Here is a 72,089-nt window from a genome sequence, read left to right on the forward strand (position 1 = left end):
TTCCATAAATGGCATTGTCTCAAGTGGTACTCGCGGGCACACATGGTTCTCTAATCCAATCCAATGTTTTCTCGTCTTGTACAAGCCATTCAAGCATACTACTGAGTTGTGCCGCCCAATAGTATAATTTCAGGCTGGGCAAACTAAGGCCACCTTTTTCCTTAGGGCTTAATAGCAACTTCTGTCTAATTCTAGGTTTTCGCTTTAGCCAAATGAAAGCAGAAATAATTTTATCCAACACTCTCAAGTTGGAAGCTGGTATCCAGACAGGCAGCGACTGTTTCGATTCTACCTAGGAGGGACAAGGGGAGAAACTCCCATTGAGTCAAGTATGATTTTATTAGTGTGATCAGCCTGCCATAATTTTCATTAAATAATTGTGAAGTTGGTGTTATCATTATGCCTAAGCATCTGAATCGGTATGATGTAATTTGTATCAATGTTATTGCTACATAGTTTTATTTGCCCAATTGTTTTATTTTATATAATTGTACTAATACCCGATTAAAATAAAAGTTCAAAGGGGATGTTTATGATTGTTAAATTTCTTCTCTTCATGTCTTGTTCATTTTGGAAATCAATACAATTAAAAGTGACTATAAAATAGGAAAATTACCTTAACCTTTTAAGGTAAAAAAAAATATGTGTGTGGAAATCATAAATTAATTCCAAACACCATATTATTACATATGTATATACATTCATAGCTGATGGCGGCCATATTTGATTGGACCATTATGTCATTGTGGCACTATAGCGAGCAACGTTTTCATGTCTAGGGACCCACTAACTCAGTTCAAGTGAGAAATTCCCCCAACACCAAATTGCCAACAGGTCTACAGGCCAGGTACTGGATTAAAAGGCCCTTGGCCCTCATCACATCATGTTAATTATTAATTAATAATAAATTATTATCATAGAGATAATGTAACATTTAGAATTATAATTCATCTGGTGAACTCTGCTATAATTTCATTCTTGAATGTCCAAATTTGCCTATTTTTTCAAATTATTAATTTAATTTGGATTGAAAGTCTTTGAAAATGATTTTATATATATTTTTTTTATCATTCCTTAAAGTATTTTTCTGCTGAAATGGCTCAACAAGATTTAAAGCAACTCTCCCACCACACTTCTTTAGTTAATATTATAACTGCCTTTTGATTGAGGTAATTGTTAATTTATTTCTTATCTAACCTTTTTAATTTTTTTAATTTGTGTATTTATTTATTTTTTACGGAAGCGTATTGCATTTACTTGAAAAAAAAAAAAAATCCTGTTTTTCTCACTAATTAATTTTCGGTTTGATTTTTTGAATAATCTTTTTTCTGTTTTTCTGACTAATATTTTTCTCCCCTGTTTTTCTGTCTAATTATTTTCCTGTTTTTCGGAGTAATTTTTTTCCTGTTTTTCGGAGTAATTTTTTTCTGTTTTTCGGAGTAATTTTTTTTCTGTTTTTCGGAGTAATTTTTTTTCTGTTTTTCGGAGTAATTTTTTTTTCTGTTTTTCGTGCAACTTTTTTTCCCCTGTTTTACGGAGTAATTTTTTTCTGAGTTTAGAGAGCATTTGAAATAATAAACACATTCACTCCTTTATTGAGAGTTCGATTTATATCAACATGGATGGCTTGTTTAGTTTAATCAAGTTTTACTCTGATCTGGGTTTAAGACACTGGGAGATAGTCCTGTCTTTAAGTCACATAGATGGTATTATCATTAGTTTGTCGACTTTACGCAGGCACCTGAGGACTTTGCGGTTGTTTTAATTGACCCGCTACGGTAGATCATTTATGAGGCATGTATGTGCGGGAAGGAGTCACCATATGTGTATGCATGGATGTATATCCATGGGTGTATGGGAGTCACTTGCAGGTTGGAGGTTCTCGCGAGAGTTCTCGATAATTCAGAAAAAAAATTACTCTGAAAAACAGGGAAAAAAGATTTGCACGAAAAACAGAAAAAAAAATTACTCCGAAAAACAGAAACAAAATTACTCCGAAAAACAGAAAAAAAATTACTCCGAAAAACAGGAAAAAGATTATTCAAAAAATCAAACCGAAAATTAATTAGTGAGAAAAACAGGATTTTTTTTTTTCAAGTGAATGCAATACGCTTCCGTAATTTTTCACTCATATCTTATCATTAAAAATATAACTGTTTGCCATGTTTGTTCTTTATTGCTCTATGCAAATCGAATTGTCAATAAAGTTATTTTTTTGTCGTCACTTTATTTCAACCACGGCAGCGGAAGTCGTCATCAAGCAATAGACTAAACCTGAGGAGGACATTTCGTTTGTTCTGGGCAAAAGTTGAGCTCGCAGCTTCTACACTCTGGTTGTGTGTAAGTGTTGTCATGTGTTATACCGTGTAGACGTATGTGAACTATTTGTGAACTGTTGTGTCCTGTCGGGTTTTATCTGGTCGGCGTTTTGAAAGGTAAAACCAGCAGTCGGTTTAATGTTTAGTTATCACGTCAACGCCGCACCGAGAAGCTAACTATGAAGCGTAAATACTCCGAAATACGCGTCGTATCGTTTAAAACGTTATCGGAACAATACGGGCATTGTCATCTTGTCAGCATACACATTCTGTCTGTTGATTAAAAAAACAAAGTGATGCGGTTTGTCGAGGCTGCGAAAGTAAGCACCTTGTTTTAGTCTGTGTGTCGTGTCACTTGGTGACATCCACAACTTTGTCCATAAAATCTCAATATTCTGCTAAGTTTGTCTTTTGATTCACGGTTGTAAGAATATGAAGAATTTAGGGATGGCATGATACCACCTTTCTGTGTCCAATACCAATAGGGCTCGGGCACCACGTTGCATTCTGGGACGTGGCGGCCATGTTGATGGCTTCGCGAACGTAAACAAACAGCAAGTGAACGAGGAGAAGAAGCATAGTTCATAGCTTTTTTGCTGACACAAGATGCCACCGCACTGCAGCTGTCAGTTATGGCTTTCTAATCTCCTAACACTGTAACAGTCCCACAACTACTACATATATATATATATATATATATATATACACAGTGTTGGGGAGTAACAAATTACATGTAACGACGTTACGTAATTTAATTACAAAATTTATGTAATTGTATCAGTTACATTACTGGGAGAAAATATGTAATTAAATTACAGTTGCTTTTGGAAATTTCAATGATTACAAATTAAGTTACATTTGAAAAAAAATGTTGCTGTTTACTTTCTCTCTGAGCGTGTCCGCCTACAGATGTTCAGCTGAGGGGATACGCTGCTCAGTGTCAGGAGGTCATTTATTAGGCTGTAGCCTATTTACCTTTATATACAGTCAGTCACCACTGAAAGAAGTTGTGCGCTCACAGCAGGACAGATAATTTAACTTAATGTGGCCATGAATAAATTAATTGTTTCGCCTGTTATGTGTTGCCCAAACACAAATCTTGAGTAGGTCTACTCTGTTTTCTCACATTTAAAAAGGTCTGAGATTTGCTTGTAGCTACAGCACCTAAAAAACCCACCGTAACCTATTTTCATACGCACACCCAGCCTTGCTTTCAATAAAACACACACTGGCATTTTATAATTGTGATCAGTGAAATGTATGAAAACAATATAAAACACAGTTTAAAACAACAGTTGTTGCTCTAAAGGTTCATATTTAAAAGCAGCTCAATGTAGAGCTGTCAGAAATTAAAATCAGCCTCTTGTCATATTTGCAGCAACGCTGTGATCAGGCTTTTTTGTATTGCTCATACTCTCTCCATTAAAACAACCTGCTCCTCTTGGCTGAAATCAGCCCATTGTGGCTCCATTTAGTGAGGAAGTGAGCCTCCTTCACAGTACAGGCCTAAGGTCAGACTCATAATATATGGTTAAAAGAGTCTTTTATTTTGTTGTTTTTATATAGTCTTAAGTACTGCTGAAAGGTTTATCACACTATAGGTTTTAAAATGTAAAAATGGTTAACAGTTGAGAGATTTCATTCAAAATTAAGAAAAGTAATCAAAATGTAATCAAATGTAATTAGTTACATTACTTTGAGAAAGTAATGTAACTAATTACATTACTTTCTCACACATTACATTTTCAACAGGGTAACTTGTAATTGTAACCAACTACATTTCCAAAGTAATCTTCCCAACACTGTATATACATAATACATATATTATATATTGCAGAGATACATATTTATGTATAGTATTGAAAGAATTAATAAGATTGTTGGTATGGATGTTTGGCGAGAGAGAAGCGGAGCGCAGCAGAGCGTATACGGCGGCAGAAACAGCTGTGTTCATTTGTTGAGTTGGAAGCTTACATGCAACAGACACTTATGGCTGTATTTAATGCACATTTATTTCAGAATAACACTTGGGCTCATGTTTATCAGAGCACAACATACAGACACCAGGGATTAAAACTAACTTTTTTCACCACCGTCCCGGAAACGTCCCAAAAAACATTTTGAACCGTCCCGAATCGTCCCGAAAATCTTTTTTTACATTTTGAGTTGTTACTTACTTATAATATAATAAAACCACAATACATTATGTTGATAATAAATACTATACTTATTTCCACACTAGATTTGTTGTGAAGATGACAACCAACACGCTCAGTCACAGAACTGTGGCCTATCGGACCTTCTGCCACTACTCCAATTTAGTGGGTGCATTTAGTGGGTTATAGTCGTCATGAGAAGGGCCATGCATTGAGATTTGCATGAGGCTGTTTAGGGCTGTCAAAATTACTCAAAAATGACGTTTGAAAAAACGTAAATATTAGAATATCTGTATTTGCGCATGATATCAATGACGCGTGCATCTGGTGTGCGCTGCATCTGCTGCATCTGGGGTCTGTCAATCAGCCAGACTGTCAGGTGATGACAGCATGACGTCAATAACAGGACGAACTAATACAACCAGACAAAACTACTTGTATAGGTAGTTTATTTAAGTTTAAACATATTTCACAACATATTACCTACACAAAAATAAGTAAATGAACTAATGACCAAGAGCGCAGATCTCTCTCTCTCTCTCTCTCGCTCGCTCGCTCTCCCTCTCTCTCTCTCTCTGCGTATACTGGTTTACAGGGTTTCCCCCAGAAAACCTGCTATGCCCGGTGGTACCTCTCGGGTCCACCGGCGGCCCACGGCGTTCAAAAAACGCAGCCAAGTTTTGCTTTTGCACAGAGACTTTCCAGTGTTTCACAGGTGATGTTCCGCAGTGTACTCGCTCTGTTTCGACCGCCGAATTATCGGTGTATCCCTAAATATAACATCTTTATTGACAAGAACGATGTAACCGTAATAATGACGCACTTGATAGTGTGACTTGGGTTTCAATCGGCACCTGGACATGCGTGCGCTACGCTGATTACATTGGGGAGCATGTGCTCTTGTTCCCCGGTAAAAAAGCAGAGGTGTATAAAAAAATATATTTTAAATAAATAAACATGCGACGCTAAGCCTGGTGGGGCTTCATTCAGTGATTGAAACAAACATGTCAACATTAATGAAATGTTTACATGCAGTGCGGGCGCGCATAGCAGACAGCCGCGACTAGGCTCATCGGCGCAGAGCAGCAGTCTTTGAGTCTCACTGAACAACACAAACATGAGCGCGCAGCCATTTACCTTTTTACATAAATATTTCCCACCGACCGCGAACCCGTTCTGGTTCACAGAAAGTGTTGAAAACTTAAACAGAAAAATTTAGTCAGTCAAAATTCCCTTTCGTCCCGTGGTCGTCCCGAGAGAGAATATTGATCAATTAACAATGGACAATGACAATTAATTACGTCCCCGGGACGACGGGACGGTGTTAATTGTAATCCCTGACAGACACAATCTTATCAAGGAATGTCTTTTCTTCATCCTTGCATGGCAACACCATGTGAATCGGTACTTTATCTGACAAAATAATGTAATTGTTGCGGACGGTTCCAATCACCCTTCACAAGGTGGGCAATTTTTCTTGTGTTCTCCACATCTCAGCTGACGGCGTCCTTTTGTGAAAGCGGGGCTCTTTACCCTGACACACATAAGTCCCACACTGTCCTGCATGTCAAAGCCGCGATCGGCCAACACCAAATCCCCGGGTAACAGTTTGTCCAGAATCCCACAGTTATCAATTACACACTCGCACTGACATGCGGGATACTGTGGAAGGTTATGTTTGGTCGACTTACAGCCGCGATCCAAGCGAGCCGACGACTCGGATACTTGGGTCTCTGTGGTTGCGCCACCGAAGGAAAGCGGTGAAAAGTTAATCTCTCCAATTGCGATTGTGTGTTGCGCTGTTACATCCTACTGCTACACGGACCACTGCCTCTCCATCGTGTGTCTTAATTTGATTAATTTGGTGTTAATCTCAACCATGGTAACCCATTGCTGTGTAATCAAGATTAATAACACGATTATTCATTGATTTCAAAACTTTAGAGTAGAGTATTTATTGAACCACCAAAACTCAACTTTAAATATAACTTAAAAGAACAGCCAGAAATAAATTAGTAACACGTAAACAAGTAAAATAATAATAATAGTAAATTAAAATAAAGATGGCAATAAAAACAATAAATACAAATAATAACCAATCTACTTGCACTGCTGCACAACTTGCAAACATTTACAACATAGACTGGCAACACTAATAACACAGGGAAAATCAAAACAAAATACTCTGCAATTTCAGCACAACATTTTGCAGACAGGACTGGAAATGTTAACATGACGGCAACACGTAACGCTTGTCCAAAGTCTTAACATGCACCTTGAATCCTGGGTTGCTTACAGTACTGATGCGTCCTTCACTACCATATTTTTTAATTAACGGCACAGCCTCCGCTATCTCTTAATGTCTGCGGGACGTGGTGGGATATGGGACATTGTAAAGAGTGTCCTTAATGGAGGACTGTATTGCAGTGGCGCTGACTGACGAGCTTTATTGTGTGGTCATAGACCACTTTGTGATTGAATAAGTTGGTTGTGTTGCCTCGTGGAGCAGACACGACAGCGCAAAAAACTTTGCAAACAATTTCCTTTTGCTCGACGTCCGTCAAATTGAAGCCGTAATGTTTCCAGTTAACTGATAATGTCCTACTTTTGTTACCTTTCTGCCATGTTTTCAATCGCTTGCTCCTCATATTATTGATACACACGTCACTCGCTAGCTGCATCTGCATCTAACACTGGTGCATTCAAGGTGTTTTTCTAGCATAGGAATTTACATACACGCTGCGCCGTATGGCGCATTAATCGTTTTTCTTCGATTATAATCTTTTTATAATCATGAGAAGCCAAAATGGAAATCACAATTAAAATTCGATTAATCGTCCAGCCCTATTGTTTGCTCTGTAAAATGTCAGAAAATGTTGATCTGTGTTTACCAAACATAGAAATGAAGGTCTCCAATTTGTTGTTTTTTCATGAGTCTTTTCTTTGGTATATGGAGTAAAGGAAACAGAAAATAGTTGCATTTTGTAGCTGAAAGATCTGAGAACTTGTTTTAATTATTGAAAAAAACCTCAAACTGATGAATCAATTGTCAAATAGTTTGCGATTAATTTAGTAATTGATCAAATAACCGTTAATAACCCTAACGCTAGTGTAATCTGACCACAAATTTGTAGGAGTAATGTCCAGAAAGAGATCAAACCTTTTGTTGGCAATGTAATCTGTGTCCATGCGTCTACAGATGTCAGCAGCCTTTTGACTCCTACCTTCTTCATAATTCATTTTCTAAGTGTCACCTGTCTCTCATCTAAAGAAGTTTTTTTCATTGTGGTTGTGGAGGTGGTCTCTTTTGGGGACTGGTCTGCAGCAGTTTGTCATGTACAGATTTTTGCAGCTAAATCTCATAGAGCTGCAGCTTTATTTGTTTGTTTTATTTCCTGCAAGCGATAATCACAGTTGTCTTTCATGGTTCTTCCATCAACTATAGAAGTGCTTTACTGTACAATCATCACATTACCATTTATATGTTTTGCAGTACCTCAGCAGGCTGACATGTGGTCTCTGTTTCCATGACAGCATGAGTCTACAAGAAATCAGTGAAAATGTGGAGCTGGCCCGTGAGTATGCCTTGCTGGGAAACTACAACTCGGCCAGTGTCCTCTACCATGGATTGTTAGAGCAAATAAAGAAGTATGTGTACACTGTGCGGGATAGCAGCGTTCAGCTGAGATGGCAACAGGTAACTGAAGAATTAATGACTTCTCACAACATGCAACAAGAAAAAGCTGGATTCTCTGATATTTGTTTTTTTTACAGTTGTGGCAAGAAATCAGTGAGGAGAATCAACAGGTTCAGGATATAATGTCGACTCTCGAGAACTTTCAGCTGGACACGACACCTGCCAAGCCCAGTACCAACAACGACTGTGAGATCAGGCCTGTACATGTGGAACAGAGGTATCACAATAGTCAGTTATTTACATACAATGTAATATTAAGCTCCTTTTTGTTCTTTGTTCACTGGTGGTCATGATTACTGTAGCCCTTTACGCTACCGGTCAAAAGTTTTGGGTCACTTATAGCGTTTTTTTGTGTTTTCCATTAAAACTCACACTTTTATTCATCAAAAGAGTTGCAAAATGAATAGACATTTTTGCCTTTCAAACTTTGCTTTCGTCAAAGAACCAGCAAAACTGTTTTCAGCTGTCCTAACATCGTTGCACAAGGGTTTTCAAGGGTTTTCTAATCGTCCAATAGCTTTCTAACTGTGTTAGCAAACACAATGTACCATTAGAACACTGGAGAGATGGTTGCTGGAAATGGGCCTCCTGTAGATATTCCATTAAAAACGCAATGTTTTAGATAGAATAGTAGTTTTAAAAAAAATAAGGATGTCTCTAAGTAAGCAAGCGAACTTGCAAATGAACCCTTGGTTGTTCTGAATTGTTGTTCAGACAAAGTGAGTACAAAGACAGAAATTCTGCTACCACCAAAGCCCAACGTTGTAAAATTACGTTTCTCTAAAAATGTACATAAACATTTTTTTTCCCTCCTACAACATCTGAAAGGTCAAATTATTATTTTTTTTTAGGTTTTTCTTAATTTGGGTCTTACAGGGTTAACATTATGTGCAACAGGACCACTCTATGTGAGCTTTAAACAAAATAAGGCATGTGCATAAGTTTAAGAAGTAAAAGAAAAATTTTGTGCATCCTCCTTTTGCAGAAATAACAGCCTCTAAACACTTCCTATATTGCTTGCAATTAGCCCTTTAATGCCAGGAAAGCATTGCCACATTTCTACCATTAGAGCCGGGAGTGCGGCTGCGTAATTTACCATTCACGACGGGAATGCGAACACGTCAATTTTCAAAGTGAAGGTTTTTTTGTTTGAAGCAACTTTTTTGATTTAAGTAATGTTGTTCTGTGTTTGGGCTATATAATGGGTAGGTCATTCGTGTCTTTATAATTCAATCAAAAAACAACTTCAAACAACAACCAAAACATTTCAATAAAAAAAATCACTTAAATAAAAAAAAACTAACACTTTTTCAATCATCGAAAAAAGTTTTTTAATGCAAAATTTTTTTCTTGTTCTTTCCAATCCATCAGGACTGAATCAAGGCACTGACACAAGTTGATATTACTTTTTTTTCTTACTGTTTTTTTTTAATTGAAAGCAGTTATTCACTTTTACATTTTTTTTGTGACGGTGTATCTAAATACACTCAATTTCCAAGGAAAGCCTTAGGTGGAAGCTCTTGAATACTTTTTGAATTATGTTCCTCTCTGCTACAGAGGCTGAGAAATCAATCATTTAGGAGACATTGAACCTCTGGTTTTAGTGGTCCTTTCTGAAATCACCCATAGGTTTGACAGGCATTTTTTCCAGGTGTTTCAGGCCTTAATGGGTTAGAGTCTGGATTCTGGTGGAATGTATTTTGGACCGTTCCTCTTTACAAAACATCTCCAGTTCAGTCAGGTTTGATGGTTTCCGAGCATGGACAGTCCGCTTTAAATCACACCACAAATGTTCAATAATATTCAGGTCTGGGGTCTGAGATGGCCATTCCAGAACGTTGTATTTTTTCCTCTGCATGAATGCCTTAGTGGATTTTTAGCAGTGTTTAGGGTCGTTGTCATGTTTATTTGTGTCTCAGCTTCGTGGCTGAGACACAAATAGACCACGGGACGATGCCGATATTGCGGGCAGGTGCGCCTGCAGTTGTAAAACCAATCAACGATTATTAGACTAAAACATTGAAATATGCTAATAATTCTAATATGTAACATATGCCATGTTTGTAGTTGAGCTGTGAAAAGCAAACTGTTGTTTTCAAAGTTTGCATTCCACTTTTTTACCGTCATGAAAAATGCTGCCACACTGCTGATGTCTTTGACATGGATGTGACAGGAGGACTGACTGTAGCCTCAAATGAAAAGCTCAAAATTCACGTCGAAATTAATGGCAACGCTAATCTGTCTGTCGGAGCGACATCAACCCACTGGGCTGGACTAAACCAAAGTAGTGGAAAACAAGGGGGGTGGTCTCTGAAGACATGCAGTTACCTGTGAAACGCGGGTGCTCTAAAACACCCCTTTTAGACTTGGTACTTTCCTCCTAATGAAATTCACCATAATAAAATAATAATCATAATAAAAAAAATAGTCGACCAATCACAATTTTGGTCGAGCCAGAGTGTGTCAACCAATTAGTCGACCAGTCGAGTTTGACTTTACAGCCCTAATTTTTTTTACTTCAATCCACTCCTGTATTATTTTTTTAACAATTGGATTAGTAGTTTGTTTCATTAAATTCCATAATATATCGGAACGTGGGTAGAGACAAACTTTAAACCCTCCGATTCCATTTCTGTCTGTTGTGGACTATCCCTTGTTGCAAAGTAAAACTTGATGGTCCTTCGTTGTACAGACCAATAATACCAGTATTTTGGTCTTTTTAGGCCCCCCCTTACTGTATGGTAAGTATAGGAGTGATAAGCGAGCTCTGGCACAGTAATTAGCCCATATAAATTCTGCAAATGACCTTATCTTCTGAAAAAAATGATTAGCTGGAGGCAGTGGAACATTCTGAAATATATACCATATTTTAGGGAGTATATTCATTTTTATAATATTTATTCTGCTAATCAAGTATAGAGGCAGGGTAACCCACCTATTGATCGAACTTGTTATTTCTTCCATCAAAGGCTCGTAGTTGATTTTTACAGTTCAATCTAGTTTAGATCCAATTTGTATTCCTAAATATGTAATTTGATCTACCACTTAAAATTTAGAAATTTCTGTAAGTGTGTTTTCCCTTTCCCTTTCATTAAGCCATAGAACTGAGGACTTAGTGTTATTAATTGTATATCCTGAGATGGCACCAAATTATTTTATTAACTATAGAAGAACAGGGATTGTTTTGTTAAGTTGGGAGAGAAATAAGATATCATCTGCATATAGGAAACGTTTATGTTCTGTCTGGCCAATTGTTATTCCAACTATTCCAGTGTGCATCCGTACAGCTATAGCAAATGTTTAAATCACCAGAGTAAATCCTCTTTTGAGTGAGATAATTTTTGATATAATATCAAATTATAATATTTTTACTCTACAGTATTATGACATCTGTAACCTGTTACCATGTCTGTAACATGCTTTGTTCAAAATACCTTAAGGATGGAACACCACAGCAGTTCAATCACCCTGCCAAAACAGCCCTGCTCAGAACGCTTGCTTTTGAGTGCTTGTCTCTTCAAATGCGAATGAGACGCAGGGAACTACGTCGGTGTCACTGAGGCTGCAGTTGGTCCTTCTTTTCTTTTGTGTTTTTTAAGGTGACGCGGCTTCAAATGTTTGATTAAGTTGCTGGTGTTAAAATTTGCAATACTCGTGCCACCCCTCGAAATTGCTTCTTTGCATGTTGCATGTCGCAGTCTTACTGGTGGGAGCATCCAGTGTGAAATACTGCCAAACTGGCAACATGATGCGATAACGTTAGCTCCTTAGCTAACATCAGCTGATCAATTCTTCTGCGTGCCTCTAAAACAGCACCTGCTGGTGACGGCACAGCGCAACTGTTATAAGAGTGACGAAGAACAACTGTGTCAGAGCTAACGGAGCTAACCAGTAAATGGATTCCTATTTCTAATAAGTTACATGGTATCGGATCGGTGGTTGGACTCTAGGACTCGCCGATACCGATGCCGGCATTTTCGGCAGTATCGGAGGCCTTTCCGATACTGGTGTCGGAATCTGAACAACTCTATTAAGAAAGAATATTTTACTTTAAGGGAAAAGAAAAGAAAAAAACAGGATTTTCATGTTTCGTTGATTCTCCGTTTTAATACCACAAATTATTTTGTTTCATAGTCTGTTGTTGCAAAATCCCTCTTCCCATGTGATCAACCTCACATCTGCAGGGATGTAAACGCACACATTCAGCTTACAGACCTGTTGCTTCCTATGTCTCAGGCTTCAACATTTACTCCTGCAGCTTCTTCTTTCACCTTGTTGCTGCTGTCATGTGGTAAGTTACGTCTGCTGACAAGTCTGACAGGATGATTGCCAGCTGCCCACCTTTCACTGAAGTGATGAGAATAACAGGATGGAGACGCTAATTACAATGGACGTAAAATAATAAAAAAACAGACGTATGCGTCTGGTGCAGGGAAACGCGAAAAGAAGAGAACTGATGAAGAGAAACTTTCACAGGACAAAGGTAAGGCATTCGTTGTGGTGTGGAGGGGGACATAATGCCACATTTTTAACAAGTTAGTTTGCTACTTTTGTATGCTGGCTAGCTCCTCAGCTAGGCTCAGATACAAAAAGACTCAAGTAAATGTCGCCAAGTGTGCATTCTCATGGTGGTACTGCTGGGTCTCTGTAAATAATGTTACATGGAGCTCAGTCTTGACCTGCTCTATTTGAAAGGTGTCCTGAGATAACTTCTTGCCAATGTCTACTTTGTACTGCACTGCAAGATATATGCAAACATATTCCCTTTATATCATATGGTGCTCATCACTCACTTACCTTCATTTTTATTAACTAGTATAATGTGGAGATGACACCAGAAATAGATGCTCAAACAGGGACACTGTATATTGTAATGTTTAATATAAAAACCGATTTAGAATATTTTGCATAGTGCAACACACCTGCAGTTAAATGATATGAATATTTGCTTCTGATTGCTTGGTAACCTAAGGAGCTTTGTCTTTGCAGGAGCAATTTTGAAATATTTTGGAGATCCAGTTCAAGGAGAGCCATATCTACCTTCATCAGCTTCTGATGTGCAAGCAGCAGGGCCATCAGCAGCTGCTTCTGACCAGCAAGCAGCTGGACCATCACTATTTTTTATTGGTGCAATAACATGGATGCTGGTCAATTATATATTTATTTATAGGTAAGTTAAGTTATTTATTTTTTACTGTTTTTGAATGGTGGGTTAAAACTGTTTTATGTTATGCCACCTTGTTATGCTACCTTAAAGTTTGTATTAAACATTTTTCAAGAACATACTGTATCTGTTGCATTTGTGAATGTACTCTCGCCTGCTTTCCTCTTAAAATGTAACAAACTGCTGCATCATCACAGAATATATGAAAAAGTTAGGAATCTCTACCTCGAGTTTGAAAAAATAGTGGCCCCCAAATAATATCTTGCTTAGGACCCCCAAACAGCTAGAAACGGCCCTGGCCGGGGGTATTAAGTTGTGTCTAACACCCAGGCTCCGCAGCTGCTGGCGCACGGAGTCATACTGTCTCCGTTGTTTGTGCACTTAGGCAGCGAGGTAGTTGTATAAGTGCACCTGTTTTTCTATGCGTTGCGCCCCGAAGTCGGTTAACTTCGCTTGCATCTGTGTTTTCCCTCTACTTCTGCTCGATTTCCCAATATTTGACCTCACCGCTTCAAGACCTAGGTCGCCTGCAATTTTTAGTTGCAGTTCTATATTTTATATCAGCAGAATCTGCCTGCGGCGCCGCGGACAGGTTCTGCCCGGAGCCACAACCCCGCCGTACCGAAGCGGTCGGGAGTGGCTGCCATACCCTTCGGTGCGTGGCAGCCCCAAAACCGAGCGAACAGTTCATAACACAGAATTCAACAAGCTGAACTTACCTGTCTAGGAGAAGAGCCCATTCTGCATCCGTTTTGAAATTCCTCTCAGCTTTAAACTCTCTCCACCGTTCAAAAGAATGTCCTATATAGCCCTCGCTTTGCCGCAAACTTTATCTTGGAGTTTTTGACATTCATACCGAGGTCTTTTAGGTTTCCTTTTGTTTCATTTCAATTGTAGCTACTGGCAACCCATGGCTGCTCAACCGCTGAGACTCTACTGATGGCGGTAGATGGCGTGTCATGCGAAAACATAATTTCAAAACATAAGCAAACTTTCCGGTGCGGAAAATATTTTTTTTAATGCAAATATTTTTTTTTTTACTAATTTTGTTGGTGAGTTCAGTATGTTATATGAACATTATTCCTGGTCCTCTGTGACATATTAGGAGGATTTTATGGCCAGTTGCTCTAAATGTATTACATAATGCACCTTTAAATAAATTATTGCTATGCAGGTGGTCACACAACTGGGCAGCTACAGCCTTTTCTAAAATCTTTGAAATAAAAGGGAGGTTTGAGATCGGTCTATTGTTAGTCAGAGTGCTAGTGTTGAGAGACGGCTTTTTAAGCAATGGTTTAATTACTGCTATTTTGAAGGCCTTTGGGACGCAGCCACTCGGTAAAAACATATTTATTTGATCTAGTAAGATATTACCAGTTTGTGATAGGGCCTCTTTAAGGAGTCTAGCTGGTATAGGATCCAGCTGACATGTAGTTAGTTTAGAGGAGGAGACCAGTGAGGTGATCTCTGGGAGGTTTATAGGGGTGACATTATTTATTACGTGTATAGCTGGAGCCGCCATTAGGTGTAAGTTAGCTGTACTAATCTGTGTTTTGGAGATGTTGGAGGGTAGGAGGTGGTTAATTCTATCGCTGATTGTTTCCATTTTATCATTAATTTTTTTTATAAAGTCATTACTACTCAGAGATAGAGGGATTGATGGGTTTGTTAAATTGTTGCTCTCTGTCAGCCTGGCTACAGTGCTGAAGAGAAACCTGGGGTTGCTCATACTAATAAGAGGTTCTTGCATGTCTAAGAGCTTTTTTTATATCAAAGCTGTTCCTCCAGAAGACATAGTGACTGTCATTATGTGTGGAACACCAGGTTCTTTCTAACCTCTGCATATTGAGCTTTAACGCTCGAGTTTGGGCACTGTACCATGGGGCAGACTTATCTCAGGTGATAACCTTTTTCTTCAGAGGTGCAATAGTGTTTATAACTGTTGTGTTAAGTTTGTGCTTTCCATTATATTGTTAAGTTTTGTGGCATTAGTGATTATAATTTCAAATGAGATCAGACAGTCATCCGATATCAAGGGATTCTCATTAAATACGACTAAGTTATGTATGTCAATACCATATGTTAAAATAAGGTCAAGTGTGTGTTTATGACAGTGGGTTGGTTTGTTAACCTGCTGCTTGAAGCCAATTGAGTCGAGCAGAACTTTAAAGAATGAGCCAAGACCGCCATTGGCTATATCTACATGAATATTAAAATCACCTACTATGATGATTTTGTCTGAATGGCGAACTAAATCTTTAATCTGAAAATTCACTTAGCGACCTTGACTGTCATGAAAGGCGCCTCCAAATATAATGCATTATTATTATTCTTATTGCGCCTCTCAGATGGGCAAAATAGCTCTTGCAACCCATTTAGTGGTCTTTGCCTTAATGCATATGCAATGTGGGGCGTGTACACTTAATTTTGCGTTTGATGGGAGGAGAAAATGTAAGTATCTTATTTAAGCATGGGCAATGTGATTTATGAAGCCTGAAACTGATTGAGGTGCTTATTTTTGCCTCTATAATTAGCACTTTTGAAAGGCAGGTCTTAACTGGCACAGTGGTGCGTACAAATGGCTGCGGTTGCAAATATATATTCATTTCTTATGTAGTATATCTGAATAAATTAAATATAGATATCCATATGAGAAATGCTTGTTTGTACTGGTATGGGCTTACCTTGGTCTGTAGTTAGTGGGTACCTATGTTTTGTCCCCCCCCCCCCCCCCCCCCGTTTTTTCCTTAACGGGTCCAGCTCCAACCGAGTCTACTTTTGGTGCACGGCGAAGCGGTAGTTTGACTGAGCAGTGCACAGTGTGAAAACGTCACCAAAACCTCACAGGCAGGTTTCCACAGATCCAGGCACCCTTAAATGCATTACATAATCACAGCAGTCACTATTTAATGTTACTATCTGAATCGGCACCTAGATTTATATCTGTATCGATTGTCCCGTCTCATCTGATGTCAGATCAAATGCTGTCGGCACGTGTAATGGAAACCGCCTGACTGAATGAATGCAGATGAAACCAGGGGCGGACTGGGACTAAAAATCAGCCGCGGCTGCCATTGTGACGATCGGCTTTATTTATTTATTTATTTACTTATTGACAAAAAGTGTTGAGGACATGTCACACATCTATTGCAAGTAGACCTATGTGTAATCTTGAAAGAAACAGCAGAGTGCTCCCTGGCAGCTCTCAGTGAGCTGCAGGTTAAGGCTACATTATACTTCTCCGACTGCGTATGCGTTATCCATCTGCGTCACCACGGAGACGCCTCGAGCATTTATACTTCTGCGTCGTGGTGACGGACACTCGCTGCAATTTCCCCCCCGATCAGTAGGGGTCGCTGCGCAAGGTTGTTGTGCTTCTGGCTACAGTGAGCAATGGCGTCCGAGAAAGAAAGAGAGAGAAAGACTGTTGTTGTTGAACAGTGGCCGTTTCTCACTTTTCTGTGTGACGGAACGCAGTTTTAAGATAATTTGAGGCGAGAAATTGGACATTTAGGGTCTAAACATGTGCTGTGTGTGTATAGATATGACGTATTTATAGTTCGGCAGCGGCGTTATCGGCGGGGATCAGCTCCGCCTCTGTCAGGACGCCCGGAGCGCACTGAGAGCCGGCACAGAGCAGCTTCACTCGGCCTGTCCTGAGGACCAATCGCAGCTCTTGCCGTCTCCGTTGTCCCTTGACGGAGTGACGGACACTTATAAATATTTCGTGCACCCGGAGACGACGCAGAGGCTCTTCGACAGTCTCTGAGGAGGAGGGCTCAGCAGTTCCATGATCCAACACGTACTGTACTTCAGTTTCCAGGCATTTACGCTTTTCAGGGTTAACACGATAAAACCTCTGTGTAATTGGCTATCCCCCACACCTATATCGTGCTCTATTTAATGTGTCCGTGTAGGAATGTCACCAAACAAACAAGGATACAAGGATCTCAATCACCTCTGATAAATCTGCCTGTTGGGAAATTACACAAGGACTCTGAATTCTTCAGATGACCCTGCACCAGAGTGGGGTCCAAAACTGGCAAACCATCCTCCACCTCAGCTGCCACAATCTGAGGGGCATGGACAGTGGACACCCTACCTGCTGAACAAACCGGCCGTGGGCCCTCCGACGAGACCGGAGCCTGCATGGTATGAGAGTCAGGGGAAACACGAGCATAATAAGGCTTCAACAGATTTACTCGATTTACTCATAATCGATCAAGTTTCTTGGGATCTCCGTTTCCTTCCACTGATCACCAAGCAGAGCTACGGGATCGCGCATAGTCTGACACATTACAGTGAGGAGGTACACAGCACCAGACCGGGAAGGAGGCAACGGCCCCACACAATCAATAATCAAGTGTTCAAAAGGCTGACTGACAGCTGGAATAGGGAACAAAGGTGCGGGCGATATTCCCTGGTTAGGTTTACCTGTAAGTTGGCACGTATGACAGGTTTTGATGTATTCCGCAACATCCCGCTTCAGACGCAGCCAGAAAAAATGTCGCAAGACCTGGTCATAAGTTTTCCTGACCCCCCAATGTCCAGCATCATTATGCGCCAACCTCAGTACAGCATCCCGAAACTTAAATGGCACCACGACCTGGAAGACTGGCAACAAAATCGTCACAGTGGGAAACCAATTTTCTCAAAAGTATATCGTTATCAACAACATAACCCAAAGAGTTCTCACTCACGTCTTCTGGCGGAAGCACCTGCTCAAAAAGAGCTGCTAAGGAAGGATCTGCTCCCTGTTTGGTCTTCAGGTCCTCCAGCGAAACTGAGAGACATAGAAAATGCAATTAGCTCTGACGCGTTGTGCTTCGCACCTTTGTAGAGGGCGAAACACACTTGACCATGTCTACAGCAACATCAAGCATGGGCTCAAAGTATCACCCCTACCCCACCTTGGGAAATCAGACCACATCTCACTTTTCCTGACTCCAGCATACAGACCACGTATCTGCACAAGCACATCCACGAACAAAGTCATACAAGTATGGCCAGAGGGGGCTTCTGAACAACTGAGGGACTGCTTCAGTTTGGACCATATTTGAAGAGGACAATATCGACACCTACTCATCCTCTGTACTGTTTTACATCAAATGCTGCATGCTACTACAAAACAGGTCCGTGTGTTCCCTAACAACAAGCCGTGGATGACCAGGGTTGTCCGTCTCCTGCTAGCAACACTGCTTTCCAATCCGGTGATGTGCAACAGTACAAGGCTGCCAGGGCAAACCTGAAGAGGGGAATCAAGGATGCTAAAGTAGCATAAGCAGAAGATTGAGGACCTCTTCAGCAGCTCTGACCCCCGTCAGGCATGGCAGGGGATACGTCTTATCACCAGGCAAAACAACAACACCAGCAGCACTACCAGCGGAAGTGCATTGGAGGCAGAGCAGCTAAACAGTTTTTTCGCCCGCTTTGAGGCGGAGGGGAGAACAACCACCAGCCCGGCTCCCGACACCAACAGCCAGACCCTCGTCCTCCAGCTTGCTGACGTCACACGACTGCACTCCATCTCACACTACCAACACCATAGTGAAATTCGCAGATGACACAACTGTGGTGGGACTGATCACCAAAGGGGATGAGTCTGCTTACAGAGAGGAGGTTCAAAGGCTGACAAAATGATGCTCAGAGAACAACCTGAGCCTTAACATCAAAAAAAAAAAAGAACTGATCATAGATTACAGGAAGAAGCAGGACACACACACCACTACACATTAACGGATAGAAGGTGGAGTGTCCAGCTTCAAATTCTTGGGAATACTAGGGCCCTATGATTTCCGTGTTAACGGAATCGCGGACGGAATCGCGGAATTGGCTAATAAAAACGGAATCTAATGTTAAACGCGGAATATCGCGGAAATTGACATAATGTGACTGAAATGCTGTCATCGTGAGGAGAAGGAACGTTTGTCTGGAGAAATGTTCCGGGGAACGCTCATTCGTGGCACCACCCGTGCATCTCCCCACAAACACTAACCCGGCCAGGGTTTCCCCCAGTGCGTGTAGCTTTTTTATTTACTCTATATACACTTTTTTTTTCTAAACCGCGGAACAAGTGCGCTGCGCCCGCATGTAACCGGCGATTGTCCCCTTGTCCAGGTGCCGATTGAAACCCAAGTCACACCATCAAATACGCCATTATTACGGTTATATTGTTATTGTCAATAAAGATGTTATATTTAGGAATGCACCGATAATTCGGCGGCCGAAACACGGCGAGTAAACTGTGGAACATCGCCTATTAAATGCTGGAAAGTCTCTGCGCAAAAGTGAAACTTATGAACTCCCCGCGACTTTCACTTCACACCAGAGAACAATTCTCTCTCTTTGAACAGTTAAATAAAGACATCGGCTCATCTGCTGCATCTGTTATTCCCTTAATTACAGAGTTGTAGGGGTAATATTGGGTGTATATAAACGATCCAGTCGGATACGTAGAAGTGCACGGCGCAGGAGAGGGAGAAGAGTACAGAGAAAAAAAAACAGAATTCTAAAAAATTAAAACGGAAAAAACGGAATTTGGAAAAAAATAAAACGGAATTTGGAAAAAAATAAAACGGATTTCATAGGGCCCTAGAATACACATCACAGAAAACCTGTCATGGTCAACAAACACCACAGCAATAGCAAAGAAAGCACAGCAGTGGTTATACTTTCTCTGCTCATTTAGGAAAGCCAATCTCTCACAACACCACCTGAGGTCCTTCTATTGCTGCTCCATTGAGAGTGTGCTCACCTATGGCATCCTGTCGTGGTGTGGTAGCAGTTCTGCTGCAGACGGGAAGTCACTGCAGAGGACTATAAAAACCGCCCAAAACATCATCAATCAACAGCTACCTACCATGGGCACCATCTTCAACTCCAGATGCTTGCAGAAGACACACAACATTCTGAAAGACTCATTCCACCCTGCCAATTATCTGTTTGAACTGCTGCCCTCAGGGAAATACTACAGGTCCATCAGATCACGCACCACAAGATTCATGAACAGTTTCTATCCCAAAGCTATCACCATATTCAACTCAGATCTGAAAACAAACCCACTGGACTGACAGCTAGCGATGTAACGATTATTATTATCTGTTAGTTTCTAGGCCTGTAACGATTTGCATATCGATATCGAAATGGAGACACTCGGAGCCACGAGGCTGTCTCGTGCCGTGAGATAACAGAATCGCGAAACGCCCTTTCTAACTCCCAGTTATTTTTCCAGTCAGCCACATGATATGAGCTTTTAGTGTTTTAGCCATTGAAATGCCATTTTCCCCAATATTTTGCTAAAATCTAAAAGTGAGGGTACGGACAGGACAGAGGTACGGGCGGGACATTTGGGGTTTATTGTGCTATATCAGGCAAGGTCTTTATCACAGATATGGTTTGGTATTTGGCAATAGAGACTTGTAAACCATCACAATTAAAAGCTTGTAGTATTTACTTTTAAAAATTAAGAGGGGTTACGGACGGGACAGCCTATACTTAAATCCTTAACTGTGAGTCAGATGAAAGTAGGTATGATCTCATTCTACTTTTGTTCATATTTTGGTAACGTGGGTAAAAAATAACCCTGCTGGCAAAACAAAGTTGGTATATATTCAAAAAATGGTAATAAACATATAAACATACATATGACTGCTTGTACAAAATAAGAAATGTTAAGGTAGGAACCATGTTTCTGATGTCAGGTGCAATATTTAGAATGTGAAAAAACTGAATGACCCCTGGTAACACTAAAAATAGAACATTTTTGGGTAATATTTTTGTCCATAATTTTGTCAGATATTGACGAATTTCTCTATTTTGTTGTTGTGTGCTTGTTAAACTAGCTTTTGGAAAATAAAAGTCTAAAACAGCAATATCTTATGTAGACTTTTTAAACCTTTAACACACCTAGACACCTTTTTGTGTTTTTTACTTTTTCTTTTTAGCATATCTTTTTCATTTTTTCATGCGTATTGTTCAACATTTGCTAGGTTGTGTATTTTTGGGTGCTTTAAAAATTTTTTTAGTCTATTCTAAACAACTGTGACAAAAATACTCACGTTAACACACCTTTGCACCAAAGTGTGCTCATTGAAACCCATTCAAATCACTATTTTTGATCCTGCTCAAATATAAAGTAAAAACATGAATCATCTAATTTGTTCACGTCATTTGAAGCAAAAGGCTTTAAATGTGTGCTCTGACACATTTCCATCAAGATTACGTCATTTTTCTTTTTTTGGCACATTGATTGAGGGCACTCCAACTAAACCCCGCCCCCCCTCTCTCCACATAAGGTCTGAGGCAGAAATTTTGTGTGGGTGTGTGAGTAATTGTGTGTGGGCATGTGTGCATGTGAGTGTGCGCGTGTGCACATGCACGTGCGCGCGTGCACATGCCTTTAACGTGCACAGTGCATTTACAGTGTGACACAATGCGTAAAAGCGCAGGTGGCTTTCAAGTGGCACCTTTTCCATGCCCTCCTTTCATGTAAATTATTTTTTTCAAACTTTCAAAGCACCAAAACGTCAAAGTACAGTCTCCAAAGCACCCCGACATCTAAATTGTGGGGTCCCCACAGCTTTTGAAATATCCATAACGCAGGCGATTTCCCAGCACATGAAATGTACAGCAAACATTAGAGCCAAAACAAACCCCGATCTGTGCACCTGTGCGCCGTGCTGCAATGATCACAGGTATACAGGTGATGAGGTGTCTGTGCAGAGCTAAGGAGCATAGCTGGACTTTGCATGTCAAACCACACACAATGAAGCATCACAGCGGCACCACGGAGGCACTAAACATGGTCATTGAAGACGAGCGCACGGAGCGCAATCCGTTCCATCAGCTTTGGACACCGACACAGCCGATGAAGAGTACTTCCCGGGGGCTTTCCCGTGTCCCACCAACTCCACTGACTCTTCTGACTTTGGGGAAGAGGGGACACTAGCGGACCTTTTATGGAAATCCAAAAACGGAGCGATCTGGGCACCCACAAACACCCTGACGCTCCAGTTCAAGCCTCCAGACTTAGGACTAACTCCAGAACCTCCCCGCTATGCCGTGGCCATTGTTAGTGAGCTGATTGACACTTTTTATTTATTTTTCACCACAGAGATCACAAAACTTATCATGGAATGAACCAAACTGCATGGGAGAAGGACAGTGCCCGAGTGGAAGGACATCGATAACCACCACCGTGCGGGCTTAGTTTGGACTCCTTCTGTTGGCGTCTATTGGGCAGCTGGTGCGCTGCAGAAACAAAACCAAGGACAGAGAGGGTCGTGTTGGACATGACGGAGGGGATGGGAGGGTGACTGTGACTATTGATCATTTATTTTCCTCATTTGGGCTGGCAGAGGAGCTGCTGCGACGAAAGATCACCATCTTTGGCACAATGCGTAAAAACTGACCAGAGCTTCTCCTCCATCTCTCCATTTACTCACACCCTGCTGTCCTACACTCCGAAGCAGGACAAAAATGTCCTCCTGCTCAGCAACAAACACCGGGAGCCGGAGATCAGCAACGGGAAAAAAAAGAGGCCCAGAAGCCCCAGATCATACTGATTATAACCTCTGCAAAGGAGAGGATACCAAGGATGGAAGTTCTTCATTACAGCACAATTTTTATTTTTTATTTATTTTATTTGGTATCTATAATGAGGTCTAATGTTGGTCTAAGAAATAAGAAAATAAAAAAACAAAAATACATATGTACACAATTTGTATAGCTTGTATTTGTATGAGCACACGTTGGTGCTATAGGTGTGTTAACTGAATATGTTATGAAATCTAACATTATGAAAAAATAATAATGCAATTTTTTTTCTGCTAATCTTTCACATATACTAGGCTGCAATAATCCCAAAGAAAAAAAATCCAGTTTGCATGAATTATATTGAAAATATTACATTTTTTGTCTTTTTTTTCATAAAATTAGGTGCATCATGACTAAACCTGGCAATTTAAGGGTAAAAAATATAAAAAATATATTAATATTTGATATGTATAGAAAGAACAGATGTTGGTCTAAAACCTTAAAAAAACAACAACAAATGTATGCATTTGTTATAGCTGTGTACTTTATGAGCACCATTTGGTGCTCTGGGTGTGTTAACGTGATTTTATGAGACAATCTGACATTACAAAGAAAATAATAATGCAAAAAAAAATGTTTCTGCTAATCTTTCACATATACAAGGCTGCAATAATCCAAACAAAACAATTCCAGTTTCCATGAAGTATATTGAAAATAATTAATTTTTTTGTGTTTTTAGATCATAAAAATCAAGGTGCATCATGAATAAATCTGGAAATTTAAGGGTTAAAAATAAAAAAATATATATTAATATTTGATATGGATGGAAAGAGGAGATGTTGGTCTAAAACCTAAAAAAAAAAAAAGGCAAAAATACAGATGTATACTATTTTTATAGCTGTGTACTTTCATGCGCACCATTTGGTGCTCTGGGTGTGTTAACGTGATTTTTTTAACGGCGCGTTTAAGGGTTAAACTGGTAAGGTGTAAAAATAAGTGGGTTCACTCAATTGTGAAACAGCTGAAGGGTTGTTCCCTGGTTTAAAAAAAATCTGTGGTCAATAAAAAAAAAAAATCAATCAATCAAGGCCTGGCAGCCAGCCAGGCTTACAATGCACTGGGGGAAACCCTGCATTCATAAAATGCCCTAAATGATCAGTTTCTTAAACCTGATAATGTTGTCTTCATATTTTTCATCCACAAACCAAAGATATGTTATGTTTGCTGTCATAGACAACCAAAGAAAACCAAAAGTATCAATAAATAATGAGCTGAGATTGAATAACTTTATTAAAAGATCCACCCAAACCAATTAAATGATGACTAAATAAGTAAATGATTAATTATTAATTCATCAGTTTTGTCTTTTGGCTAGTGACATCGCTAAGAATGTCCATCACTCACTCAAACTTCATTTATATTGCACCTTTCATACATGTGTAAATTGTAGCCCCATCTATATTATAAGAGACAAAACTGTCTGGAAACCCCATCATCAGGAAATCATGAGCCTTGTCCATGAGCTCAAGTAACAGTATAGGTCAAAACTACTGAAAAAGGAATAAGAACGGATAAAACCACCAGGGTTGAGGTAAACTGATTTAAGGGCATTTTAAACCACTAAGTACACTCCCATGTGTGGATTCAAAGCAGGTTAGAAGAAGAGAAAAAATATGATGGTCATTAGAGTGTCATGCAACATTCTAATGACGGTTAGAATGTTGCGTCTTAGGACCGACTGGCCCATGTTCAACTGCTGTTCACATGGAACCCTTCACCACTTAGGCCTTCAAAGTTCTCGTTTGAATATTTGCTACTACATAAATTTGCTGAGGATATACATTATAACCCAGTTTATGCATTATACTGTATTGCACACTCTTAAGAAGTAACTCCTCATTCATTTGTATATATTATTATATGAATAAATATATTTGTCCAGTCCAATGCCATGATAATTGTACAACAGAGTGACAACTTCACATACAATATTACTGTAACTGAAATGACATGTAACAATAAAAAGTTTCCCATGTTTTTGGTCCTTTTACAGACATTCTCCTTGTCCTGTCAGACGTCCGGCTAACCCTTATAAAGATAGCAAACCTACGAACAACCGCCTGAGTGTGGCTGTGAGGGCCCAGCAGAGGCACTCGCCTCGTGGAGCCAATGGAGACAAAAGCAAACCATCCAAAGGCAAAGAAAAGAAGGAGGCAAAGGAGACAAAGGAAGCCACGGGCAAAACAAAGGATGATAAGGTGAACAACATTTTGTTGGTATTAGTTTGAAAGGACACACCACTTTCCTCTTTATCATGTAGCAAACTACTGTATTTCCAGACACAAGCTTTGCTGAGTAAACGGTGTCCACACTTGCTGTTGTTGTAGCTCTAGCCTGTCATTCCAGTTTTGTGTCAAACCGACCACATGGGTTCCATGTCATGTGTTTTCCAGAACAAAGCAGAGGTCCAGGAGAAGGAAGTGAAAAAATTTGATGGGACAGGATATGACAAAGACTTGGTGGAAGCTCTGGAGAGAGACATTATATCTCAAAATCCAAATATTAAATGGTACGTTTTTACTCTAATTGTGTTATTTTTTTATAAACCATGCTAAAAAAAGTGAAACAATATTTAGTGCTTGTAAAACTAGCAAGTCCTGTAGTTCAGTATTTAAAAAACCTGAGGGCAGACGAGTAAGATTTAATAATTTCTGTTCTTTTATATTAGAGGTTGACTAATGTGTTTTTCTGTGGCCAATACTGATCTTTAGAAATCAGTGTAGCTAACAGCTAATGTTTGCCCCCCCCATCTGATAAAATAAAACTCAAATAATAATAAACCAGTACCGCAAGTGATTCTAAAGTGTTAAAGCTTGAAGCGTGTAAGTCGTTGTGTCCCCACATTGACACGCACGTGATGAGCTCGTCTCCCATTCATTCACTGTGCAATGTAGTAGTTATTTTCAGCGTTGTCCCTGCGCATGTCGGGCTGTGGAGTCATGTTTAACTTCCTGTTTGTTGTGTTCCACTTCCTGTTGGGAGTTCCCATTTTGCAGACATGTTCATGTGGCGTATCGTGGTCTCACATAGGTGGATACAACAATCCTTGTTCGAAAAGCATGGAAAAGTGTGAACCATAATACCAAGTCAATACCATTAACATTAGGCATTAAAAGATGGCAGGTATGACGAAAGCTCTTTAAGCCACAAAGAAACACCAGGGGGGGCCTCGATTTTCCAGTTGATAGCTATACATTTGTTAGCTGCAAATACGTGTTGACTCTCATATTAATTGGTAAAACCGGCAGGTCCTCTAATCGTGTCAGCCGTGGAATAGCCGCCACAATTCCTTTAACTCATTCACTGCCAGCCATTTTCAGAGCAGTGTCCCATACTGCAAGCCGTTTTCGAGCATTTTGACCCATATTTTGAGACCCACGGAATATTGTGTTCTATGACTATGTAAACAGTGAAACTACCAGAAGAAAGAATAGACTTTCTTCTTTCATCTGGGAAAAATAGTTGTTTCTAACTTTTTCCGGTCTTTAGGAATCATAAAGGGCTTTTGATGGCAAAACAATCATTTATTTACAAATGTACTTTATGTCAACAACTTTTTCATCTGAAAAAAAAAAGTCATCCACTGACAAAGAAATGAACGGTCTATACTTTTAATGGTAGGTTTATTTTAACTGGGAGAGACAGACTATCAAAAAGAAAATCCAGAGAACCACATAAAACAAATGATTTAAAAAATTTTTTTTTAAATTCATTGAGTGAAATAAGTATCTGAACCCCTATCAAAACATTACTTGGTACAAGTGGAGAAACCCTTGTTGGCAAGTACAGAGGTCAGATGTTTCTTGGAGTTCATCATCAGGTTTGTACACATCTCAGGAGGAATTTTAGACCACTCCTCTTTGCAGAACCCTATCATGGGCAAGAACAAACAACTTTCTAAGGACATCAGGGAAAAGATTTTAGACCTGCACAAGGAATATGAAAAAACATAAAATGACTGTCAATCTCCGTCAGTCTCGGGCTCCACGCAATTTTTCACCTTGTAGGGTAACAATGATCATGAGAAAGGTGACGGATCAGCCCAGAACTACACAGGAGGAGCTTGGGCAGCTGGGACCACAGTCACAAAGAAACCCATTGGTAACGCACTACATCGTAATGGATTAAAATCCAGCAGCGCCTGTAAGGTCCCCCTGCTCAAGAAGGCACATGTACAGGCCTGTTTGAAGTTTGCCATTGAACACCTGAATGATTGGGAGAAGGTGATGTGGTCAGATGAGACCAAAATTGAGCTCTTTGGAATCAATTCAACTCGCTGTGTTTGGAGGAAGAGGAATTCAGACTATGATCCCAGGAACACCATCCCCACCGTCAAGAATGGAGGTGGAAGCATTGTGCTTTGGGGGTGTCTCTCTGCTAAGGGGACAGGTCAACTTCACCACAGCGAGGGAAAGATGGATGGGGCCTTGCACCATGAAATCCTGGGTGACCGATGCTTTCTCCTAGCCAGGTAACTTAAAATGGATGGATCTTCCAGCACAACAATGACCCAAAACATACAACCAAGGCAACAAAGGAGTGGCTCAGGATCATGGAGCAGCCTAGCCAGTCCCCAGACCTAAATCCTATAGAAAATCTGTGGAGGGAGCTGAAGCTTTGAGTTACCAAGCGACAGCCTCGAAACCTTAAGGATTTGGAGAGGATCTGCAAAGAGGAGTAGTCCAAAATTCCTCCTGAGATGTGTAGAAACCTGGTGATGAACTACAAGAAACGTCTGACCTCTGGACTTGCCAACAAGGGTTTCTGCACCAAGTGCTTAGTCCTGTTTTGATAGGGGGTCAAATACTTATTTCTCTCAATGAATTGCAAAATAATTTAAATCTTTTGTTTTATGTGATTTTCTGGATTGTATTTTTGATATTCTGTCTCTCCCTGTCAAAATAAACCGACCATTAAAAGTATAGACCGTTCATTTCTTTGTTAGTGGATGACCTTACAAAATCAGTGAGGCATCAAATACTTATTTCCTCCACTGTATACTGATCGCTCATCCAAAAAGAGCAGTGCTGCCACCTACATGGTGGTCAATTTCGGCATTACGTTTAACATAATCTACGTCGTTAAGTAGGTATGTGGGGAATTGCCAAAATCTGTAACTACTAGTAGCGTTCTTTTGAGCCATCTGAAGCATGAGGTGCATGGTCCGAGTGAGTCATAGCTAGATATTCGTATAAGGCTATAAGGTGGAATCTGTCGGCATGAGTGAGAATAAAATCAATTCTGGAGTTGTTTTTATGAGAGTGTGAGTCTAAGTACTGACTTATGTTTTTGGGTTAGAGGATGACCGATCTTTGGATGGATCCAGAACTAAATTCATATCACCACCTATGAAAAGTTCACTAGCATGACAAGTTAGTGTGAAAAACTAACTTTGGAAAAATTGAGGGCATTCGTAGTTTGGGCCATAAATATTAACTAGCTACTATTTACATTTTTACCTATCAATGTGGTGACAACTCGAGATTGGGATGTGAAGGAGGAGTAAAAGTCTGCCCTTGCCATTGGCGATCGGTTAGATAAGTCTCTTGTATTAGAGCTATATCTATTTTATGATTCCTGAGGAAGTTAAGTACCTTTCTACGTTTTGACAGATAATTGATGCCATTAGTAATCCACGTGTTACGCCCGGTCTTGGGGAGCCATGACACAACATAAATGAGGCAGAGAACGACGTTTTGCAATCATAAAATGTTATTTATTGTTCACAGTTCAACATGTCATAAAATCAGATAGGCACAGTCAAAAACCAAATAAAACAGGAAAAAAATGGTGAAGCATCTCTTCGGGGTGAACCAAGGCCAAAATAATAAACAAAAGAAACTACCTTCTCAACTCAAACTAACTTGCCCTGGGGGAGGAAAAACAAAGAAGAAACACAATTACAGTCTAAACCTAACTCCCTAAACTAACAAAAACAGGAGAAAAAGGGGATCAAAATAAATGCCAGTTACACCCTTACTACTTCCTAAGAAAAGAAATATCAATTGTAACAGTGCTATCAGAGTTCATTACTTTAATACATACTAACAAACCACTACTCAAAGTTGAAATAGACAGAATTCGACTCAAAACACAGATCAACAATTCACACAAACGAGGAGGAAAAATCACACTGCACAGTGACAAAACCCCCGACTAAAAGTTGATCTCGACAGAATTCAACTCAAAACACAGATCAAGAGTTCACACAAACGAGGAGGAAAGATCACAGAGAGGGCGTGCTACCGCGGCAGTAGCAGACGAAGCGGAGAGAGTGGAGGCGGGACTTCCGCTACAAGTAAAACGATGCTTGATTTATTCTCTCGGGTTTGTCTATACAGGCTCCAGTAGAAACATGGCATCTCACTACTAACAGTGGCAATGCAACAACGGCCGTGACCATGTTATTTTACATGACTTTTTAAAACACTACAAATATGAAACAAAAACTATTATACAGCGACTAGACAATGCAGGAGCACATAATATGTATAAAATAGTGGATTTTGGGTCATATAAACCCATAAATACTATGCAGTGTCCCTTTAACAGTGTATAAACATTATACATTATAATTTCTAAATTATCAATGTGATGGTCCTTGTCCTGTGTTTTTTGTGTATTCAGGGCATTTCTACTACTTCCTGCAGCATTGATCATCTTGAGTCCTTATTTTATAAGTCCGATGTTCCATAGTGCTCAGCGTAAATTAGTACACCCCCTTTGAAAAGTACCATTTTAAACAATATCTCAATGAAAACAAACACAATTGTTCAATTGGGTTCAGATAAGGAGACATACTCAACAAAAATATAAACGCACAAACTTGAAATGGTTAACAAAAATAGAATGTCATTACATTTGCTCAGATTCTTGATGCATTTGTTTGTTATTGAGCGTGCAGCGTGTGCAGATGCGAAATCAAAGCGTGATTTTCATCAAAGCAGTCGTCATCAAAGCTTTGTTGACCAAGACCGGAGAATAGCTAATCTGTGGCTGTACTTCTTAACAAAGACAGAGACAGACACAGATCTCACTTCTACTATGTGAGTGGACTCGAATTTTAAGATGGCGATCTTTATGCTAACGTGTTAGCATAAACGTTAGCAGTCTTCATCGTCACTCGCAAATCAGACAGCAGCGCCGTGGCTGTGCGAATGTTGTGTAATTTAATATACCGGTATGGCGGTATATTAAAAATTCATATCGTGACGAAAAAAAAAAACAGTATTCGGTATGAACCGGTATACCGCCCAGCCCTATGTTATCTTCATTTTGATACCAAGATAATCCACATAGAGCTTGTAACTGCAGAGGTTTACTCTATTTAGTTTGGGCATGTCATTTTCGAGCAGGGTAGGGCTGGGCGGTATGACCAAAAATATATATCACGGTATTTTTCAAAAATTGAACGGTTTCACGGTATCTGACAGTATTCTTTTTTTTTTCATGCATACTCAGGTTTTCATAGCATTTTCTACTGGTAGAGAACATAATTACTGCAGATGGTATATTTTACTGTCATGAATATTGTAGAATAACTCCACACTAGCTACTCATGATTCTAATGAAGTGAGGAATCGGAATGCAAAGACAATTTACAGAATTTTGACTGTGCAAATCTTTTATAAAAAATCCCTGTGTTACCTGCTGATGTGAAGGGTGCTGACCTTAACTTCATGCATTCTTGATATTCCAAGACATTGACATGCTTACTAGGGCTGTCAAAATTGCTCAAAAATGATATTTGAATATTCCCTCTCAAAAACAGAGATATTCAAATATGTTCTCATAGTATTTGCATCGCGCATCTGGTGTGCGTTGGAGCAGCGGCTCTACTCCTGAGTCCCTCCCAGATGCCTGAGCTTCTCACCCTATCATTAAGGGAGACCCCAGCCACCCTTCTGAGAACAACCCATTTTGGCCACTTGTACCTGCAATAATATAATAAAATATTAACAAAATATTAAATACATGAAATGGGTCATCAGAAATGTAATGTTTTTACACATTACATTACTTACAATATTTGTAAGAAGAAAATAGTTTTGTGTCTTGATGGCATTGGCAGTGGATGAGTTTGAATACCTGGAGTCAACCATCCAAAGCAATGGACAGTGCACAAGAGAGGTGGAGAGGGTGGAGATGAGTGTCAGGGCTGATGTGTGATAAGCATTTGTTGCGTTCTGTTCCATATGGCTGTATAAAACTGGGTAAAAGGGCTTTGTCCATTCTTTTTTATTTTTCTGCTTGTTTTAACTGTACAACTGTTGAGTGTTTGGTATTTGTTGCTGCGTACCTTGGTCAGGACCCCCTTGAAAAAAAGAATCTGAATGGAATTTTCCTGGTAAAAAAAAAAAAAAATCAACACTAATTATTAAAAAATGGCAAAAATCTGTGCTGATCAATTGGTCTGGTAGATTAATTAATTAGTATCACTAGTATCACCTTTACCTCAAAGGGCTTTGCATCTCTGTCCCAATCTGTTTCCATAGGGATGACATTGCAGACCTGGAAGATGCCAAAAAACTCCTGAAAGAAGCAGTGGTGTTGCCTATGTGGATGCCGGCCTTTTTCAAAGGCATACGAAGACCGTGGAAGGTAGAGATTGAAAGACTTTGATTTCTTTTAAAAAGTGTTTTACATAATTACACGTAATCACACTGACCTCATCTCTTCATGTAGGGTGTGCTCATGGTGGGACCTCCTGGCACAGGGAAAACACTTCTGGCCAAAGCAGTTGCTACTGAATGCAGAACCACATTCTTCAACGTTTCCTCGTCAACTCTCACATCCAAGTACAGAGGCGAGTCCGAAAAGCTTGTTCGTCTGCTTTTTGAAATGGTGAGAACACACGTGGTGTTGATTTTATTTTGCTGTTCATTTTATCAGTACTTTGGTCAATGACATGACGTGCATATTTTTGTGCATTATATTAAAAAAAAAAAGTAATCTTTTCATGACATCTATCACTTTATTCTATAAAACCTATTAATTTTCATACATTTTTCAGTAAATTCAAATAATTATATTATTTTATGTTTTGGCTCCTCAAACCCCTAAGATATCAGGTGATGCAGCTGTCCGAGCAAGTGAGCAGACTACTAGACTACTAAGAAAACTATTAAAAATGTTATTTTAATAATGATAAACTCAAAATAAAATACTCGGGCATTATTTTATGTTTGAAGTCTTTTGAATAATGTTTTTTCCCTAATATCAATAGTTTTAAAGCTGCTAAAATAACTGCAAAACCTTTGTCCAGCAATTTACATAGTTTCACCTGCTGGAAAGTTCTACAAAAGTTATTATTATTAGGGATGCACCGATCCACCTTTTTTCACTTCCGATCCGATCCCGATACCTGACTTTAGATAGCTGCCGATACTCCAATACTATTCCGATATGGATGCTTTAATATTATTATCATCATTGTTATTACCATTTTGATTATTGGGCTTAAATAAACTCCTTTATACAGGCAAGTATACTTTACAGACCCCTGGCGACACACACGCACACACACACAGTGAGCGCAGAGCAGCGCACACACAAACGGAGTCACAGACGAGCTGTGAATGTTCGGCCTCCAAACACAACGCGATGCCGTCGGTTTTATTTTTTTTTCCTAAATACCGTCTCCGTGTAAATCATTGATTTCACCGGACATTTTGGCCGGTAATATTTTTTTTCGCCGGCCAAATTCACGTGACAACAGCCAAAAACCGGCATATATACCGGCTAACGTGAACCCTGGCTTGGAGGAGTGGGATTTTCATTGGTTTTTTTTGTGTTTTTTTACTTATTTTTTATTTAGAGTTTAGTCAACAACAGTGTAGCACATACACTTACTTCCTGCTCAATCCAGCTGTAAGCCACAACCGAGTTATAAGTTATAAACAGTAAAGACAAACAAAAACAGCATAATATCCTTTCCGGATTGCCTATAAGAATATGCAAGTTAAGACATGAGTATGAGCATTATGTCAAATATGTGTAAAGCAGTAGGTAAGAAAGAAGAAAAACAAAAAATATAAAATAAAATAAATAAATTTTAAAAAAAGCAAGTAGAAGTGAGAAACCTCCTTGCCCGTTGACTCTCACTGCATTAACATAGCCATAACAGGGCTCCACCGTTTAGTAAAAGTGGATTTTTGGAGCCTTAGAAAATATGTAATGCGCTCCATCTGATAGATGTCCCAAACCCTTTGGATCCAAGTATTATACGTGGGGGGGGAAGGTTTCAGCCACCTACTTGTTACACACTTCAAAGCCGCTGTAAGAAATATACTCAAAAGGTATTTCTTGTCTCTCCCATTCAGACTTTTGGGTATTACACCCAGTATTACCACAGTGGGATATTGTGGTATATCATGTTGGAAAATCTCTTTGAGAGCTTTATGTTATTCAAAAACTCTGCAAGTTTTGCATCATCAGTGCAGGTGTCCGAATTCTTATATAGACCTTGATAAAACTCTGCAAACGATTTTGCTATTTTATCTGGTTTAGTGACAATTGTGTCCTGTGATTTTATTCTCTGAACCGTGTTAGATGATTGCTGTTTTCTTAATGTAAACGCTAATAATCTACTTGCCCTGTTACCATACTCATAATACCGCTGATTGGTAAATCTCAGTGAGCCCTCAATCTTATCTGTTAGTAGACCGTTCAGTTCTCTACGAGTTGCATTTAGGTTCTTTAGGACACTATTCAAAGCCAGTTGTTTATGTTTATGTTCTAACTCTCTAATTTTATTTTCCATCTCTCGCTGTTTAGACTCTTTTTGTCTTTTCCTGGCACATGAAAATGAAATAATGCGCCCCCTTATGTAAGCTTTAGCACAATCCCACAGTATAAGGGGAGAAGTTTCAGGTGAGGTATTTGTGTCTAAATATTGCTTGAGCTCCGCTGTGATGAAGGAGACAAACTCCTTATCATTGAGGAGAGATGCATTAAGTCGCCATTGTTTGGAGCTTGGTCTGTGACCTATATCCCATTCAAGTGTGACAGGTGTGTGGTCTGAAATAGTGATAGGTTGTATCTCAATGTCAACTATCCTATACAGCTCATCCTTGGGAGTAAAAAAATAATCGATCCTTGAATAGGACGCATGCCTACTTGAATAAAAGGTGAAGTCCCTTTTTTTTGGGAACTTGTTCCTCCATATGTCCACTAGACCAGATTCTAAGGATAAGTGTTTGAGCATTCGGCCCATTTTTGATGCAGGAGATTTAGAGCCTGGCTGTCGGTCCATTGATTGCGACATCACACAGTTAAAATCTCCTCCCATTAACAGCAGCCCAGTGCTATACTGTAATATTACATTAAACAATGTTCTAATGAAGCCTGGCTCGTCTTCATTAGGTGAATATATGTTTATGAGGGACACTGCTATACCGTCAATCAACCGATTAACAAAAAAAAAAAATTAACTTTGGTGTCTTTATGCACCAATGTTTGTGTGAAATTGATTTGTCGACGAATGAGTATGGACACCCCCTTTTTCCTTCCAGATCGATGTGAGGAAAAGAACACTTTATCTGCCCATGACTTTTTTAGCTTTTCATGTTCCAAATCAGATGAGTTTCCTGCAGGAATGCTACCTGACAGTTAGCCTGTTTCAGCTGGTGTAGGATTTTCTTTCTCTAAACAGGATTATGAAGACCTTTAACATTGTAACTTATAATTTTTAATTTGTCCATTACTTATAATATATGTTGTGTATTTTGATTTCAATGTGCAGAGCACCTGGGAGGAGGGATGAGGCATAGTATTAAACACTGTGCGCACTGATCATGAGAATTTTGAAGTGGATTGTAGGCTGGAGTACTAACTGGATCCAAAGGGAGTGGGACAAGCGAAAGCTACAGCTGTGCCAAATATTTTCAGCTTCAACAACAATACGAAACTGAAAACAGTGAAAATGTTGTCCCCCTGTTGTTATTGTGTTAAATGTAAGATCCCCAAGGAACAGGGGAACCAGAACAGAGAAAAGAACAAGACAGCTAACGAAACTACAGTTAGCTGGCATACAAAGAACGATGGGACCTGGTCCCTAGCTGCTGTAGTCAGCAGCAAGAGTGCACGTCTAGGTTGAATGTGACTGTGCTGGGGGTGCACTAGGATAAAGGGGAATAAGAGTGTTCAGGTCAAGGGCCCCTGCAAAACAATATAGACAGCCCCTTGTAATGAAGTCGCTGTCTGTGATACACAATGGATTAAATACAGTGCAAATACTGAACATATTATTAGAGAGCTTACTTGTGAGGTAACAATAATGAGGCAACAATAGCCTCTATAAACTTAAGGTAACAGGTTAACTGTAAATGGGATAGAAACAGGCAATATCTGTATATTAGCCATTAATGTGACAACATAGAGATCACACAATTAACCCACAGACCTTGTTGTGTCCATATGTTAAGGATACATTCGGTCCTGATGCTCTGTAAGCGGGATAACTTTTTTCTGGACATACTCCATGGCTTTCATAGGGTCAGCAAACTCCACGTCTTCGTCCTTATATGAGATGCGGAGTCTGGCTGGGTAGAGCAGGCCGTAGCGGACTCCTCTCCGCCCACGCAGCGTTTTTCGTATGTCAGAGAATGCAGCTCTGGCCTTGGCAACAGTGGAGGTGTAGTCAGGGAATATGGCGATCCGGTTACCGTTGTATGTGAGGGGGGCTCTGTCCCGGGCTCTCCGCAGGATCTCGACAGCGTCTCTGTCGTAATGCAGCTTAGCGGTTATCACCCGCGGCTTCCCGGTTTCCTGGCCCCCGCGGTGCGGTGACAGCGGTCTATCTTTACCTCCCGGTCCATCTGTAAGACTTCTCTGATAACTTTCGATACGGCCGTAGGCGAGCTGGAGTCCGGCTGTTCGTCAATGCCGACTATCCGAATGTTGCCCCGTCTCATTCTCCCCTCCATGTCCTTGCATCTGTCTTTTAAGGTTATCACCTGTGTTTGAAGGCTGGTTACCGTAGATTGTAGCGAAACCACTTCGTCCGACCATCTAGATAATCCGTCTTTCATGTCCCTGATGTCCACCTTTACACAGTCTATTTCTGCACGGGTAGCGGCTGTGTTGTTTGTAATATCCGCCCGCAGTGACTTTAGCTCCGACTTCAGGGCATTAAAATCCTCCGCCAATGCATTCTTAAGTTCCTCTCTGATAATTAAGGAGATATCTCCCCTTATGGAAGACATGATGTCTGCTTTTATTTCGACGGTGGCCATTTCAGTACTTTCAGTCCGTATGGGCGAGGGCGGGTCTGAGTTACCTGTAGTCTGCCTCGTGGTCCTTGCTGGCTGTGGAGCGCTGCCACCGTACTTGAATTTCTGCAGTTTGTTTGCCATTCAGGCCTGGGTCGGCTATCCGAGTTGCTTTATACTGTCTCAGCAGTGGCCTCTGCGAATTTCTGATTAAGTTTTCTTTCAGAATGGTTGTTTAAATTAAGGATTATAACAAGTTTTGCAGGAGCCCTGAGAATGGCGTCCTAGTCCATGCTCTGCTCACTAGCGCCCCCGATTTTCATTGTTTTTATGGCGCTGTCAGTACTGTTCTCCTCAGCTAGCAGGCGTTTAAAACGATGACGGCTGGGATTACGTCGGCTGCAGGCATGGCTGCAGGTTGTGGAGCTGAACTTCCTGGTTAACTCCTGGTCAATCATGCTCGTCTGCTAGCTGGCTGTAAACTGTGGAATGGATTTCCTGAGTGTGCATCATTACTCTGCGTCTCATCGAGACACGCCTCGGTTCAGGAAACCCATTCCACTTTTTGCAGCCAGCTAACAAGCAGTCAGGGAATCACTTGTGGAGACATTTCAGCAGACACACACACAGACGGATCTGAAATTTCCGATACAACTATAGAGATTTCCGATCCGTCAATCACGTCTGTATCATTTTTCGGCATCCGAAAACACAGCGAGTTCACTGTGGAACAGCACCTATTAAATGCAGGAACGTCTCTTTGCGCTAAAGCGAAACTTGGCTGCATACAGAGCAGATTATGAACTCCCTGCGACATTTACTTCACAGCAGAGAACATTCTCTCTCTCTGAGCAGTTAACTAAAGAGATCAGCTCATCTGATGCATCTGTTATTCCATAACATATGTAATTGCAGCACTAAAGCGTCTTCTCCACAAAGATTGAGAACATGGAGTGAAAACAATGAAAAGTGAGCTCTGCTCTTTAAGAGTCTGTCACCACGTTTTATTAACATCTACCCAGATCCCCTGCACTTCATCGTGACTGTATCCTCATCATAAAGATGTAATGTTATGTGAATTGTTTTTGATGGGTTGGGGTTAGGTTTAACTGATGTCTAAAACACGTTACTATTTGAAATGAAAATTCATTTTTTTCAGCATATTTCATGTCATAACTAATGTGGTCATATCTCGATATATTTTGGATGAATAACTATATACGATATACAGTATATCTCGATATTTTTTCCGCAAAGTGAGAGCTGTGAAATGAAATGTTCAGTCAAAGCCAAATATGAGCAGTTTTAATGAAAACATAAACACTGTATAACAACAGGAGTGCCTTTTATAAAATCAACGCTCCATAAGGTGCACATTTAAATAAAAATAGCCTATAAAATAGGCCAATCTTTTTCTGAAATAAATGTGTATATGAGAAAAAAGTACAATATCAAAATGTTTTAGTTTGACAACTATAAATGGCTTTTGAAAATCAAATTACAGATTTTCTTCTCTTATAAAAGAACAAAATATGACAAACCCTAGTAAGGGCAGCATTTATATATAGAGACAACAAAATAAAGTGCTCATTTTAAGAAAAACATTTTTAAACATCAGCTTCAGATTACCTTTTCCTTTTTGTTAATTTATCTGAACAGTATCAACCAGTTGCACAAGAAACAGAGCAGCAACTCAATAAACATATACCTCTCTTTTTTTTACTTCGATAAACAGTAGTGCTGTCACATGTGCTGCTTGACCACATACCGCTGGTCAACGCTAAATGGGTGACGTTTAGCGAGCCGGTTTGCAAGACTCTGTCTGACGTCACTGTACATTTGCGGCAGTGCTTCTCGTGCACAATAGTTGCGACTGGGAAGCGCATATCTCGGATCCATCGTTTTCATTAGCTTTTCATTAACATGTCTTTGGCAATGTGAAAGGACACCGCTTTTGTTATTGCACACCACTTGTCTGGAGTTTTGTCGGGTTGTGGATGGCTTGCGCTTGTGGCTTCTGCAGCGCGCAGTTTCACACACTCTGCATATTACACTTTGTGCCACGTTTTTAAGTGGTTAAAAAGATTCGATCCATCACTGGCTGCAACGTGCTTATGGCACTCCCTATATATAGCATGGTTTTGTTGCCCCGTCCGATGATTTGTATCCAAACCATCTATAAATTATTGAGCCACTGCTTTTTCTTTTACTAACCCAGACGCTCTCCGCACGCTCCGCAGGCGTTGCTGCTTTCTCCATGTGAAGCGGAGTGTCTGTACCTTTCCCTCCCCTCTCTGTGCATGAAAGAGGGGCGGGGCAAGATGAGCAGTGCAGAGGGCTCCGGTCAGCGGTTTGTCTGGAGCAAGGATCACAGCGCTAATTTGAACTATATCGATATACGCGATAGGGCCTAATTCCATATCGCATTTAAAAAATATATCGATATTGTAAATATCGATATATCGCCCAGCCCTATTTATCGCTGTGAATCACTCCTAGTTTGGGTGTGGTGATCTCACATTCCAGAGCTTTTGTTGCTTTTTCAGCCAATCAGCTGACTATCACAGAGAATACACATGGCTAATTAATATGCACGCACACAGAGAGAGGGAGAGAGAGAGTGTCTGGAACTTTCCAGTGCTTATGTGTGTGAGTGTGTGTGTGCAGTGCGAAATTAAAGCATGATTATCATCAAAGCAGTCATCATCAAAGCTTTGTTTGACAAAGGAAGGCAAAGAAAACCGGAGAATAAGTCAGCTGTGGCTGAGCTTCCTCACAAGGACAGAGAAAGCATAATCACTGCTGGTGTGTGGACTGTTAGCATTTTAAGCTAGCGATCTTTATGCTAACGTCTTAGCAGACTTCATTGTCACAAAAGCAACAAACAGATGGATTATTCAGCGGCTGAAAGAGAGCAGGACAGACACAGTAGTTGTCTGAGATGATGACGTGACGCCAGCACAGCTCTATCTCCTATCTAATTGGACATTTAGAGGCGAACAGATGTAAAACTGCGACAAAAGGAAGCACGCCCGGACCTCTTATCTGATCGGAGGCACTGAAGTCTGCCGGAATACCTTTCAGTTACTTATGGGGTGAGTTTTCATTAACGTTGTTAATCTATGTTATGTTGGTGTTCATTCAAAGTCGCATACAGACACACGCACATAGGGACGCTGTCTTTTAATAGTCCACTGTGCGTTTCATAACGCCGTTTGGCTACATTGTTATTAGCTATGTTTGCTAGCTTGCTTAGCTCGCTAGCTCGGCACTGTATTATTACAATGAGAATGATGCACATTGAAACTTGTGTTCAGTCAGATGATCGTATTATAAGCTACGATCATCTGATCGATATGTACGGGAGTATATGACCTCTGCTGTGCAAGAATAACGTGTGGATAACACACTTCTGGTGCGTTTCAGAACGTTATGTTGCCATAACGGTTATTAGCTATACTAGAGATTGGCTAGCTCACTATTGGCGTGTTAAAAATAATACGCACTTCGAAACTTGTGTTCGGTAAGATGAGCATATTATAAGCCGTAAGGGGAGCATGTCACGGCCCTCTTTGAGATTTTGTACACCCGCAGGTTCAGTTTGATAATTCATATGCTTTAAGACGAAACTCCCGTGTTCGAAACCTAAGATGTGTGAATGCCACACCTCGGCATGCATGAATTACACATGTGATTAACAGACATTGTGTGTGATGAACGTGTTAATTACACGTGCGATTCATGCACATAAAGGTGTGGCATTCACACATAATTCAAGCAATACTACTGATCAATCTATACTGATTCAGAGATAAAGTGCCTGTTAACATGAACCATGATCTGAAACAAGTATTTGCACTTTATCAGCACTTTAGGTATTTATATTCAAACTTCTGCATTTTATTAATAAAAAATCATGAATGGACATAATAGTGTTCCATGTGAACAGTGAGCCATGTTATAAATATCCTGTTGTGTGCTTCTATTCTGTCACAGCTTTGATGCCAACAGACCAGGTGTGGTGCTTGCTCAAACTCACAGTGATGCAGAGCCTATCGAGTTTCAGCTACTGCGCAACCCAGGAGTTCTGCCCCCTGTTGACAGTCTTCCCGTCCTGGCCCCACCTGGACTGACCATGGACAGGCAGACGTATCTTTTTGAAAAAGTCAGGCCTTTCTGTTCTGATGAGGCAAAAGAATTAACATGCCCAGCACCAAAGATTACAGCACAGAGGAGTAAGCAGAAGAGGGTGCGCTTGTGATGTCACCATTTAGCCCGCATATCAACTGTGATGGACAGAGTGGGTACAGTCACATTGTGGGGGAGGAACTGGTATTGAAGATGATAATATAGTCCATGGTCTGGAAAATGTTCCTTCACACACTTAGATATATTTTATTATATCCGCGAGATACGCGCGCGGAGATATTGATGATATCCTGATGATGGAGATATTGCCTTCAAATGTTCTACAATGATTCATGTAACAACTATCTACAAGAACAATCATTATTACTTTGGCTATGATTGGTAATAGTTACATAAGTTAACTGGTTAACTTATTAGTGAACACAGAAAAAATTGTTAAGGCATTTTTTCTTTATTATTGAGCTCATTTGGACACATTGAGGATATCATGGGTTTATTTAGCACTTATTCATAATATTTATTACATTATAATATACATTTATTAATTATCATATAAAAAATAGTCAAGGCTCCATTTCTTTATTAATGCATTGAATGGAAAGTTTGAACATATTGTATGCTTTTTCATGGAATTTAATAAACATAGTGTATGCTTTTTCATGAAATTTGGACACTTTCAAGATATGGCAGGTGTGGTTAGCATTTTAATATTCATAATATTTAACAAGGTATAATAGGTTAACTAGTTTTATTAAAAACTAGAGAGAAATTTATGAGTTCAGGTATTCTGTGTTCAATATCGAGTTTATATGGATACTTTGAACATGTATAAAGTGTAGTCGGCATTGTATCATAATATTTAACAGTTATTTTGTTGAATTTATTAATAACTAATTAAAATAGTTAGTGGCAGGTGCGAGTGCGTATACTTTGGGTATATTGGAAAGTTGAGGATTGGACAAGTTCGCGGATATACCCCTTGCTGTCGGCCCCCGACAGCGTAGGCTAGTTTGATATTTGAAGTATGTATCTATCTTTCACCTTTCTTTCTCATTTTTATTCAAGTGCTTTTTGTAACTGAAGAATTTCCCTCTGGGGATCAATAAAGTAAATTCTGATTCTTATCAGTCCACTGAAGTACTTAAAGCAAATAACACTACATTGACATGAACTACATTCATTCCTTTTTTTTTCAAACTGCTATACTGTTTCTGTCCTGTGGGCTAACAGACATCAGATGTCACTGACAGCTAGACTGGGTGGGGGGTTGTGACCATGTTAATGTGATGCAAATGAGCAGCTATTGGCCTGGCTCCTCAAGTTGGTCAAAATCTTTCAGGCTGAATTTCTCCCTAAAGTAGTTTGAGGAGTGCCTACATTCAAATGGCCACATCTTCTTCAAAAATGATCAGATGGACATGTGTTTGACATTGTTGGAAAGCTTAGAAATCACACTTTCAGAATCTGTAAATAACTCCAAATGTCCCGAAGTAGACTTGTGAACGCTTTTGCCATGGCTGGACACATATGAGAAACACATTGTTCTGGACTCAAAAATATGCATTACATCTATTTTGAAAATACTTTTAAAAAATAACTTTTTAGAAGCTTTATTTGTCTTTGACCCATTTACAAATGAGCTGAATATCTGGTTAAACTCGGCAGTAATTATTTATTATGCACCCAAATTGATCTTATTATGCCTGGGTATGTGTGCAATTTTACCTCCTACACTCCAGAATACTATTATTTTAGTTTATGTTTAAAAAAAAAAAGGCACAGTGTGTAGGATTTTGAAAGATCTGTGTTCAATAATTGAACACAATATTCATAATCTTTATATCATTGGTAGACATTGGTGTATCGCTATGTTTTTCTTGCTGTTGGGGCCTATCTATTTTTCTGTTACATGCAGGTCAGTGTAGCTTCTTGGAGGGGAGGGTGAGCGAGGTGCATTCACTTGGCTGCAGTTTAGAGAGTTTGTGTCCTCCTTCCCATTTTTTTACTGGAATCAGCAACACTGTGTTTTTGTTCATGCAGGCACGTTTTTATGCTCCCACTACAATCTTCATCGATGAGATCGACTCCATGTGCAGCCGCAGAGGAACCTCAGAGGAACATGAGGCTAGCAGGAGAGTCAAGGCAGAGCTACTGGTGCAGATGGATGGTATGATGACAGTGATGCTTTTTTCTGTTCTAATGGCTTCTTCTTTCAGTAACTCATGATCAGAGGTCGACACTTCAGGTCTTTTCAACTCCAACTTATCTTTCCTATTTGCATTGTTGATTGTCATATACAGTTAGGTCCATATGTATTTGGACAAAGACACAGATTTAGTCTTTTTGCCTCTGTACACCACCACAATGAATTTGAAATGAAACTACCAAGAAGAGATTAAAGTGTGGACTCAGTTTTCATTTGAAGGATTGACCAAAACAAATTGCATCCAGCCTTTGAGGATTATAAGCATTTATATTTGCTTTGAACACAGGCAGCACACATCAAAACTGATGTGATGGAAATGTGATGCTGTAAATCCTTTGTTGTTTTTTCTGAGTTTAATTAATTCTTAAAAGCTGCAGAAACTTCAATCATCTCAGTTGTTCCCAGGTTTAGTTTGGGCAGTTATGAACCCCCATGTGTCTTTGATAAAATCACCTCTGGCTTCCCCCATGTTCACCACATGTATGTGAACATCCTCTGCATTCTGATCCACTGCAGCTTCTTCTTGATGGAAGTATTATTTTCCAGAGGCTTTACACCTTGTTGTTGCTGATGCTTAGGTGTTGGTGGAGCATCAGAAAACGATAACCCCTCAAAGATGGTGATGGTCCTGGCTGCAACCAACTTCCCTTGGGACATTGACGAAGCTCTGAGGAGACGACTGGAGAAGAGGATCTACATCCCTCTGCCTTCAAGTACAGTCACTCCTTCACTTCACTTCACTGCAGTGCATTTGTCATACACATTAGCTGAGTTATTGTGTGATCAGCTGATAATTTCAAATCAGGGGAAGTATTGATCTGCTAATGGGTCATTTTCTAAACACCTCATAATCACAGGCTTTTATTTAGACAACACACTCACCATGGCAGAAGCACCAAAAGTCACAGTTGGAACTATTTTGGCTTTAAACAAGGCACAGAGGTTAAAGAAATGGACGACGGCCGTCCACTGTGCAGGCGCTGCCACCAAGCTATAGGAGCCAAAGGAAGGAACACCTCCAGCCTCATAAAACACCTGCAGTGTCGTCGCACAGATTTATGTCGAATACCAGGGGCCATATTTATCAAGCATCTTAGATTTACTCCTAAGAACCCTGCTAAGAGTAGACTTATCAGTAAAAAAATTATTCGCTGAAAGCAGCACTTAAAAGTTAGTTATCAAGCGTCTTACTCACACTTTCAGCGAAGTGTAGGACTGAATCTTAAGTGTCACTCTCAGAGCTGAATTATGACAGTAATATTTGCCGTAAACGGAATTTTAGGTGACGTCACTTCCGTGTCCATTGAAATGACCAATCACGGAAGGCAATCCCTTGTCTAAGAATAAAGAAATATCGCAGATTCCGTGGGTGCTCCCGGATATTGCCGAGCACCCACGGAGATTGTCGAGCACTCACATGTGCCAGCCTATGCTTGTCATTGATTTGTTAATGACCACTACCCAGAGGCGTCACTAGGTTTTAAGGACAGGGGAGGCTTAGCCCCCAAGAGAAGCAGAGGATGTCAGCGAACATCAGCGCACAAGCACAACATTTCACAAACTGCTGAAAAAGACTGAGAAACTGAGTAACTGATCAACATAGAGGCTAATGCCATGACTTTCCCTCACACTGATTACATTTTGGGCACATATGTAACTAAAATGCCTGCAATTTCCAGCCCTGAAAAATATTACCTTATCGCTTAAATTAAAGTAATATTAAGATACTGTTATATTTGGGTCAGGCTAATTTGGCTTTTTTATAAACATCTTGGTTTTCTCCACTTTCTAATCATTACTCTCCTCAATGAAAGCTCAAGTTAAATACGTCTTATATTCTGCACCTTGACTGAAATGTTTCATATCTCATATTCATTTTGAGTTGAATTCCAAGACTGTCTGCATCATCATCAAATCTGAAGGATTTCACAGGATAGTCATTTAATGACTATCCTGAGAGAGAACTCTACCTTTCCAGTAGAGTTCTCTCTTCTTTCGCTCCCTGTGCTCCTCTGCCCTGACTCCTACAGGTCAATAGTGATTGTTATTAGTGTATTACTATTATTATTAGGTGCCTGCGCCTAAATGCATTGCGGTGCAAGCATCTCTTGTAATCCTTCGTGTTTATTCCGTATATTTTTCCTCTTCCGCCAAAAGTTTGCTGCGTAACTTGTCCCGCAGCTTTGACAAAACCCTGACACAAGTTATATCAAAACGTGCGGTCTGATCAGGAATGGTGTGCTATGACTTGCTATGACTATGTGATATATATGTAGCTATAAGGGTTTCGCGTAACCATGGCGACAACAATCGCAAAAATCCTTAACGAGTTCCGCATAGACATGAATGGGAAACGTACGGAAAAAGTCGAAAAACCAAGTCCGCTTTGGAGCCTCACAGTGTCGTCAAACTTTAACGTAGAAACGTGATTAGAACTTTAGGACTTTTATCACCTTTTCCACAATCGCAGTTTAAGTTTTGTACTTCTTTTGGAAGTTTGAAAGATTTTATAATGGGTGTCTATTGCGTCAGTTAGAGTGCACACTCTAGTGAGAAGCAGAAAATTAATAATGACAAAAATCTCCAAACAAACTCCTCTCCTGCCCACCATTTACAACTTAAACAGACATTTTTACATCAAAACGTTGCTATGGTTGTTTAACCCTGTGTGTTGTTTTCATTTTCATATGACTTGCGGTTTTTCTTAAAATCACCTCAAAGCACAGAGAGTTCTGGTCAATCCTCTCATAGACTCCCATGTTAAAAATTCTGATTTGCAGTTTGGAAAAATCAAAACAAGGGACATTTTAAAACTGTCATTACTCGGTCAATTCTCATCCGTTTCTCACAAAATTAGATGTAGCCGCTGCTCAAACGCTTAGCTCTATCATCTACCGTTCATGAGATATGACAACTTTAAAAGATGCTGTTTTCTCTGTTTCTCTGAGGTTTTGGACGGAAACACAGGTGTGTGCGTGAGGGAAGGAGAGGGGGAAGGGGGGGGGGGCTTGTCAGTCTCTCTCTATATCTAAATTTTCTTCTCCACCAAAAACGTTGACGCTCAACTCCTCTCACAGTTTTGAGAAAACCCCCACACATCCTATATGAAAACTTGTGGTTTGATCGGGAATAGCCGGCTATGTCTTTTCTAAGCTTTTCGAGTAACCATGGCAACAAAAATCCCTAAAAAACTGAGAATATTTTGCACACAATGGAAAACAGTCGAAAACATGATCAGAACCCGGTCCACTTTAGAACCTCACAGTGTCGTCATACTTTAACGTAGAGAACCAACTTTATATGTGACACCAGAGACCCGTCCTGAACATGTCTGCAAAAGGTGACCTCACTACAGGAAGTGGAACGCCCGAAACAGGAAGTTAAATGCAACTGTGCCATACATTGATAAATCTGCATGAAACATGATATGTGAGACAAGGGACCTTCTCTGAACATGTTTAGGGACACGCCCTTGACCTAACAGGAAGTCAGCCATTTTAAACAAGTGCCCACATATTTGCTGTACAACTTTACCAGCAAAGGTCCTGCACGCGACGACACATGCCGGAAGCTGCAGGCCCCATCGAAATTACACCGGCGGAATTTTCTAGTTATTATTATTATTATTATCCACTGATGATAATCATACGTGAATGAGCTCAGCTCCTGATGCAAGGTGTGCATTAGGGTTGGGAATTTCACACATTTTTAGAGTCGATTGTCAAGGTCCACGTGTCAAATTTTTTGTCGACATGAGACTTTCTGCTGTTAGCTGTTAGCTGGAGCTAACTAACTGTTACTAGCAGCAGTGATGAATACTTACTGAAAAACTTTCTGATGTCCATTCTTCATTCACGTTATTCTGCTAAGCTGCTGTATTCGCTCTGTGTGCTTCAAGGTGCACACACGCTGCAGGAGTGCAAGCAAGGTCGCAGGGAAAACCTGGACTGGATTGGATAACGACACACTAAAGGGGCTTTCTCTGCTTTAAACTATGAAGTGAAGGGAAACGGACAGATTTATGATCATATTTAAGTGAATAATGATAAGTTACATCATTATTTATTTAAACTCAGATTATGGCCATTTTATATAGAATTTTCAGCACTTTTTTTGTAAGCCCCCCTAAAATAGGCCTAGTGATGCCACTGCCACTACCTATCAACGGGTTGCATTGTGATGTCAGAAAACCTATCTGCGGTCCACAAGGACCAAGGCTGAACCACCACAAGACATTGTAAAAGAAAAACAACCTGGTAATAATCGTGGGCCAGTTTATAAGACACACCACTACCAGAGGCAACACATTCCTCACCAAGAATTAAAAAGAATGCTGAGTGACAAAACAACAAATTATATATTTGTTATAGCCTACTGTGGTACTATGTTGTGTCGGAATGGTTTTGAATTGTGGATTTGGTCCATGATTTGCCTTAATTTTGCTGTAGTTTTGGTGGTTATGATTATTTCTTTCTTGGTGTGTGTAGTTAGTAATACTTTAGATTTAACCTACATTTGTCATTAAAGCCAGTTGTGATCATTGACAGTATCTTTAATATTGGATTTTGATTAATTAATGAGTGAAGTTGGTAGGCTGTAAACTTATAGGCGTTACAGTAGCTATGCTGTTCAATCCAGGCTGTGGTGTTGGGTTGTAGATTTTTCCTTTTTCTTTTTTCTTCATCTGAGTCTTTTGAGTTAGGGTTGCATAATTGACATCAAAATCCTCATATACATCACCAGTGTGTAGACTGTGTTCGTGAAAGCGAGCATGTCCGTGTGCATGCTTGTGTGTGTGTGTTCATTGCGGCCGCTGCTGTTAATTGATCTAATGTGTTTTACTATGAGACGAATGTGTGCGTGTTGATTATTTATATTGCTTAAACAATCGACATTGACCCAGTTATGAAAAACCATTCAGTCTAATTCTTACTTCACTAGTACTATGTTTATGCACCAAGCAACATTGTAAATAATTAATAAGTATTTATAACTTGTACAAATACATTGCAGTTCATAAAAATAACAATAATAATAATAAAAAGTGCACGGTATCGTGATACTAACCATGATACTTTATCTGGTATCGGACCGTGTTTACTCATTTTGGTATCGCAAAAACTCTAGTCAGCATTAACCTCTTCTTCACGGATGCCCTTGGTACCGGGTGCAGCGTCACATGCTGCGACAAAAACATCATAAAACCATGTCTAATTTTAACAAACGCAGACATGCTGCATACCCACAGAAAGTGGATCCACTCAGGAGCAGAGGCACGAGTGCAACGCTGCACTCAGTGCCATGGGCTGCTCATGCCGCAGAAGCAATGGCAAGTGAACGAGACTCAAGTCTGAAGAGGCACCGTCTTCGTTTAAGTCCGTTTAAGTGTGGGATTATTTTGGATTCAGCGCAAACGACGATGAGGATGAGAAAAGGACGGTCAACAAACAAACCACGGTGTGCAAGCATTACGTTGCAAGCATCGGTTATACACCGCAGTGAAGTTAGTTTTAAGTTAGATAATGAAAGACATGATTCGCTCCGGGTAAACGTCTTCCTCGCATCACAACTCTGAAGTTGGCTCCACATTCACCTACAGTGCGACTCAATTTATGTCATCATGCAGCACCATGTATTTGTAGTTGTAGTTTCTATGAGTGGGTTAAAATTGTGTTTATTTGATTGGATAGCACGTTTAATTTGTGTGGTTTTATGTTTAATTTGATCTATTGTTTAAATAAAGTTTGCGGTTTGATTTTGTCTGTGCTTTAAAAGCTCACATAGAGTGGTCCTGTTGCACATATATGTTAGTTATGGAGGTCTACTTACAAACATTAACTTGTTTTTATGGTCAAAAACCTCCTAGTTGCTGTAAACGAGCCGATAGAAATCTGTCCTTACTGACGCTGTCTTCAGCCGTGGTGTTTCAGACTGAGATCTCACACCCAGAAGACAGAGTGTGTTGTGATTGGCCAGCCAGCGCAGAGCCTTCCCAACTGTCTTGTGATTGGCCAATACCCGGAAGTTACATTATTAGCACACCAGGGCCCGTATTTATCAAGCGTCTTAGGATTACTCCTAAGAACCCTGCTAAGAGTAGACTTAGTTAGTTATCAAGCGTCTTACTCGCACTTTCAGCGAAGTGTAGGACTGAATCTTAAGTGTCACTCTCAGAGCTGAATTACGACAGTACTATGTGCCATAAACTGAATTTTAGGTGACGTCACTTCCGTGTCCATAGAAATGACCAATCACGGAAGGAAATTCTTCCTTCTTCTTCTGCGGCTCAGTTGGTCTCAGTTTCAATTGGAATTGGAAGACCACAGTTCAAGTTAAGGCCCGAAGTGGCAGACCAAGAAAAATCTCAGATAAGCAGAGGCGAAGGATGGTGAGAACAGTCAAAGTCAACCCACAGACCAGCTCCAAAGACCTACAACATCATCTTGCTGCAGATGGTGTCACTGTGCACCTTTCAAATATTAGTGCACTTTACAGGAGATGCTTTAAGAGATGCTATATGGAAGAGTAATGCAGAAAAAGCCTTTTCTCTGCATCCGCCGCAAACGGAGTCGCTTGAGGTATGCTAAAGCACATTTGGACAAGCCAGCTTCATTTTGGAATAAGGTGCTGTGGACTTATCTTCGCATACTTAATATCACTCAATTATGATAAACCATGCTTGCATAAGCCTCAAATTTTAGCTGTACATCGTCCAACTTCATTACAATGAAAACTTACTGTTACATCACTACCAGAGTATTTAGCTGTGCTCGCAAATATACCTATGTTTATATTTAATACAAGGACAAGGATAGAGTTTAAAATCATATCTTAGCATACTTAATGATCACACAATTACGATAAACCATGCTTGCATAAGCCACAAATTTTAGCTGTAGTCTAACTTCATCATAATTTACCGTTACAGTACTACCATAGTAGGCCTCCCTGTGCTCGCAAATATACTTATATTTAAAATGTTAATTTACTGTTACAACTACTATGCTACTCGGTATGCAATGGTATTCGGTATTTTACTGAACCATTCGGTACACCCTGTACAGTAAAATACGCAACGGCAAACAAGAGTATTTCGGTATGTTTCAGTCGGTCAAAATGTATGATGAAAATGAGAAAATCAATGTCGACAAACAAACCACGGAGTGCAAGCATCTGTTATGCAGCGCAGTGAAGTTGGTTTGAAGTTGGATATCGGACAGACACTCGCTCTACAGCGCCACCCAGAGCAAGTGTCATCACCCGTCTTTTTGTAGTTGTAGTTGTAGTTTCTGTGAGTGGGTTAAAAGGATGTTTATTTTTGTTGGATAGCACTAAACTTTATTTGATTGTAAATACCCCATTCTGAACATTCTTTGTCCTGTGTAGTGTATTCTGTGTAGAACTTTCTATTGTATGAGTTGTAAGTCTGGGGCTTTAATCATTTTGAACGTGTTAGCTGATATTTGTCTGGGCTGATATCGAGAAACTTACTTCTGTGGAGGTTATATCGCTCCACCAGGTTCTGGAATTGGATGAATGTGTTATGTTCGAGTATTTGTTCCAAGTACCTTATTCCTTTTTCTTGCCATGTTGAGAAGTTTAACATTACTTTATTTTGCAGGATGTCAGGATTATATCTTTGCAGAATGTTTTTTCGATGTCTACCATTGACTGTCCAGTGGGTTAGGTTTTATCCATTGGATGGGGAGCATAGAGAAGAGGTAATTCTTTTTCAGTAAGATCATCATTTTTATAGTGCGCTCAGGGATTAAAACTAACTTTTTTCACCACCGTCCCGGAAACGTCTCGAAAAACATTTTTAATCGTCCTGAATCATCCCGAAAATCTTTTTTTACATTTTGAGTTGTTACTTACTGATAATATAATAAAAACACAATACATTATGTTGATAATAAATATTTTTTTTTTTTTCCAGACTAGATTTGTTGTGTTGTAGATGACAACCAACACACTCAGTCACAGAACTGTGGCCTACCGGACCTAATACTCCACCATTTAGTGACTGCATTTAGTGGGTTGTAGTCGTCATGAGAAGGGCCATGCATTGAGATTTGCATGAGGCTGTTTAGGGCTGTCAAAATTACTCAAAAATGACTTTTGAAAAAACACAAATATTCGAATATCTGTATTTGCGCATGATATCAATGACGCGCGCATCTGGTGTGCGCTGCATCCGGTGTGCGCTGCATCTGCTGCATCTGGGGGCTTTAAATCAGCCAGACTGTCAGGTGATGACAGCATGACGTCAATAACAGGACGAACTAATACAACCAGACATAACTACTTGTAGATGTAGTTTATTTAAGTTTAAACATATTTCACAACATATTACCTACACAAAAATAAGTAAATTAACTAATGACCAAGAGCGCAGATCTGCCGCTCGCTCGCTCTCTCTCTGCGCATACTGGTTTGGAGACTTTCCAGCGTTTAACAGGTGTTGTTCCACAGTGTACTCGCTCTGTTTCGACCGCCGAATTATCGGTGTATCCCTAAATATAACATCTTTATTGACAAGAACGATGTAACCGTAATAATGACGCACTTGATAATGTGACTTGGGTTTCAATCGGCACCTGGACATGCGTGCGCTGCGCTGATTACATGGGGGCGCATGCGCTCTTGTTCCCCGGTATAGAAAAAGCCGTGGTGTATAAAAAAATCTATTTTAAATAAATAAACAAGCAACGCTAAGCCTGGCGGGGCTTCATTCAGTGACTGAACAACACAAACATGAGCGCGCAGCCATTTACCTTTTCACATAAGTATTTCTCACCGACCGCGAACCCGTTCTGGTTCACAGAAAGTGTTGAAAACTTAAACAGAAAAAATGTAGTCAGTCAAAATTCTCTTTCGTCCCGTGGTCGTCCCGAGAGAGAATATTGATCGTCCCGATGACAATTAATGACGTCCCCGGGACGATGGGACGGTGTTAATTTTAATCCCTGGTGGCGACCCATAAGTGGTATGGGTAGAGAGGTCCATTGTTGGAGATCATTTTCAATTGTTTTAGTTAGGGGTGAATGATTTAGTTGAGTCAGGTCTGAGATCCTAGAAGATATACTAATTCCCAGGTATTTAATGTTGCCTGATTTCAGGGGAGTCGGTATAGATGTTTTGAAGTCGGAGTTGATCGGTAGAATAGTTAATTTTGTCCAATTAATTGAGTAATCAGACTGCTGAGAATTTATTGATGAGTGAAATGGTACCAGAGATAGTGTTTTGCGAGTTTTGAAGGAAGAGTAATACATCATCCGCATATAGGCTTATCTTGTGGTGCAGATCTGTTTGAATACCTTTTGATATTTCAATTTTCTCAAAATGCGGCTGCAAGCGGTTCTATAAATATGGCAAACAGTGAAGGGGACAACCTTGTCTGGTGAAGCTTGGAGATGTTTGAGTGTTTGTCTTGACCGAGGCTCTGGGTGAACTATAAAGAATTTTGATCCAGGAGACGAAGTTGTGTTTGAATCCAAATTTATCCATTGTAGCATGGATGACTTTCCAGTTTACTCTATCAAATGCTTTTTCTGCATCCAGTGACATACTTGCTCCTTGGATCTCATATAGAAAGTTAACAGCAACAGATTCCAAATGCAAATGTCACTCCTGGAATCAACTCCAGAACTTTTACCTGTGTCATTGAAGATGAAATAATGAGGGAATAGCCCACAATTGTCCAATTACTTTTGGTCCCCTAAAAAGTGGGAGGCACATGGAATATAGCACATAGAAAGTGTTGTAATTCCTACACCGTTCACTTGATTTGGATGTACATACCATACTCAAGCTGAAAGTGTGCAGTTAAAGCACATCTTGTTCGTTTCATTTCAAATCCATTGTAGTCGTCTCTAGAGCCAAAATAAAGAGAACTGTGTCGATGTCCAAATATTTATGGACCTAACTGTACATCGGCAGCACAACAAACTTAACTACTCACCTGAAGCGGCGACATGACTTGAATTTTTCCCAATCCATGTAGGCTCCAGAACATTTTTTTCCACTCGCCACAGAGTTGTTATGTTGCTCACACTTTTACACCACACCTAGTGCAACGCAGACACATGTCTCTGTTATTCACTCACTTCTTCAGTGCTTCTTTTAAAGTAAACAAGAACCCAACAACTTATGCACTAGTTGCTTAGCGCCATCTACTGGTAGCAAACAGTATAACACATTTCGGCTTTTCTGATTTTTGTTAAAAGTTATACTTGTATCATTTCGTGTGTCGAGGTGAGCCCAACTATATCTAGTCGGAACCTCTCAACCTCACGCACAAGCTCGGGCTCCTTACCAAACAGCGGGGTCACCAGAGCCAGCTTCTGTAGCCGAGGGTCAGTCCTCGCCTCCGGCTACCACCCAACTCGTACTGCACCCGACCTCTATGGTCTGTTCGTTGTTAAGTGTTGGCAGATTTATAGAGTTTAAAAATGTATTTATCTCTGTCCTAGATGAGGTATTATTGGATGAGTATAGGTTTTTGTAAAGGTCTCTAAAGACGTTATTTATTTCCTCCGGTGAGTGTGTTAAATTCCCGTCAGGGTCTTTTATGGAATGGATAGTTGTTTTTTCTTTATTTATTTTAAGTTGGTTAGCTAAAAATCTACTGGATTTGTTACTATGTTAGAAGTTTTCCAAGCGTAGCCTTTCCAGTTTGGAACTGTTTTCCTTTTCCTTGGGAAACTGATCGTTGACGCTGAAGTCCGTTCCTCTGAGCTCTCTTCCCCAGCTCTTCACCAGCTTCTTCTGTTTAAATTGTTCGAATTTCACGCCGATGGGACGCTCCAGAACTTTTATCTGCTTAATATGAGATGAAATAATTAGGAAATAGCCCAAACATAGCAATGAAATAGCTTTTCAGTCAATTGTCCCCTAAAAAGTGGGAGGCACATATAGAAAGTGTTGTAATTCCTACAGCGTTCACCTGATTTGGATGTATAATACCCTCAAATTAAAGCTGAAAGTGTGCAGTTAGAGCACTTCTTGTTCGTTCCATTTCAAATCCATTGTAGTGGTGTATAGAGCCAAAACAAAGAGCATTGTGTCAATGTCCCACTATTTATGGACCTAACTGTATGCATATACATATGTGTGTATATATATATGTGGGTGTGCATATGTATTGTATATGTATTGTAACAATCAGCCCTTTAACATTATTTTCAAACAGCTGAGTCACTATAAACGCACAAGAGATTCTTGAGGATGTAAGAAGTAATCAATATGACAAAGCTTCAGTAATGTCACCGATACTCAGTGCCTTCTTAAACAGACACATATGCATAAGAGCAGGTGTACCATGAAACAGGTATGACACGGGAATAATCCTCTGTCGGAACGCAACAAAAAAGAAAAACGTAATCCATCACAAACGAGGCAAAAAGTCAGACCGCTGATCCAGTGGTATACCATGTCAAAAAATGCAACAAATGAAGCAGTCCAGATCCATAGAACACATCGGGTACGTCAACATCCAAAGTTAGGAAAGTTTGGATCTGGGCACGTCTTGTTGCTTGAGACGGGCGCACGAGTAAACGGTCCATGAAGTGAAATAACTTCCTGTTCATGTCTCTCCCGTTAAAGCCGCCTCTTACGTCTTGTTTGAAGAGCTCTCAACCCAAAGGGAACTATCTTTGACTTATGCTATCATGCAGCAAACAATACTGTCGCTACGTATCCCAAACACACCCGCGCTTGCTGTTTCTCTTCCCCTTTCTCACACACCAGGCGCACCTCCCTAAGTGAGCTTGGGTTCGCGGGCTTAATGAGACATCCCACATTTTACCAAAATACACAGTGGAAACTAAGTATATTGCACAGGTATACATATCAATATCCTTCATCATACCTAAACATTATATTTACTCTTTGTAATACATTATATGCAACCATCAACTTTACTGTTCCACACTTAAATTAATGTGGATATGTATATATGTATATATGTATATATGTATATATATACAAATCTCCATCATTTGGTGTCATGTTCTGTTCAATCATGCTCTTCAGTGGCACAATGAGAGACACTGTGGGACTCTTCTCCTCACACAACACTGTGGTGGCTGTCTTCAAAGGATGCAGCAGCTTCACAAGGTCTTCAGCATCTCTGATATCGCAGCTGTCAAGTGTATCAATATTTCGGGCATTTTGTCTTATCTCTGAACTGGTGAGAGCTGCTGCTATGGCAGCTTGCTGCTCAAGGTAACGAGCCAGTATATCCAACATGCTGTTCCATCGTGTCGTAACGTCCATGATTAACTTCTGTGAAGGCAATTGTAGCTGTTTCTGCTTGGACATTAACACCGCGGTAGCCGTTGAACTCCGATGAAAAAAAGCAGCCACACGTCTCACCCGCCCGAGCAAACGAGTGACGCGGGGAACACCGAGGCCAGCTTGGGTTGCAAGATTTATAGTGTGCGCAAAACACTTAATATGCGGCTTCAATCCCGCCTCGCGCACGGCCAAGTCCATATTAGGTGCATTGTCAGTAACAATAGCGATGCCGTGGTTGAGTTTTTTAAGCTCCCAGTCAGTAACAGCTGTCTGTAAAACCTCAGCTATGTTTGCCCCTGTGTGGTACTCGAAAGGTGGGCGAGTCTGTAGTACAACACTTTCCATTTTCCAGTCATTATTAATTGTGTGGGCTGTAATTGTGATGTAGCTTTGCGTACCTCTCGATGTCCAACCGTCTGTTGTTATGGCGATGCTTTCTGCGTCTTTCAGGATCTGGATCATAGAGGTTCGGGATCACTTTGCGGGTAAAATGTGTGCGTGATGGGATGGTGTACTTCGATTCCAGTGTGTGGAGGAGTCGCCGAAATCCTTTATTTTCTACCACAGAAAATGGCCTCATATCTGCTGCGATGAAAACACCTATGTCTCTTGTTATTGTTGTGGCTCTGGTGCTCGACTGTGGAAGTTGAGGTCCGAATGCGTTTGTCAGCGTCGTCTGGCTTGTTAGTGGTTTCTTCACAGGTGCACTTATTGATTTGAGTACCGCGATGTGGTGATGCTGTATATGTCTCTGCATCGTGCTCATATTAGCCAAGGTGTATGGCATCATTTTCATACAATGCTTGCATATTGTCCGTGTCTTATCAGTCACTCTACTGCCATTTATCATTTCCGTCGGGTACCCAAAATGCTGCCATACAAACGATTTGAAAGTGGCGGGAACATCTTCAATAGTAATACCGGTGTTTTCCGACGCCATTCTGACTGCTTGCTGCTTCCCCTCCTTCTCCTCCTTCTCCTCCTCTTCTTCTCCTTCTTTAGGTTCTGGCAGGCTAGACGTAGCAAAGGCGCATTACTGGCCCCACAGGTCACAAATCTCGCGGGACATTTTTTTACCGCGACAAAAAATATCGTCAAGTTTAATCTCGCGAGATCTTGTGGCACGAGATCTCGTCACACCCCTAATATATGTATATATATATATATGTACATATATACATATCTGGAGTTTTCTTTAATTATTTATTTGCATTTTGTGGAAATGTGTATGCTGCTACTACTCCACACAGGATCAGCTCGTGTTGCCTTTTCTGTTGCAGCTAAAGGCCGAGTGGAACTGCTGAGGATCAACCTGAAGGAACTGGAGTTGGCCAGTGATGTGGACTTGGATAAAATCGCAGAGCAAATGGAGGGCTACTCAGGAGCTGATATCACCAATGTGTGCAGGTGAAGCTGTTCTTCAAGATAAACTTCTTAACACTGGGCCTCATTCACTCACAGGCGGTACATACAATTAGTTTCATCATTGATTCATCTGTCAATTATTTTCTCAATTAATCAAGTAATTGTTTCGTGCATTAAGTATCAGAGAGTGTTGATCAGTGTTTGTCTAACCTGGAGTTGATGGTCTTGAATGTCTTGTTTTGTCCACAAACCAAAAAGATTCAGTTTGAATGATTTCTTTATTATATATGGAGCAAAGAAACTTTTAACACACATTTAACAAGCTGAAAAATCAGACTTGGTTTAACAATGAATATAATCAATAATATAATTATTTATAATTATAAAAATAGTTAACGATTAATTTAGTAATTGATTAATAATTGTTTTATCGAGTAATTGTTTGACACATAAATCTGGGTTTCAGACACACTCCAGAAAGACTTTTCCCACAACATGGCCATTATATAATGTAGATATAATGTAAAGTTCACAACACCATTTAAAAGATAATTTAAAGTATTAATGCATTGACCAAATGTATTACGTAAAACTGACTCCCTTTCATCTTCCTCATTTATGGTCATTGAAGTATTTATCTTCTGTATATTAGCCGAGTAAGTTTATTTACAATGGAGTATATAAAAATGTTTAAAAAAAAAAACATTTGCAAAAATGCATATCCTCCCCTGCATCCATAGATAAATGTGTTGTCTGATTCTGCAGGGATGCGTCTCTGATGGCCATGAGGCGACGCATCGAGGGCCTTACGCAAGAGGAGATCCGCAACATTTCCCGGGATGAAATGCACATGCCCACCACCATGGAGGACTTTGAGTCAAGTCTGAGAAAAGTGTCGAAGTCTGTGTCTGCAGTCGACCTGGAGAAGTACGAGAAATGGATCGAAGAGTTTGGATCGTGCTGAAAAACTAAACTGAAATATGGAAGACGTGTTGTACCGATCCCTGCCATCTGATCTTCTGTCATTCCTCTTTAGTTTTTTTTAATGCACTTCACATTTAAAGTGGCTCTTGATGTATATATCATGATCACAACATTAACCAGACATGTCTATGAATAAAGCAACCATATGTATGGATATTTAAAGCTGTCTGTGTGTGTAAGTTTATTAGTGAACAGTGCTGAGGAGTGGCTCAAAGGTTTACTGTGACTTCATCTCTTCACACCACTGACTGATTTCATTCCAACTTCACTTGAACTCGCTCCACTCCTGCATTGTCCTTCTTGAATTTAGCTGTGCTGTACCTATAATCAATGTCTCTTTTACTGAATGTTTTCAATGTATATTATAGGTTTCCTATCGGAATGTGTAATTCATTTGTTGATCACTTATGAGTCACTTTGGATTAAAATGGCTGCCAAATTAATGTACTACTAAATGTAATGTGCTCTCTCAACCCGTTCATGAAAGTGAAGAACACAAAATGGAAGGGTTGGTGATTTACTTTTACTTTTTGAATAGATAACAACACTACTACCATTATGATTCCCGTACATCCAATTAACACACTATGGAAACCTACTATGGAAAAGGATTAGGACCATGTGATATATATGGATATGTGTGCGTTGTCACAACCTGGCTCAAAGCCTGCGACAAAAAAGGAGACCACACTTAGTCTGTGCATAGTTGAACATATTTAATTAAATAAAGTAAACTACTTAAACATAATGTGTAAACATTAACAAATTATGTCAGTCGGCAGGCCAGAGGAAGAGGGCGAGCATAAGATAAGATAAGATAAGATAGCTTTATTTATCCCACAGTGGGGAGAGAACAGGGTTTCAGCAGCTCCGTATACAGATTAACAATTACACAATGTTATAAAAACTGTACAAAGAAAGAAATAAGATAAGAGTGAATGTAAATAAGGTGCGTATTTGGTTCAGGTAAAAATAAGACAAATCTAGGCAGACAAGACAAACAGGACAACAACTGTAAACAATAACTAAACAGACCAGCTAAAGACAAGGAACAAAAACTGTAAACAATAACTTGACAGACCAGTAAAAAAACAAAAACTGTAAACAATAACTTAACAGACCAGTTAAAACAAGAAACTGAACTGTAAACAATAAACATAACAGACCAGTTAAACAACAAAAAAACAAAAACTGTAACAATAACTTAACAGACCAGTTCAAAACAAAAACAACAAAACTGTAAACAATAGCTTAACAGACCAGTTAAAAACGAAAACAAAAAACTGTAAACAATAACATAACAGACCAGCTAAAAACGAGGAACAAAAACTGTAAACAATAACAGACTAATACAGCAGTGACACAAACATAGTTATTTGGTTTGCACACAGATGATATATGGTCATCTGCGGCAGGTCTGATTAAATAGCCTCCTAAGCTGTGTTCAGGTGTGCTGCATCACTCAATCAGCCACAGCGCCACCCACTGGAAGAGAAGGCAAAACAGACAACTTGGGAAACAACAACATGGCCAGCTCTGAAGCCGTCACACTTCCCCCCATAAGACAGGGTTCCTACCCTGAACCTTAAGGTGCAGAAATTTACATTCTAACCATAATGGACAACTTAACTGAATCCCTTGATGATGCAATGGGCTGATCCTAAACACAGCCCCCCCCCTTTTTCAAACCCCTGTACTATTCCACTTGTCACTCCCCTCCACTCCCCAGTCTGCACCTCCAGTCTCCGCAGCCTTGATGCCTAGCAGCAGTTTAAGAGAAAGAACAGCAGACTACAGAAGACAGAGCAGGAAACATGACATTAATTACGTTGCATGAAACTACAAAGGGGCATGGGACAAGGCATCCGCCATAATATTATCTTTGCCCTTGATGTGCCCAATGTTCATGTTGTAACCCTAACCCACCGCATAAGCCTCTGATTTGGGTTCTGCAGAAAGTTTTAAAAGGTCAGTGGGATATATGGTCAGTTAATACGGTGACTGGCATGCTAGAGTCTAGGTAGACATGGAAGTGCTTCTTTTTCTATCACTGAATAATTCAACTGATAGGAGTTGAACTTCTTAGAATAGGAACTAACGGGACGTTCAGTACCTCTTTTGTGAGTTTGAAGAAGTACTGCACCTGCTCCAATATGACTTGCATCCACATGAAGCTTGAACGGCTGATCCAATTGAGGAGCTAACAGGAGGGGTTTTTAGTGGTGGGAACAGGAAAGTCAGTAACAGCTAAAACCTTTGCATGAATAGGCTGCACCTGATCCTGACCCACCACCTTACCCAAATACTGTATGTCACAGTGGCTTTTGCAAACTCACATTTCGCTAAGTTTACAGTCAAATTTGCCTTTGCTCGTCGTTCAAACAAAGCACAAATATGACTTAAATGATCCTCCCAGGTGTTACTGTATATAACCACGTCATCTAAATACACAGCCCAACCTTCAAGTCCATTAACGACCATATTCATAAGTCGCAGAAATGTTGCTGGAGCGTAAGCCAAAACCCATAACTGTGTAGAGAACAAGCCAGATGCTGTTATGAAAGCACAGCTTTCTTGAGCTCTTGGTGTTAATGGCAGCTGCCAGTACCCCTTTAAAAGATAAAATTTACTTACATACATGGCTGAGCCAACTTGGTCAATACAGTCCTCAATGTGATGCAATGGATAGGAATCAGCCTTAGTCACAGCATTTACTTTACGAAAATCTGTGCAACAACGTGGTGACTTGTCAGGTTTCTCAACAAGCAAACAGGGAGAAGACCAACTAGAAGAGGAAGGTACAGCGATATGGTTATCAAGCATGTACTTAACTTCACCATCAATACATGTGTGCATAATCTCCTTTGACAAATCGGTTTTGCATCACCCACGTCAATATCATGTTCAATCAAATACGTCTTTGAAGGATGGATAATTATTTATCAGTTCAGTCAACTCTATACGCTTTTGAACAGTCAAATGAGACAGCAACACATTTAAATTTTAAAGCGATTCAGAGTTCTTCAAGCGACCACACAGCAAAGAACAGTGGTGGAGCTAGAGGGGAGGCCGGGGTAGCACTGGACCCCTCTGAAATCTGATTGGACCCCCCAGGTGCCCCCACAGATGATTGACATATCACGGTACCGCACGTCTTTTCGAAAGGAGCCAGTTGCATTTTGAAATCAGTGACTATTGACTGCTAAGTCCCTCCTGTACACTAGTCGGCGCTATGTACCACAAAAAGTTGTAATCCACATTTATTAGGAGAAGAAGAATCGCCACAGAATAAGATTTGAACGAGAGGACCGCTGATCGTTGGTGAAGTGCGTTGAGCCAGGAGAACAGGACAGAAGATAAAGAAGAAGAGAAGTAGGATAAATAGACTTCATGGACAGTGAAATCCTCATTCTAAAGAAAGTTTTACGGTGTCCTAATTAGGGGGTGTCAAATTATCTATTTATTAATTATTAATTAATAGTGATTAATTAATTACAGTAATATTTAATGCGTTATGTTTTTTAATCGTGTTAATCTCTTCTTTACTGATGTCCTCAGTACAGGGGGCAGTGTCAGACGCAGCGACAAAAGCGTCATAAAACCATGTCTAACTTTAACAAACACAGACATGCTGCAGAAAGGTCAGAAACTCGGCTAAAAGCTCATATAAACCATTCTTATGTTCACCAAACACAGTTAAAACACCGATGGATCAAACCCGTAGGAGGTTAGAAATGTTACAGCGCACACTTTGAAAAGCGGCACCGGAGCGTCAGCTTGATTATGTAAACTAAACTGACGACTGGACAGCGGAGAATTCACAGATTCTAACGGTATCATTTTTATCACTCTACGACCAAGATTCACGGATCCAGCCCCAAAATAAGAGCAAAACAACAACTGACTTTGAAGTAATACAAGCAGAAATGTTGTCTTACATTTGCTGTTTATCAAAACAAAAACACTTCTAATGAAGAACTACACTTCCACATTTTATGGACCTGATTTTTATTTGTATTTTGTAATTATTTAGAGTTTGACAATAACACAGCAGAATGTAAATGGCTTTGTCAAAACAATAAATTACTTTACAAAGCCACTTTTTTGTTATATATCACTCTTTTGATCTGCCACAATAATGTAATAATGAATTTAAATGAAAATACCTCAAGTTGAGGGGTTTTCTCAGAAATTTTTAGGTGAGATTAATTAGATTAATTAATCGCACTCCTGTGTGCTTAGTCTGTACATTTTAACATTAAGAGACTCGCTGTCACGATCCACATTCCTGTCTCCCTATGTTGTTTTGTTCTCTGCTGCTCCGTGTTCTCTTCTTTCTCTCCCAGCAGGGGGTGTGGTTAGGCCTGTCGCGATATTCAATAAATCAATTAATCGCACGATAATTAAAATTATCGCGATCATTTTTTTGGCCGCGATAAATGCCATTTGCATGCTTTTTTGTTTTCCCCGTCTCTCTCTCTCTCTCTCTCGGGTCCAAGAGTGTGTGAAATTTGATGTAGAATGCATGCCAGGTGGCTAGGTGGCGCTGTGAAGCACTGTCATACAACAACACCAGGAGCGCGCGCATGCGCTGAAACGTCCTTCTACTTCTCTCTAGTAGCGCCGAGTAGCCCACAGTCGAAAAACCCAAACATTAACTCGGCGTAATTGCTGAAATGACTCCTGGATCAGTATCAGAGCAGCTAAGGCGACTTGAATATGCGACTGATGGATTCTAATCCACATGTTTGTTGTTGTTTGTCTGTACTGCACATGGATCTGACGCCAGCGTACAGGAGGATAGCCAGCGTGACGACGCTGAAGTTGGCACCACATTCGTCCCCGGTTCTCTTTAGAGAACCTGAGGCGAATGTGGGAGTAACCCCTGGCTGCAGCCCGCAGATCGAGGCAAGTGCACCTGACTGCAGCACGCAGATCGAGGAGTGGCTCAACGTGGGTGGAGCTAAACGTGAAGCTAAACGTTTGACTCCGCCTGTTGCGCGAGTGACATCTGGTGGCGGAGATCAGGCAGCACATACTCAAACGTCAATGCTGTATAATAACAATAAATATATATATATATATTATATTATATAATTTATTATAGTATATTATATTATATATAATATTATATTTTATTATTTAATTATTTAAATGCAATATTATTTAATTTATTATAGTATATATATAGCGAGAGATAATATAATTATATAATTGTTGTTTTGTAAATCCCTTTTTAAACTACAAGCATTTATTGATGGATTAAAACATAATTTACAAGTTGTTGCTATAATTTCAATTTTTATTACCATTTACAACGGCAAATTAATAACATCTTGTATTACTTTTTCTGTGACACCTGCAGTCCTCTATACTCACAATTCACATACTTCTTACGGCTTCTTACTTATGTATACAGTACATATGCACATATATGTACACATATGTTTTTTACACTCAATTATATTAGCTAAGTCAAATGAACCAAAGACAGAAGACTTTGCATCAATGATTTTTATTAATAAATCTCCCTATCCTCCCTCCCGTGGAGGATAAAACAGTAGACGATGGATGGAATTTACTCCCAGACGTTTGATCTGTAAATAGAAAAAGGTAGATGTTATAGCTTAATCAAGTACATTTCTCAAGCGTTCCATGAATGCTTTACAATGGCATGTATCAATGCCTGTCATGCACACACACGCAAGACACACACACACACACACACACACACACACACACACACACACACACACACACACACACACACACAGTCAATAAAAGTAAGTGTAGGTAACAAATGGACACAGAGAATGAAGGGATGTATCTCAATTATTGATTAACCTTCTTTATTTCTCTCACACTAGGGTTTTATTATATTATATTCTAGGGTAGAAACACATAAATACAGCGCATTAGATACTGTGTTTATATACCTGGATTTTCTACTTGAAAATTGCCAAAAACACCACCTGAATGCTATTATTCACACGAGATAAACATGAGGCTTAAGTAACAAGTTACTTGCATGAATAGTTCTATTATCAACTTGCTCGTTTTCCATAAATTAGTTAATAATTTACACGAACAACGAACGGCAACTTACCTCGTGGCAGAAAAGCGCGCAATAAGAGAGTAACGTTCTCCCTCTTCCGCCAGGTATTGGGAAAGTGAGTAAGTGGCTCAACGTGTGTGGAGTCAAACGTCGTTTAGCTCCACCCATGTTGAGCCACTCCTCGATCTGCGTGCTGCAGTCAGGTGCACTTGGAGTGTGGTGCCAACTTCAGCATCGAATGTGGTGCTAACTTCAGCGTCGTGCCAGCGAGAGCAGCTCAGAAAACACTTTTGCGTTTTCAACCCTTTAGACGGGAACGCGACAGCGGAGCGCTTTTAAGATTTCCACTCTGGAGGGTGGGTTCATTTTTTTGCGTTTTTAAGCCCCAAAAACGCCGTCGCCGTCTAAACGAAAGGCACATCTGATAAAATATTTTGTCGGTTTCACCCGGGAGCGTTGCCGTGTAACGCCAGAGTAACGATGAGTGAACCCTCATGTCAGTCACTTGTCAGTCACATGGTGTGTGGGGAGGCGGGACTCCTGGCGTAGCCTACCACAGCAGAGTGCAGCTAACCCATTTAATGTATTGCTTTTGCTTGTTTGTTAATTTATTGTGTTCTAGTGTTAAATATTCTTTAAAAATAAAAGTTTATTTCTCTTTGAAAAGGTGTACCTGCATTATTATACCATTATCATTGTATTAGATGAAAATTATCTCAGAACAACAATATTATCGATTTTCGCAATAATTTCTGAGACAATTTATCGTCCAGCAAAATTTGTTATCGTGACAGGCCTAGGCGTGGTTGACCCACTTTCCACGATGACGTCGGTGATTGCTCCCACCTGCGCAGCTCCTCCCCAACTGCTCCTGATCATCGATCACAAGGTCTCTTAAGGCTGAGTTGCGCTCCTCACCGACGTCAGTTCCTTGTTTTCCTTGGAGGAGTCGCTGTGGATCCTGGCTCAGCTGCTGTCCGTTCACTTTCTCTTTTTGTCGTACGCTTGTTTCCTGCTAGCGCTTGTATCTTGGTAGCTAATAAAACATCTTTTACATACCTACCTTTGTCCTGTCTGCATCCGGGTCCTCCTATTACATTCTCACCGTTTCCCTTTAAAGGGAAACGTAACACTCGCATTGCAATTCATTGCTCGAGAAACAAATTCATTGTCATAGCCTGTGGACCCCCTGAAATAGCCTTCACATCTCTGGCAGCTAGAAGCAAACAGTTTAACCTTCTTCCCAGTCCCTGTCCATTTCTGTGCGTACAATCCAAACCCTGTGACACCCACTTACAGACCAATACCCCACTCTGCAGGAAATACCCAACGGCTGCACCATTAAGCCCAATTTATACTTCTGCGTAAAGTGCTCTGCGTAGGTTACGCAGAGACTCTGCGTCGACGCAGAGCCTGTCGAAGAGCCTCTACGTAGTCTCCGACTGCACAAAATATTTAAGTGTCCGTCACTCCGTCAAGGGACAACGGAGACGGCAAGAGCTGCGATTGGTCCTCAGGACAGGCCGAGCTAAGCTGCTCTGTGCCGGCTCACAGTGCGCACCCGACAGTCCACAGAGGCGGAGTTCATCCCCACCGATAACGCCGCTGCCAAACTATAAATACGTCATATCTTAACACACACAACACATGTTTAGACTCTAAATGGCCAATTTCTCGCCTCAAATGATCTTAAAACTGCGTTCCGTGACACAGAAAAGTGAGAAACGGCTACTGTTTCAACAACAACAGTCTTTCTCTCTCGACGCCATTGCTCACTGTAGCCAGAAGCACAACAACCTTGCGCAGCGACCCCTACTGATCGGGCGGGAAATTGCAGCGCGTGTCTGTCACCACGACGCAGAAGTATAAAGGCTCGAGGCGTCTCCGTGGTGACGCAGACGGATAACGCATACGCAGTCGGAGAAGTATAATGTGGCCTTTAGCTTCATGACTAGATCGCACCTGGTCCAACAGCCCACTCAATGCAGCATCAGCTTGCTGGTCTCCGATAAACTCCTGCTGGGAGACAGAGAGCTATTCAGGTACATGTAAATCAATGGCATCATCACTCTCTCCTTCCTGAACTGAAGAATCTGGCTTAGCTTTTAACATTGATCGTGTTACAGCACAAGCTGTGAAGACCTCTGGGAACTCCTGTTTACAATGATCTGGTTCTTTTAACAAAGGTGTAGGATTAGCAGGTGGAGTGTCATCAGCCCAGACACGATTGCCAGCCACATCATTCCCCAGAATCACATCTATCCCATCTAAAGGTAAGGCAGGCCTAACCCCAATGTGGACCTCACCACATGACAGAATGACCTTGTGTACAGGAACCAACAGAGTGGTGTTGGGGCCTAACAGTGTGGCTGTAATCTATTGTTCTCTGACTAAGGCCTGTATTCAGGATTTGAAGCCTGAATTTGAGTTTCACACCTGAAAACCGCCATTTTGTAAGATTACATGGGTTTTATGACTGGAGAGCTCTCCGTGGGGGGGCAGAATCCTTTAAGTCTAATTGGCCGTCTCCAGCTTCCATCCCCCACAGATAAGCCCTATAAAAGTAGAATAATTTAATTTCTTCACTCTCTTGTACCTTCGCTCTTGCCTGCTGCACTGGTTCCTGCTTTGGGCCCCGGGCCACGCCGCTCCGGCCGTGCCCTCTGATATAATATATCAGAGGGCACGGCCGGAGCCGTGTATTATGGCTCTCCAGTGCAGCACGACGATGCCAGCTTCCACTCTTCCGCCCGTGAGGAGCGCACCTCCGCTGGCGCATCGCTCCATACCGATCTGCTTCCACTCAGAGACAAAGAGGATCAACAGCTGTCCACTGTGAACCAAACAACGGCCTGTCCACACTCCGCGACTCCAACAAACTCGACCGGACCCATGGACTGACCACAAAACCTGAGATCCGCTTACAGTAAGAGGCAAATGTGTTCTGGGCAGAGTTAGGTTATATTTCTGTGTTTGTTAACTTTTCTTTGTGTTGAACGTGTTGGAGTGCGCACCCACACGCTCGCATTTGTGTTATCGCAATAACCACGTTTCTTTGTTTATGTTTTGTGTTCGTTATTTCGTTCGTTATATTGTGGTTTTACTGTTGAATGCGGAGCACCGCTGCAGCCACGGGTTAGTTGGGGGTTAGGGTTAGCCTAGGGTTAGGGTAAGGCTAACCCTAACCCTAACCCTTACCCCCAAGGCTAACCCTAACCCAAACTAAATATTCAGCCTGCATTGGTCTATGAATGTGGGTGATTCGTCTTGTTAAACAATATATGAGCTTCTCTTTCAGTTCACGAAATCCTTGTAGCCGCAAGAGCTTCTCCAGTCCCGGAGAAGTGCCGCGTCAGAGCGTAGTGAGCGCAATGGCACTGCGTCGGCCATTCACAATAACAGCGCACCTTGGTGTGAGACATCGTGGCATGCAGGGCAAATGTATAGCTGGCTACCACCACACACCCAATATATTTATTAATGCTTTATACAATATGCTTTATGTTTTAAGAATGCTTAATACTCATAATGCTTTATACAATAAAAAGAAAAATGATAACACTGTCAGAATTCGATCCTACGACCTTGCCGGCATTAAACCACCGATTTACCCACTGGACTATCGCATCTGATGCTGTTGAAATGAAGCAGAGTGAAATTACAGAGGTTTTAGTAAAGAGCTGTCTGGGCGTTCTCACTTTTGGCACAGCTTGGCACCATCTGTGCAATTAGAGATTTCTTAGGTATGAGACAGAAACATAAAGCTCAGCTCAGTAAGTGGAAACTGTGCATGTGCTTTTAAAGAAACATGAGCGCATCAGCTAGATCAGGGGTCACCAACCTTTTTGAGACAGAGAGCTACCTGAAGGCTAAAGAATAATATGGAGGGCTACCACATTAACATTATTTTTTTGTTTACCATTTAAATGATTAATATTATGCATTCAACTGCATACACATTAATTCCAGTGCTTACTCCTAACGATTACCAGTTTTTATAAACAATATCAAAGATATTTTACTGAGAGATCATACGGATACATGCACGTGAAGTGAAGTGAAGTGAGCCCGCGGGCACCGTATTGGCTGCCTGCGGGCTACCAGGTGCCCACGGGCACCACGTTGGTGACCCCTGAGCTAGATGGTGGTGCTGTATTTGAGTCACAAAAACATTTTGCAAGTGCACCTGATTTAAAGTTTCTAACTACACTCAACAAAAAATATAAACACACAAAGAAAAACTTGTTACTTGTTATTGTTATGTGACAAAACAGAGTAACTGTCCAATAATAACAGTACAACGTTATCAATAAAGTGGCTTTAATTTGCGAGCATTAGGATAAATTTCAAAACAAAAGTCCTGGGGTCGGTTTCACAAAGCTGGTTCAACAAACTCTGAGTCTAACCCTGAACTCTGAGTTGATCTACTCTGAGAGAGGAAACTGAGTTTTCGGTTTCAGAACAGCTGATTTGAGTAAGTTTGTTAAGTGCGTGCACCACAAGTCTAAAAAGACAGCATCAATGGGGCCCAGTTTCAACGAGTCACCATGACAACGGGGAAGCAGAGGGCGACGTTCTTCACTACACTGTAGTTAGAAATATTAATGCGCTCATACAGTGAGTTTGAGCATGTTTTTAGAAGGAAGTGTAACACCGCTGCAGCAGAAAAAGAGAGGGAGACAGTGTGGGAGAACACTGCTGCTCGGGTCAATGCCTTAGTTTAAATGTCGTCCTTTACAATCACAATAATATTACAGGGGGAAACTGCTTGAGTGGTAGACTATCTATTAATTTATTTATGTGTTAGTGGAGATAGACAGGAAACTGGGAGGCAGAGAAGGGGAAAGTCATGCAGGAAAGGGCCGTCAGGGGACGGCAGCTCTACCAAGTGAGCTATACGCCGCCCCACTTGGCAGCAGCAGTTTAAGATGAAAGATAAAAACATTGTTCAAACAGGTAAGACCTCAGCATAATCTCATGGGATTACCTCATTTTGATCATGTTTTACATTGTGTTAATAAGTAAATAGGAAGTGGCTGTTTGACTGTATACAGTTGTTTTATCCCCAACATAATGCTGTTTTTACACATAAATGACTTCTCATCTATACCATGTTCTGTTAAATAATTAAGCCTATTTAAAATAACACAGATTTCTACTCACCCAATAGAAAGAAAACAGGCGGTGGCCCAGCTCCTCTGCCTCTGGGCCTAAGCCAGAGTGTAGGAAGGCCAGTGGCTGAGGGAATCCCTGGAGGGAACTCATCCTCTGAGCTCACACCCCAAGACACAAGTGCTTTTATAAAATGTAATATGCCAAGACCTATATATATTTGAAAGCCTATTCATAAAAATTGTTATTTCCCTTTCATTACGTTTTTTAACTTTTGTACCAACAGATTCTGATGGTGCTATCTGCCATTTGGAGCCCCCTCACGCCACAGCAGACCTTGTGACTGTAAGTAAGCAATACTTTTATACCATTTTATCAAATGGTAGTTTAAATTATACTGAAACGTATCACTCATCTATGGTGACCAGTATGAGGAAACTGTATCAGCTGCCTTTACAGAGGGGGATCCAGAAAGACCTATAGAGGTAATATCTTGATATGTTGTTGAAAGTTCTCTCTCCATTTCCATTTCTTAACATTCTGGTGGAATATAGAGTGACATTTAGCCTACACTGAAGTATTAACACATTCTCATCCTTTTTTAACAGGACATGGCTGGGCAGCAGCAGGAGACTGACACAGTGAGATGTTCAGTAAACACCAGAGATTCATTCAACGGAATGCATGTGCAACTTACTGTATAATGTCTGTAGAACTTCTAGCAGTTGCCCAGCACGTACAGTGTGAAATCAAAGGGCGATTGTCATCAAAGCAGTCGTCATCAAAGCTTTGATGACCTAAGTGCTTCTTGTATATAGCTAATCCTTTATTTGTTTGTCATCATCTGTAAATGATCATCAGAACCTATATGATTTGCGGATTTACAACCTATTAAGTAGTGTATAGAATAAAACCTTAAAGACTCTCAAGTTGTCCGCCATACTTGTTCTGGTCACTCTTTCCAGAGGGTAGTTTATTGAGCTGTAAGAAGCGGCCAGTAAAAAACTGGACAATGTCCTCCTTGTATGTATTTCCAGTTACCAGTCAAAGACATTTATAAAGTGCAACTTCTGAAATAATAATAAAAAAAAAAAAAATGTTCTTGGACCACCAGATTAGGAAGGCAGACATAGAAATTGAAATACTGGAGCACAAGTTAGAGGTAGGTGCATGGTCACGGGTGAATTATGTTAACTATTGGACATTAACTAAACAAGCTCTTGTATTCGCAGGAAATAAAGAAGACCAAACAAAAAGTGTATCATGTCTTTATTTGGTTGCTGTGGTGGTGGTGGTGACTCAATCACTAAAGTGATTGTGATATATGGTGTCTCTCACTGCTCTGCCGTCCTGCACTGCTGACAGGTGGATGGGGTCATCATCATGGTCTTCAGTTTGTAGGGCAGGGTGTTGCTCTCCTCTAATAGTGGCAATATTATGAAGAACAACACATGCCACAATAATGTCACAGGCCTCTCAGGGGTGACCCTGAGGTGACATAGGCACTGGAAACGGGCTTCCAGCAGGCCTATGGTCATCTCAACCCGGGCTCTCCTCCTGCAGTGAGCCCGGTTGAAGTTCTGTTGGGGGTGTGGTTCAGGTTGAGGGTAAGGGGTCAGCAGCCTGGGTTGACACGGGTAACCCCTGTCACCCAGCAGATGGCCATCGAACTCTCCTGTAATGTATAGTGGATACATTAGAGTATATTAAAAGAAGGGAGACAAGTGAATTATTATGCAAATCTTTAGACTGCTTACCACGCTGCAGTCTGTAGCTCAGGTTAGACTCACGATAAATTCTTGAGTCATGAACAGACCTCGGCCACTTGGCCTCCACATTAGAAACGATGTGTGCAGCATCACATACGATCGTGACAGTGCAGAGAAGGACAGATGTTGATGTGACTACCAGTTGCCTTACTCAAGTGCTCTGCATCTCCGACATTGTATAAAAAACTCCCATTAGAAAAAAATGCAGCGCAACACACAATATCTGCTGGGATGAGAGAGCATGACTTTAGTTGGTAATGTTGGAAATGTAAGGACGGATTAGGTTGATGGACTGATGGACTGTGACGTGAAACAGTACCGCTCCAATAGATAACTGTCTGGAAATGCAAGAACATCTATGCATATGATAATCATCTCCTGACGAATATTTAATTCTCTGCGCAGTAATGCTGCACCTTCATTCACGGGATCACTGTCAAAAGGGAACACGTCATGGTAGTGAAAATAGTCGCCACCTAATCTAACTTCTAATTTGGACGGCAAAACGAACGGCAGAACTATACTACGCCAAAACTCTGCTGACTGAATGAATGAGGAAATCAAATACTGTGTGTGTCTGAAAAAGGGCGGAGACAGAGAGGAACTCAAGGTTTGTTGAGAAAAACCTGGTCCCAACCAGGTTAGGTTCATAGAGCATGTTACCATGGTAACTGACCGAGAGCTTAAGTTACCTTTCTCTGTGAAACAGGCTAGAGTTACTCCTTACTCCTTTCTCTGGTTTGACTTACCTCCCTTTGTGAAACGGAAAACACAGTTTCCCTCATTTCAGGCTTAACAGACTCAGAGTTTTCACTAAACCTGCTTTGTGAAATGGACCCCTGGAGTAATGGAAGGAAGAACACAATGGGGGTCGATCCAAGTGTGTCCACCATTAGCCTCATGCAGAGGGGTACACCGGCGACACATGGACATCACCAGGTTGTCGATCGTTGGCTGGGGGATGTTGTCCCATTCCTCCTGCAGAGCCACTTGAAGTTGGTGGCCGTTCTGGGGAACTGGAACCTGCTGGCTGGCATGCCTATCCAGAACATCCCAAAGGTGTTCGATAGGTGACATGTCTGGTGAATATGGCTTCATTCAGAAGTGTTCCCACAGCTGTAACGCTCAACCCAGCACTCAGCATGCCAATGGCACGCTCCCTCATGATTTGTGACATCTGTGGCATATTGACAAGTGACAAAAGTCCACATTTTGGTGTGCCCTTTTATTGACCAGACCATAAGGACTGTCTGAGTACTGGTCACACATATTGACCACCACTCTGCCATGCTCCATGGACTCTGGTGAGCTGAAATACTCAATCTGAGATTGTAGTCAATAGGAGTGGCCAAGTGACACTGGACTACTGGGTTTGACCAAAACGAATCATTCCATAAACAAATGCATCAAGAATCTGAGCAAATGTCATGACATTCTATTTTTGTTCACCATTTCCAGTTTGTGCCTTTATATTTATATATATATATATATTTATTTATATATATGCATAAAATGTCCACCCCAATGGACATTTTTGCTTAATTTGACAAAATAATACAGAATAGCATCATGTTAGCATTCACCATGTGTCCGTCATCACCGCAACATTAACGTAGATAGTGTCCAACATGCTTTCATTTTGAATGAATTTCTATTGCAGACACTCTATTTTACAGCAGTCATTTCTCATACATTTACTGTGCATATTCTGAACAATCTTACTCACTCACGTGCAATTACTGAATCACACACAAAATAAACCAACTTGACAATACCTGCCTTATAGAAAATAAATGGATTTTCAAACAGCATCAGACTTTGCACAGCTCATGTCCACATGTTCTTACATGACCTCCATGTGTTTTTAAGCTCCTACTGCATATTTTAAAGGTCATATTTGCTTTAAAATTGAATATTTTTTTAAGTGAGAGAAAAAGATCTTTCATTTATGCTGTGTTCCATGTACATTTACTCTGACACAGTGGCATCTACAGTGAAACTCACAAGTGTTA

The 72,089-nt window shown here is 40.5% G+C and overlaps 1 protein-coding gene across 1 annotated transcript; it reads left to right on the forward strand.

Annotated features, from left to right (window-relative positions):
• Positions 1-2,261: 2,261 nt before the first annotated feature.
• On the forward strand, positions 2,262-57,273 carry katna1 (katanin p60 (ATPase containing) subunit A 1). Its single transcript, XM_083905723.1, has 11 exons — positions 2,262-2,340; positions 8,009-8,171; positions 8,249-8,388; positions 24,923-25,127; positions 25,323-25,438; positions 31,425-31,530; positions 31,615-31,773; positions 42,330-42,456; positions 43,074-43,208; positions 56,073-56,199; positions 56,923-57,273. Exons 2-11 carry the CDS (start codon positions 8,010-8,012, stop codon positions 57,119-57,121), a joined length of 1,476 nt encoding a protein of 491 aa, XP_083761849.1. The 5' UTR covers positions 2,262-2,340; position 8,009; the 3' UTR covers positions 57,122-57,273.
• Positions 57,274-72,089: the final 14,816 nt, after the last annotated feature.

Source organism: Microchirus variegatus (genome assembly GCF_963457635.1).
Source record: "Microchirus variegatus genome assembly, chromosome: 19".
NCBI lineage: Eukaryota > Metazoa > Chordata > Actinopteri > Pleuronectiformes > Soleidae > Microchirus > Microchirus variegatus.

Excerpts from the sequence above, each read along its gene's own strand:
- katna1 (XM_083905723.1), top strand. The coding sequence starts at position 8,010 with ATGAGTCTACAAGAAATCAGTGAAAATGTGGAGCTGGCCCGTGAGTAT. Across the intron at positions 25,439-31,424 it reads CAAAATCCAAATATTAAATG|GGATGACATTGCAGACCTGG; the intron begins GTACGTTTTTAC and ends CTGTTTCCATAG. Across the intron at positions 31,531-31,614 it reads GCATACGAAGACCGTGGAAG|GGTGTGCTCATGGTGGGACC; the intron begins GTAGAGATTGAA and ends CTCTTCATGTAG.